This window comes from Microtus pennsylvanicus, chromosome 17, assembly GCF_037038515.1.
Source record: "Microtus pennsylvanicus isolate mMicPen1 chromosome 17, mMicPen1.hap1, whole genome shotgun sequence".
NCBI lineage: Eukaryota > Metazoa > Chordata > Mammalia > Rodentia > Cricetidae > Microtus > Microtus pennsylvanicus.
This window is the reverse complement of record NC_134595.1, coordinates 15065938-15137513: the sequence shown is the minus strand read 5'-3', so window position 1 is coordinate 15137513 and position 71576 is coordinate 15065938. Positions and strand designations below refer to the sequence as shown.

Below are 71576 nucleotides of genomic sequence, written 5' to 3'. Positions count from 1 at the left end.
AAGACCATTTGTTAAAGATGTTTTCTTTATTCATTGTATAATTTTAGCTTCTTTGTGAAAAATTAGGTGTTCATGGGTGTGTGGATTAATATTTGGGTCTTCATTTGCATTCCATTGGTCAACTTGTCTGTTTTTATTTCAATACTAAGCTGTTTTCACTACTGTAGCTCTATAATACAGCTTAATGTCAGGGATGGTGTTGTCTCCGGATGTTCCTTTATTGCAGGTTGTTTTGGGTATCCTGGGTTTTTGTTTTTCCATATGAAGTTGATTATTGTTTTTTCAAGGTCTGTGAAGAATTGTGCTGGGATTTTGATGAGGATTGCATTGAATCTATAGATTGCTTTAGGTAGGATTGCCATTTTTATTATGTTGATCCTACCTATCCAAGAGCATGGGAGATCTTTCTATTTTCTGGTATCTCCTTCAGTTTCTTTCTTCAAAGACTTAAAGTTTTTATTGAACAGGTCTTTCACTTCTTTGGTTAGTGTTACCCCAAGACATTTTGTGTTATTTGTGGCTATTGTGAATGGTGATGTTTCTCTGATTTCTTTCTTGGCTTCTTTATCATTCGTATATAGGAGGGCTACTGATTTTTTTGAGTTAATCTTGTATCCTGCCACATTACTAAAGGCATTTATCACTTGTAGTAGTTCCCTGATAGAGTTTTTGGGGTAACTTATGTATACTATCATTGTCATCTGCAAATAATGAAAGTTTGACTTCTTCCTTTCCAATTTGTTTCCTCTTGATCTCCATTTGTTGTTTTCTTGCTCTAGCCAGAACTTCAAGAACTCATAGGAGCTTTAATTGTAATAGCCAGAACCTGGAAACAACCTAGATGCCCCTCAACCAAAGTATGGATAAAGAAACTGTGGTACATTTACACAATGGAGTGCCATTCAGAGGTAAAAAACAATGACATCTTGAAATTTGCATGAAAAAAGAATGGAACTAGAAAAAAAAAACCTGAGTGAGGTAACTCAGACCCAGAAAGATGAACATGGTATATACTCACTTATAAGTGGATACTAACTATAAAGCAAAGAATATTGAACCTATAGTTCATGATTCTAGAGAAGGTAAGTAACAAAGTGAACCCTAAGAAAAACATATATAGATCCACCTGGAAAGGGAAAACAGACAAGTCCGCCTGACAAAATTGGGAACATGAGGGTGGGGAGAGTAGGGAGGGTGGAAGGGGAAGATGAGAGGAGAAGAGGAGGGAGGAGGAGAACTTGAGGGAACAGGATAGTCAGGATGGAGGAAGGACAGAGATGAGAGCAAGGAAAAAGATATTGAGGGAGCCATTATGGGGATAGCAAGAAACCTGGCACTAGAGAAATTCCCAGGAATCCACAAGGACAACCCCAACTGAAACCCTAAGCAATAGAAGAGAGGGTGCCTGAACTGGCCTTGCCCTGTAGTCAGACTGATGAATATCCTAAATATCACCATAAAACCTTCATCCAGCAACTGATGGAAACAGAGGCAAAGACCTGCAGCATAGCACTGGACTGAGCTTCCAAAGTCTGGTTGAAGAGGGGGAGAAGTGAGAATATGAACAGAGAGGTCAAGACTATGATGGGGACATCCACTGAAACAGCTTACCTGAGCTAATGGGAGCTCACCAACTCTAGCTAGACAGGAAAGAAACCGCATAGGTCCAAACTAGACCTTCTGAGTGTGGTTGACAGTTGTATGGCTGGGGCAGACTGTGGGACCACTGGCAGTGGCACCAGGATTTTTCCCTACTGCTTGTATTGGCTGTTTTGGAACCTATTCTTTTTGGATGGATATCTTGCTCAGTCTAGATATAGCAGGGAGGGCCTTGAACCTGCCCCAAAGCAATGTGCCTCACCCTCTGTCTTCTTGATCCACAGATGTGTTAGTTTTGAGCAATGATGAGTGAAACACTGCTCTTTGAGCCTCCCTCTTCGTAGGGAACCTGAATGCCTTTGTCCTCTACTCCTCGTTCTTTCTGGGGCCGGCACTCGTCTCCCCATAAAAGCTGCCGTGTTAGCCATCCCTTGGTGCTGTGATGAAATGCTTGAGTAGTGACAGAAAGGAGGGAGTTTTTAGTTTAGCTCCTAGTTGCAGAGAGTGTGTGTTTGAGGAGGCAAGGAAGCCGGAAGGATAGTGGAAAGGAAAGAGGGAGAGACGGAGACACAGGGGTGGGAGCTGGGTCTTGTTTTTCAATTGATCATACTGATCTGCTTTTTTGATTAGAGATTTGAAGCCGTTGTTCATGAATAGCTATGATTGATGGGCTTGTGCTATTTCCCAATGATTTTCTAATGCTTGTTACTTTCCTTATCCTCTCTTGATCCACTAGTCTTGTGGTGTAGCGTACAGTTTTCAGTGTCCTCGTTCACGTCTTCATCTCTTTCTTCAGTGTAGATTTCCTCCAGATATCTTGTCGTCCTCCTTCATGACCACAAATTCCTTTAATTTTAGTATTTTCTTTTCCAGTTCAATTCTTTTAATTTTTAAGGATTTATTTGAGTATGTATTTTATGCATGTAGATGTTTTGTCTGCATGTGTGGCCATCAGAAGAGCACATTGGATCCCATGAGACTACAGTCAAATGGGACTACAGTCATACGGTTGTGAGCTGCCATTCAGATGCTGGGAATCAAACTCAAAACCTCTGAAAGAGCAGCCAGTGTTCTTAACTGCTGAGCTATCTCTCCAGACCCCTTCTTATTCAATTTTCAAGGATAACTTTTCTGGATATCAGAATCCGGGGTTGTATTCCTTATGTTGAAGAGTTTGGAGTGTCTTATTACACACCTCCTGGCTTCTAAAGTTTCTGTTGAGAAATTTGTTCTTCTTCTAATAGGCTTCTCTCTTCATGTGACTTGGTGTTTGTCTGATGCAGTTTTCACTATCTTTTATATTGTCCTTTATACTTAGGGTTTTAGATACTATGACCAGAGGAGGTTCTTCCTGGGCCCTTTGAATTAAGCTTTCTTCTTACATCTCATGTCTGTTTGGACATGTCTTTACCTAGATTAAGGAAAATGACATTGTATTAAATGTCTTTTCTGAGACTTTGGCTTGTGGCTCTCCTTATTTTATGCACATGATTCAGTAATGTGGTCCTTTAAGATGCTCTATTGTCATGCACACTCTGTTCCTACATTCTTGGTATTGTATCTTTATTTATAATTGCTTGGATTCATCTTCTTTGTATTCACACCCTCGTAGTCTGTCCTCCATTGTGTCTGTGAGATACACACTGCAATAATAATTCAACTTATTGAGATATTGGTCTTACTTTTTCTGTACTCTCATATCTTTGAATCTTTTGTCTCTTGACTCAGTGACTGAGGCTCTGGCTTTCAGTCAGCTGACTGTCTTTTCTTTCAGACATTTAGAAGGTTAGTTGTGACGTCTTTACTTTTTTAGATCACTATTCCTGCCATTCTATTGAGGTCTTTTTAGACCTAATTAATTTCCTTTACTCCAATCACATCCATTACTATGGAATAGTTTTGTTTCCATTGATGTACTTGGTTTTTCTGTGTGTATATTGTCACATTGGGTTTGCCATCTGGAATTGATCATTGGTTGCACCTTCAAATAAATTACCCATATTCTCTGATTAAAGTTTTTGAAATATTCAAGTTGGGCTTTGTTGTAGTCTGAGGTATTGTCCCTTCCCTATGGACTGCTGGTGCAGGTCAATTGATACACTTGAAGCTCATATAGTCAGGGTATTGAACAAATCCTAGCAACATTATGAGAATGGAATATTAACCTTAGAAGCAACCAGAACTTATAGATGACCCTGCTATCAAAATATAATAGAAGCAAAAGTAATTGCCCTCCCTACAATAACTTTTGAGGAATAACAAAATGATGGTAATATGATGTATGCAAGAATATTAGTTACAAGGTAGAGAACTGGAAAGAAACACACTGAACAAGGTTGTAAATTGGTGTCAGTGAAACGGGCTTTCGCATAGCAAAAAAAAAAAAGGGAAGGGGACTCGGGAAATGTTGGGGGTAGACAGAGATCAACAACTATTAAAACTGTAGAAAATTGTAAACACGTGCAACCACTTTGGAAAGCAGTGTGGCGGTTTCTCAGGAAATTTGGGATCAACCTACCCCTGGACCCAGCAATACCACTATTGGGAATATACTCAAGAGATGCCCTATCATACAACAAAAGTATATGCTCTACTATGTTCATAGCAGCATTGTTTGTAATAGCCAGAACCTGGAAACAACCTAGATGCCCTTCAATGGAAGAATGGATGAAGAAAGTATGGAATATATACACATTAGAGTACTACTCAGCAGTAAAAAACAAGGACTTCTTAAATTTTGCATCAAATGGATGGAAATAGAAAACACTATCCTGAGTGAGGTAAGCCAGACCCAAAAAGAGGAACATGGGATGTACTCACTCATATTTGGTTTCTAGCCATAAACAAAGGACATTGAGCCTATAATTAGAGATCCTAGAGAAGCTAAATAAAAAGGAGAACCCAAAGAAAAACACATAGGCATCCTCCTGAATATTAACCTTCATCAGACGTTGAAAGGAGACAAAGACAGAGACCCACATTGGAACACCGGACAGAAATCTCAAGGTCCAAATCAGGAGCAGAAGGAGAGAGAGCACGAGCAAGGAACTCAGGACCACGAGCGGTGCACCCACACACTGGGACAATGGGGATGTTCTATTGGGAACTCACCAAGGCCAGCTGGCCTGGGTCTGAAAAAGCCTGGAATAAAACCAGACTTGCTGAACATAGCAGACAATGAGGAATACTGAGAACTCAAGAACAATCGCAGTGGGTTTTTGATCCTACTGCATGTACTGGTTTTGTGGGAGCCTAGGCAGTTTGGATGCTTACCTTCCTAGACCTGGATGGAGGTGGGCGGTCCTTGGACTTCCCACAGGGCAGGGAACCCTGATTGCTCTTTGAGCTGTCAAGGGAGGGGGAGGAAAATGGGAGGTGGTGGCGGGGAAGAGACAGAAATCTTTAATAAATAAATAAATAAATTTAAAAATGTAGAAAATCATGTGAGATTCACATAGACGAGAGGGTGGGATTAGAAAAGGGGAAAGAAGGTACAGGTGAGAAGTACATTGGTTAGAGGTAAGAATATACAACCATGTCAGTGCTAACACAGGACCATCATAAAGCCTAACTGAGCAATATAAAAACTAAATCAAAACTATTGAATATTTACACAAGAGTGAAGATTTAAAAATAGAGCAGCATGAAATAAAAATAAAATAAGCCAAGTGTGGTCGCATACACCTTTAATCATGACATTTTGGAGACAGGAAGAGGGATCTATGAATTTGAGGTCAGCCCCATCTACATAGCAAGTTCCAGGCCAAGGCTACATAGTATAACCCTATTTCAAAAAACAAAACAGACAAAGAAAGCAAAACAAAAAATGCCAACCCCCCGCAAAAGCATCCTTTAAGATGTAAGATAAAAAATAATGTAGCACGAGTCAAATCTCTTCCTTGCTTACAGCATCAGAAATTGTCTCCCCTGTTCCTGAGTTGTCCTAGGAATTTTTCTCTGCTAGTGGGTGAGACATTTGTCTGTGTCACAGGGTCAGTCCTTCCTTAGGTAATTCCTTAGGCATGTCACCTCAGAGTACTTGCCAGTGGACCAGCTACTGTTGTGAAACCTAGTGGGTTTCAGTCCCAGGCTCTGATGCAGCCCTCTGTGCCTGCCTGCGCTTGTCTTTACACTGGCTATTTTCATCTCATCGGGCCCAGGCTGCCAGAAACCAGGTCTTAGCGTGAGTTTACTTGCTCCATCGAGCTCCTGTGGGGGCATGCACATGGTTCTGTGGGTCTCTGGGTCTCCTCTCCACATGTGGAGAAGGTTCTTTGGAATTTGGGATGTCGTTACAAAGACTTTTCTATGGGCAGAGTAGTTTTCTGAAGACTCTCTCTGATCTGTTTGCACCTTGTCCCGGCGTATTCGTGTGGTAGGTCAGAAACACGGGCTGGTCTCCCAGCATCTGCTTCATGCAACTTTAAAGCTAGGGCTTGCTATCTTTGCTTCTAAAGGTTTCATTTTTTTATGTTTTGTTTATAGACCTAGAGCAGGGAGAGAAGAAGTCTCCCTCCCATCACCAAGTTTGCTGTGTTTTCTAGGGTGGAGAGAGACTGGGGCATTTATGAGTATTAAGTCACTCTTTCTGTGTTTTATCTTGTGTCCTTCAGGCTGCTGCGCACTGTCAGGCTCCTTGTCTTTCCACTTCTCATTTAGGAAGCCGTAGGTCCTGCGTCTTCTCTAGATTGGCAGGGTACTTGCCACACTGGAGTTAGGGGTACTTGCTATTTGTCTTGAATATATGTTTTCCAATATCAGTCTCAGGTTTGCCATTGTCATGACAGGAAGCTGAGCAACATCTCTGAGCTGTCACACCTTGTGGTCCCCTCAACTCTTCCCTGTGAAGCTGGAGAGACCTGGCATTAGTCGCCAAGACCTTGCCTCTGTGGGCAGGTCCCAGCATGACTCACCAACTCCAGTTCAGTGCGGCCACCGCTCTAGGAGCTTTTCTCTGTCCAGATTTGGTGGAACTTCTGGGTTTTCAGACTCTAAGCTGGGGAGGTCCCTTGACAGCTAATCTCTTCACGACATTTGCCTGCCTCTGAACTATAATGGAAGGCTGTCTTAGGACCCCTCTGCAGGGACCACCTAACATCTCAATTTTCCAGTTGCCCATTTGGCTTTGAAACAACTTAGAGAAGTTTTCAGCAAAGGTTATTTTGCGGTGCCAGGCTCTTTGCAAGAATAATCGAGTTTGGATGAACTCCCAAGATGCCAGTTTGGCTTCCTGGTATATTGGGTGGCAGAGGAAAGGCGTGAAATAGCATTTCTGTGTCTCCGAGGCTTTAGATAGAAAAAGCAGTCTCTGAGTCTGATAATGTGAAGAGCGGCAGGAGGCTGAATTAACTGATACCCAAGCTTCCCTTCACATGAAGATTTAGGGGTCTAGATACTTAGGTACTATACTTATATCATCAGGTGAAGGTCTAGGAAAATCTTAGGGGCTGCCTTCCAGGCTCCCTGCTATAGACTACATTGTGTCTCCCTCACCTATATGTCGAAACCCTCACCTACCATGTGATGGCCTTCGGATGTGGAATCTTTGGGAGGAAGCTTAGAAAAGCTCATGAGGGTGGGGGCTTAATTATGTGACTAGTGCCCTTATAAAGGGAGACATCATCTTGTTAGCCTCACTCCCAGTGGAGGAGAGTGAGAAGGCAATTGCTGGTGAGCCAGAAAGAGAGCACCATTCTGGCTTCCTGACTTTGAACTTCCAGCTTCCAGAAATGCAAGAGCATGCATGACTGTTGTTTAAGCTTGGCAATCCATGTTATTGTGTTATTGTAGCATGAGACAACTAAGATAATTTAAGGGAGACTTAGCTTGCTTATCTGCAGAAGGATGTAATGGACTGTGTCAGGAGTCTCCTAGCTCTAGGTGGAAGGCAGGTGTGGCCAATCCTCCTATTAGTTACTTTTGTGCCTCTGTTGCAGAGACAATTCAGGGGAAGAAACATTGATTTTTGCCTTATTATTTCAAAGGGTTTGGTCTACGATCATTGTCCTGGACAGGACATCATGGAAACTGGAGTATGCAGAGAAAGAGGCTGTCTCATCGTGATGAATAGAAGAGAGGAGCACAGGAAGGGCAGGAACAAGATATCCCATGGACTCTCCAATGGCTACTTATTTCCGCAGTGCTGACGTTTCTAGAATTTTCTGGAATAGTGCCACCAGATGGGTACCTAAGCTTTAATTTGAAAGTTGAGTGAAATTTCTCTTATAAGCCATAATTTGCATTGAAACTGTCATTAAGTTTCTACTTTGGCACAACAGCTTCTTTCCCCCTCTTTCCTCCACCAGTGATGGCCAAACCCTTGACACTGTGACGTGACTATCTACAAATGTGCTGGGTTGCATTCATAGCTGTTTTGAGATGCATGCAGCTTTTAGGCTACAAATTGGACATGCTGGTGTAGACTCTTACTAAATTCCTTGTAGAAAAGATCGGAAGAGTTAAACTATTCTCATGAAGCTATTTCTGTGTGTCCACAAGAAGGTACTCAAAAAAAAAAAAAAACCAACCCAGCAACTATTTATCACAGCAGTTTCCCAACCTCCTATAGCTAAAGGCATGTGCTATTTTCCTGCTCAAGAACCATCTGGATAGAACCTGAAATTTGGGGTCTCTAAGCTGCATGTGAAAGGTTTTCCCTGTTTTCGAGTGAACAAGCTAACCTGTTAGTTTCATGGATACTGAAAGAAAACACAAGACTGGTCAGAGGTAAAGGGCATATTCTCACAGCAATACCAGTACCCAGGAGAGCCAGCGATCTCTTGCGCTTTTTCCTGGTGTAATAGCTGATTGTGATAATCAGGTTCAGCTAGAAGAACAGTAACGCAGTCCTCTAGATGTGCTATGATGGCATTTCCAGAGGCAGTTATCTGATTGAGAGAATGATCTGCGCTTAAAGTTGGTAGTACCATCTAGTTACTGGGCTGCCAACCCAGATGGAACCAAAGGGAAGAAAAAAAGAACTGGTTAGCACAGGCAAGCTGCCCTCTGCGCCATGAGCTAAGCAGCTCTGCCCACCCCCATTGCTGCATGGTACACTACCTCCATGGGTCCATAAACGACAGAGCCAGATGACCATGGATGCAAACCTTTAGGCGTAAGTCAGATAAATATCTCCTTCCTTCCAAGTTGTTCTCTGAGATATTTGTCACAGTGATGAAAAGTTGACTGATCCAAGTCACTGACTAGAGACCTTCTCTTTATAGTGGGCAGAAAGCACACCTTCCCTTTGTCACCAAAGGAGGGCCTGCAGCACAGTTAATAAAAACTCAGAGGGAGGAATTGGCATTCAACCCAAAGATCCAAAAAGCAAAACAGTCAGCCACTGGCTCTTACCTTGATCTCGGTCTGAAGATCCTGCCTCCAAGAATCTCAGAATGAGACTGTGTCCGAGAGCTGTCCCCTCCCATTTTATAATCTCCACTAGTTCTGGGATTAAAGGCATGGACCACCCAGTTTCTCCAGCAACTAGTGTGATTACTGGAATCAAAGTGTGTTGTTACCACTGCTTGGTTTGTAAGACTGACTGGTGGGGCTATTTTATTCTCTTATCTTCAGACAAGCTTTATTTACTAAAATACAAACGAAATACCACTACAAGGGCCTTTCTCTTTTCCAAGACTGTTCACTATATAGATATCCTTGAAAAATCCATCTATAACAGAAGCTGGCTGTGTGTCTCCTCCAAGATAAACAGAAAGGTGAAAGACCAATGCACCATTTTCCAAGTCTTTGTGACCTCTGACCTCTAGCCTTCTCATCGTATGCTATCATGACAAACTTCCTGTAGTCCCCCATACGACTTGCTGCTTTGTACACGATACTCTCGCATCTGATGCTGTCCTTTCTTCTTTCTGAACCACTTCATATCTACTTCTTAAAGTTGCTTAAATGTCCCTGACCCTTAAGGGGCTTCTCTGTTAGACTAAGAATTCCTTAAAGCTCACCGTCTTGAGAAGAGAGTATGGTACATTTTCCCGCAATGCAGATTTCTCCAGCTGCTGGCATCATTTACAGCTGACAGGTGTCCAACTGAACCTTGGTGAACTTAGGTGTAGAGGTGGCTGATTCTTTCCTGTTTGAGCATCTCCCCTGGGTGCACAGGACTCTGGGTTAGATACACCGGCAGATTGGCAAGCAAGTAGTGAACACATGCCAAGTCCAGGGTGTAGGCAGTACTTCAGAACCATGGCTCAGTGTGTGTGTGTGTGTGTGTGTGTGTGTGTGTGTGTGTGTGTGCTGTGGTGAGGGTCCTTTTTAGATACTGAGGTTGCCTGATGGGCACAATTTCCTGAAATAGATAGCATTAAGTTGACAATTGTTTTGCAAGTAACCATTACCGTTGCAGAAAGTATCCCGTGGACTCTACCAAATGAGCTGAAGTCTGTGTCGGCCTGGGTTCTGCTAATCAGAGGACGGCATCTTACCTCAAATGGAGGTAGAGAATTATTTATTCTCATAAACACTTCTGGGTTTTCTGGGTTTCTCATGTGTAGAAAAACAGACATTTAACTCAGTGCGGTGGTATGTTCCCATAATCCTACCACTGAGGAGGCTGAGGCAGAAAGATTGGGAGTATAGGGTTAGTTAGAACTACATGGCGAGTTCAAAGCCAGCCTGTTATGCTGTACACAGTGTGACAATCTCAGAAAACAAAATCAGGAAGATAGAAAGTCTGGTTCAATGTTCATCAGGCACTTACAGTGTATGAAGGATTAAGGATGCAGCTTCATGAGATACATTTCATGGGGTCAGAATACTAAATTACAGCAAGTCTTATAACATGTGATAATCAGATGAGACCTGTCACACACACACACACACACACACACACACACACACACACACACATCTTTACCATACATCATAAATACATTATTGAGTATACAGTGGCTTGAATAAGCAGGTACTATCTCCACTTCCATGGATCAGGAATTTGAAAGTGGTTTTCCTGAGTGGCTTAGGATTCTCACATGGAAATCCAGTGTCAGTCCAGGTATTTATTATCTAAAAGCTTGTCCGTGATGAAACATCTCCTCCTAGGATGGTCCATGCATATCCACGAAAGCAGGAGCCTTGTTTCCTTGTTATTTGTGCCTCTGTCTGTGTACATGTGTGTGCGTGCAAATATGCATGCATGTGTATGCAGTGCTGGAGATGGAAGTTAGGGCCTTGTGTATTCTATGAGAGTGTTGCACCACTGAACTACCCCCAGCTCCCCAGAGGCTTTTGGAGTGTCTTCACAACCTGACAGCTGGCTTCTTCCAGAGTCAGAATCTGAGAGTGGGAGGGAGAAGCCACAATATCATTGTGACCTACCCTCCAAGGACAGTACTGTTGCTGAAATATTTTATTGGTGACATAGGCCAGTGTTACTCATCATAGAAGGTGAGGTGATAAAGACAAGTGGCGGGAACTGTAGAGGACCATTTTGGAAACTGATTACTGTAGGGATAAGGAAACATTCTCTAGATCACTCTGTTTCTTTCCTTTCTCCTGACCAAATCAGAACACTCTGTTAGGTACTACTTTGTCCTCTCCATGTCAGGCCCAGGCAGTGGGGAGACTAGAGTCTTGAGTGGGGAGGTTGCTGCTTCTGAGTGTAGAACATCCTGTCCCAAGGGCCATTCTGGAAGGTGGTGAAGGGATCAGTGTGTGCCTCCCAAGCCTGCTTCTCTGTAGCTTTTTCACTTTGCCTCTCTTGTTCTTCATTGATGTTGTGCTTCATCTTCCTTGAAAGAGTAAAAAACATTCTGTTTGGCTGACTTATAATGGGCACGGCTAAAGCATAAATGCATTTTTCCAGAGCCTGAGGCTGTTAGTCCCCAAATGAAGTTTATTTCGTGAAGAAATTAGTTCCAGTTGGATTCTTGAGATGGAATTTCGGGTTCATGCGAAGCAAACTGAGAAGAGCAGCAAGCTCAAAGGTCGAGGAGATACTAACGGGAATTATTTGCTAAGGATCTGCTGCTCTGGTTTTCATCCGAGCATCCCTCCCACTCCTCTCAGCCTCTGCGTCACCTAATAAGTACACCCTTTCTCCCTGGGCCTGGTTATTGGTTCAGCAGGAGCACAAGATCCAGCATGGGTCAGTTGGAACCATGATGACTCAACTCAGGAACTTTTGTTGAACTGGTGGACTTGCTACCAACCTGCTAACTATGTATCAAGCATGTCCAAGAGATGGAGGAAGAGCCCAGAACCCCCTACTGCATTGCTATATGTTGTAGTATGTGCAGCGGGGCTGCGTCCCCGGCACCTGGCCGCCCGCACGGCTAGCTTTACCCGAAATAATTACATGGAAACTATTCTTTTAAACACTACCTGACCCATTAGTTTCAGTTTCTTATTGGCTAGCTCTTACATATACATCTAACCCATTTCTATTAATCTGTGTAGCCTCATGAGCTGTCTTACCAGGAATGATCTTAACCTGCATCTGCCTGGAGTGGGAGAATCATGGCAACTCACTGACTCAGCTTCTCTCTCCCAGCCTTCTGTTCTGTTTACTCCTCCCACCTATGTTTTAACCTCAGGTGATACCATCTCTTCTACATTGCAATCCAGTGATTTGGGTACAGAAGACATGGAATGTTTTTTTTTTTCCTTTATGTTGTGATGTGGGATTCCCCTCCGTATGCCATGAATACCATTGGCTAATAAAGAAACTTCTTTGAGCCTATAGCAGAGCAGGGCAGAACAGAGCTAGGCAGGGAAAACGAAACTGAATGTTGGGAGAAAGAAGGCGGAGTCTAGAGAGAAGCCATGGGGTCACTGCTGGAGACAGATGTGCTGAAACTTTGCTGGTAGGCTACGATCTTGTGGTGAAGCACAGATTAGTGGAGATGGGTTAAATGAAGATGTAAGAGTTACCAATAAGAAACTAGAGCTAATGGGCCAAGCAGTGATTTGAATAATATAGTTTCCGTGTGATTATTTCGGGAGTCTGGGTGGCCGGGAAAAAAACAAGCAGCCTTCTGACAACAGTGTTGTACTTGCTGAAGCTTTTTGGACATGCTCATTTTCCACTCACTAGACCCTGGCTCTCCTGCAGCTGGGAATGAAACCAGGTTCATTCCTTCAACCTGGTGCTCATGAAACTCAGTGTCAGTAATACAGTCACTGGCACATCGAACCTGAACCTCTCTACAAGATAGTTCAGCTGTAGAGATTAGTATGAGCTGCGAGCCAAGAGGCCTTTGTTCTCTGCTGCCCACCTAATGTGGAAAGAAATGAACTGTCCAGTAAGAGCACTAGACAGGGCGTCTGGACCTTTGCTGTTGTCTTCAGGCCAGTTTTCCCAACTGTTAGCTTTGCTTGGAAAGTTGCACCATTTCCAGCAACCCCCTACCCACTGCACACATCACAGCTTCAGAATTACATACTCTATTGCTGGGCAATTAAGCAATAATGTAATTAGGGATGTTATGGCAAAGATGACGATCTGTGGGGTCCCTTGAAGATGATTTGCTTAAAATATTGAGCTCAGTGCTGAGAAAAACAAAACATACATGTTTCTGTTTCTTAATGTTGGAAGGCATCGTCCCAGAACAGTTGTGAGTCATCCCTTCTCTGCAGCCTGCTCTTTTCTGCCATGAGCCGCATCCAAGAGCCCCTCTCTCTCTTGTGGTACCTTGCTCATCGCCGTGCAGTGGGCTGTTTCCACAGGCAGACCAAGCCCTCTCCCACTTTTCCACACTCTGATGTCTTCCATGCTTCACGGAGGCTGTGTGGTAATAATCACCGTCTTCCCTCTTTTGGGGCCAGGACAACAGGCTTTGGGTCAAGGTAGTGTGTACTTGGGGTCCTATTCGTGGAGCACAGCATTTTATTGGATGCAGCCTCAGGATGGGCTTTCCTGACACTTCTTTGAAACGACTGGGAAGATCAGAGCGGCATGTCTACCTGACTCCGCAAAGCTGGCCCGGTGAGCCACACGGGTGAACACTTTGTCAATTGCAGTGTCCTGCTTTCTGAGATGATGGCTTTTAACCTGGGCGCTTACTGTGTCTTTCCTGATGAGATGGCCGCAGTGACGGAGCCACATCGTTAGTGTTCTGATGGAAATGGCTGTTATGGTGTTTTGTATTAGGCCAAGCATGTGAAATTGCTCGTACTCAACTGCTTTTTGACTTCATAAAGACAGCAAGGTTGCAGTTATTTTATCATTTTTGATAGGGCAAATGGCTGCATCAGTAGGTTCAACTGAGTCACTTTACTAATTCATGAGAAGTTAAGATCAGGGATCCCTGGGTGGAGTGGAAAGAGCCAATTTACACCAAGGGAGTTGGTGTGTGTAGAGCCTGGCTTGACTACTCTTTCTTCCAGTGACCTCATTGTCTTGTTTTGCCTAGATGAGGCTTGGTCCTTTGCATGGAGTGACATCATGACTACTGTGCTTGGTCTCACATAATAGGAGGTGACTTAATTAAGCAATACAGTACCCTGTGAAGGCTGCATGAGTGGCCTTATGGACAGTGATCCAGGCTTTGGCTTGAACTCTCTGGGAGGAAGTATTCCTTCCTAAACCCTCAGTTTTAAGCCCTTTGGGATGCAGATTATTGGGGACAAAATATAGGAGCCAACTAAGATGATCTGGTTGTTGCATATGCTGTGGTGACATGCGTGTCTGTCACATACACACACGGAGTAACTGAATGAAGAGTTGAAAAGTCAAAATCAATCTATTAGTGGTACTGTCTCAACAAGGTTATGCAACCAGTTTGACTGTTTCATAAAAATAACTTGACTTAAAAACCAATCAACCAACCAACAAAAACAATAATAGCAAAAACATCCCCCAAACATTGGGATTCAGTTTTCTCTTCTCAGGGTAGTTTAGATATCATGTTTTGAAACTTTGAGAATAATATCAAAGGCAAGTAAGGCAGCATTCTCCAGGCTAGCACTTACTTTTTTTTTTCGAGACAGGGTTTCTCTGTGGCTTTGGAACCTGTCCTGGAACTAGCTCAGTAGACCAGGCTGGTCTCGAACTCACAGAGATCCGCCTGCCTCTGCCTCCCGAGTGCTGGGATTAAAGGCGTGCGCCACCATCACCCGGTGCACTTATACTATTTATTTCTTTTATAGTTTATGGGTTTTTTATATTGCTGTTGTTGCTGTGTGTGTATGAGAGAGGGGGGAGGGAGAGAGAGAGAGAAGGAGGGAGAGAGAAGGAGGGAGAGAGGAGGGAGGGAAAGGAGGAGGAGGAGGAGAAGAAGCAGCAGCTGCTACTAGAGTTCTGTCTTGGCTGTTTTTCCTCAGGGGCTGTCCATCTTGTTTTTAAATTTTAACTGTGTTTTAAATTGTTGTGTGTGTGCAGCGCCGGCACGTGAGTATGTGGGCATGTTGGCTTGTGTATGCCCATGCGGAGGCCGAAGCAGGCTGCCAGGTATCTCCTTTTGTCACTCTCTACCATATTTCCTGAGACAGGCTCTCTTACTGAACTGGAAACTTCTCATTTTGGCTAAGCTGGCCAGCCAGTGAGCTCTCAGCATGCCCCTGTCTCTGCCAATGCTGGGGTTACAAGCATGTGTATTAGTGCCCAGCACGTCTCCACGCCTCTCTCTTTACCTAGCCCTGACTTTACAATTATGTGCCATCATATCTAGATTTTTTTTTAAAAATATAGATTCTGGGAGATTGCAGGTCCTCGTGGTTGCAAATCAAACATGTTATTCATTGAGCATTCACCACAGCCCTGTTTCTAACTAAAACCAAAAAGATTTTCTTTATGTGTATGCAAGTTTTGCTCAAACGTATGTCTGGACACCACAGATGTGCCTGTGGTGCACACAGAGGTCAGAAAAAGACATCAGATCCCCAGAAACTAGAGTTACAGATTTGCGTGGGCCGCCTTGTGGGCACTGAGAACTGAACTTAGGTCCTCTAAAAGAGCAAGTGCTCTTAACTGATGAGACAGGCCCATTCCATTTCTAACTTCTAAATGCTGTAAAGTGAGTTTACTTAGCATCATACCTAACCTCTACTAATGGCATTTTCCCAAAAGGGCCTGATACTCATATTAGTTAGAAACATGGGGCTACTGGGTGCATGTTATTCTGTGAGCATGTTGCATGCTTGCCTTGCCCAAAATTGTATACATGCTACCACTTGCTATTGTGCAACTGTGACCAAAATGTTTAATAAAGACAACTTAATACAGGAAAGATGTATTTTGTCTCTTGAATATGTGAGCAAGGAAGGTCAAGATCATGATGGATAAATCTACAAAGGCAGCTGAACCAAGCTTGTAGAAACTCATGAACTGTAGACCAATAGCTGTGGGGCCTCCATGGAACCAAATTAGGCCCTTTGTATGTGGGAAACAGTGGTGAAGCTTGGACTATCTGAGGGGCTCCTGGCAGTGGGACCAGGATCTATCCCTGGTGCAAGAGCTAGCTTGTTGGAATCCATTTCCTATGGTGGGATGCCATGCTCAGCCTTAACGCAGGGGAGAGGGGCTTGGTCCTGTTCCAACTTAATATGCCAGACTTTATTGACTCCCTATGGGAGCCCTTACCCATTGGAAGGAGTGAATGGGGATGGCCTGGACGGGAGGAGAAGGGGGCAGGAGGAGGGGTTTAAGGAATAATTGTGGTTGGAATGTAAAATAAAGTAAAATAATAAAAAAGAAAGAAATAGGGCAGTCTGGAGCTGATGGACAGTTGAGACAGTGCCATAGCACAGGGTATAACAGAACAGGTGAGGAGCAGAGGTTCAGGGCAGTGTGCAAGGATATAAGGCATAGGTATGACTGTGGACCAGAACCCATCACAAGATGCAGGCTGGACAGGGAAGAGGCTAGAAGTCTAGGGTGGAAAGCTGATGACCATATGGGAAACAGCCCACTCTGATGAAGCCAACTGAAGTGGTTGATCCAGAAGTGCTGTGTCAAGATGTAGAAAGGCATCTTTTAATTAACCAGTGATGTTACCATCATGCTCTACGGCAGATGATGGGGCGAGTCTCAGGGCTGGGATCTGATTTGATCACTGCTTGCTGAAAGCAATTACTTGGCTGCAAGTTTAATGGTTTGGTTTGTAGGCTGTGTTAAATGTCCCTGAGTTTAAAAAAAAACCCATCAAAATGCCATTGACAACTCACTCCTTATCACATCTCAACCAGAACAAGGTCTTCCTGTTAATCTTTGCTGTTAAACAAATAGGTTCGCTTGTTGGGCAAAGGGAGGGATGGGTGGCTTACTCAGAAAACCTAAAAAGAGGTTAAGCATGTTCTTATTAGACAATCTTGTAATACCCTGCAACTGAGCATCTGCATGACTGTGTTAAATATGTCCTGGGAGTCAGTTAGAGATTCAGGTTCTCGAACTTGACCCTGGGAAGCACATCTCAGTATAATCCTGAGCGGTGTGTGTATGGAGATGCTTGAGAAGCAAGGATGGGTGCCCAGGCCAAGTGGATACCACTGGATTCCTTTATGAGTATCACTGGGAGGAGCTGGCACCTTTGTTATGGTAAAGTGAGTTAGGGAGGGAGGAACAGAGGAGGGGAAAGAAGGGAAGGAGAGAGAAAGGAAGAAGTGCTGGAGGGAAAGAGGGAGAGAGGTACTAAAGCATGCTTTCCTTAGGCAGCTGGGTGTATGAGATCAATACCAGGCCTGCTGGACCCCATGGGAAGCAATGAACAGAGAGAGAGAGAGGATTTATGGGGGGGTTAGAATGATAGGAATGGGCCATCAAGATGACCCCATGGGTTAAGGTGCCTATCAGCAAACCTGATGACCAGTCCCTGGGACTCACTTGGTAGACAGAGAGAGCCCACACCCACAAGTTGTTCTCGGATCTGCACAGACTCGTAGTATGTAGTTCCCAAAAAATGAGATAAAAATTGTTCTGAATTTTTTAAAAGTCTTTTTAAAAAAGAGTCGTTTTAGTTTTTAGTCATGTGTGTATAGCTATGTGGACATATGCCCATGAGTGCAGCTGCCTAAGGAAGTCAAAGGTGTCAGACCCTTGGAGCTGGAGTTACAGCTGGTTGTGAGCTGCCTAAGCTGGGTACTGGGAACTGAACTTGGGTCCTTTGGGAGATCAGTAAATATTCATAACTTTAGAGTTATCTCTCCAACTCTCCCTAAAGATACCTTTGAAAGTATCGAAATGATGTTTTAGTCCATCTGAAGAGTTACAGCAAGTGATAGACTTGGAGAACATCCACTAAGTCTGTCCGCCTTATAAAAACCATTTGCTCACCTTCTAGAGGCTGGAAGGCACAAGGAAAGGGCAGGGGAAGGTTTCGTGTCTGGTAAACCTCTTACTGGTTCAGTTGTAGCACCATCATATGGAGCAAGAATACAAAGCTCTCTGGCATCACTTCTACAGGACTAAAATTCTTAAGAGAGCCCTCATGATATATTCACCCCACAGGCACCCTATCTAAAACCATCATTTGAAATCCTAAGATTTCGCATCTGAATTTTGGAAGAATGCCAAACACCCAGATCCCAGCAGGTAACCAGAATCTCACCCTTGGCTGCCATGAAGGTGCCACTGTCCTGATGAAGACCAAGATAACTGTCATTTGTTAAGATGGGATCCACTGTCCCTGTACAGAGCCTGACTCTCTGCTAAGCTAGGGATAATATCTACTAACAGGAGTCAGAATCCGGAGCTCATAGGGGTGGCACCAAGGGAGCCGAGTGAGTCAGATTGAAGAAGCAAGCAATGGTCAGGGCCATAGAGAACAGTCTGGTAAACGGGTTATTCTTTACCAGCAAGGCATTCTCTTCATTCTTGCAAACTCCAGCAGTGCCTGGTAACTCAGACTTTTATGGTTACTTGTCCCTAAAATGGGAAAAGGGGTATAGTCACACTGGCTTCCTAATTGTGGATCCATCTCCGACTTAGCTGAAGAAAACAAAATCATGGTAAATACTCAAGGAAACACCAATCTTGTGTTATATTGAAGGAAGAATGGAGGCTAGGACACTAAATCCTGCAAACATCTATGTCCTAGAACAAGGATTTTATTTGGGGGGTGATTCTAAAAGAGCAGAGAGCATGATCGGGAAGAAGAAAGCTAATGGCAGATGTGTTGTCTAGGCTGCTGTTGTGGGATGCTGAGGTTGGGGCTTAGATGCACACTGAAACCAGGAACACAGGGAAGCTCGGAGGTACTATCCATGCTTCTCCTGTGGCCCTCTCTTTGTCTGATGGGGCATATGGCTTACAGGAAACCCTGAAGAGGAAAGCTGAGAGACAGCAAGTGTATCTGAGTAATCTTTTTCTTTTGTACAGAAGCTTTGCTCAGTGCTCTAGAAGCTTCTATTCTCACAAGACTCCAGTCAAACATGCTGTACACCTACAAGCAACTCTGTTGCAGCTGTAGCGTATCTCAAGGGTGAGTCCCTACCTTCCAGGTACTGGAGTCTGTAGACTTCCAGGGCTTTAGTGCATGCCCCGAAGGGGTGTCCTTATCTCAAGGTCATTTGCAGATGACCTTCTATCAGAATTCCTCCCTTTGTATCTTTTTTTGTTATTTTTGTTTTTTGAAGTTTTTGAGACCTGATCTTGGTATGTATTTGTAGTCCATGCTATCCTAGAACTCATAGCAATCCTCCTGCCTTAGGCTTCTGAGTGCTGTAACTGGAGGCATTCGCAACCACATCTAGCCTGCTCTTTTATGCAAGAAAATAATTGAGGTGTCTGGACAGCTTTGACACAAGCTAGGGCAGAGGCTCCTGTCTTTCTCTGTCCAGAGTTTCATTCTCTGATTTCTATTTTGTAGCAAGTGTCACTGCAGCCTTCAGGCACCATTCATCTGCTCAATAGCGAATAAACAATGGCTGAAAGTACTTCCCATTTGATAGATCATTTCCTTGCCATCGACTAATAAAATTTAGGGAGGAAATGGCAAATATCTCATTTGTTTGACTGATTCTAGTTTTCCACACAGTCAACGAAGGCATCCTTGAGACTTGGATTGCTCCGGTTCTTTGCAGAATCTCTGTGCAGCAGCCTGCCCTTGTTCTCTTGTCTCCTATGGGTCTTGGTGCACAGAGCAACCTGGCTTTGATAGGCAGAAGACCTGGTGTTTGGTTTGGAGCTTTTCTTGTTATTTCTGATCTGTGGCACACCCTCCATACCCACATAGATATGTCTCTGTCCAGCATGACAGGTGCCCTGTGGCTCAGGTGGCACCGTCTCTTCCAGGATGCTGGAACTGCTCAGTGCACAACTCTCTGTGGCTGACTCAACCGAGCATATGCTGCACGTCACACCCTTGTCCAGCAGTTTATTCATGTTCTTGATCTGCTTCCTAGACTCCTACACAGGCTGCCTTTGGCTCAGGCAACCCAAGATTTTTCTGGGCTTTGTCTCCACATTTCAAGACACCTCAGAAAGCAATCCATAAGGCTGCCACTTCTGGTGACAGCCACTTGTGAAAAAGCATTGGGTTTTGCCCAAGTGACAGCAGCTTTGGTTGTAGGGAAAGCTGGCTGCCTGTGTGTCTAACAGAACCCTCAAAATGGGGAGAGGATGGTGGCTGGTGATGGCACATCATCTCAAATGCCACTTTAGCTAAGTCCCTAGGTGAGCACTGTTGTCCTTACTCTCCAGGGACCCCATCACAATGAATTAGTTCTTCAGAATTCAATTCTGAACTCGTTACTATGTTCACTGCACTTCAGCTTGGATTCTAGTTAACTGCACTTCTTCCTCTTCACAGGTCCCCAGCTTCTTTCTTTCACAGCAGAGAGGGGAGATGTCTCACAGTCACCATGTTTCCTGTTCAGGAAGTCATAATGTTGTCATGGATGAATGCAGGTAGCTTTGCCCCAGCCCTCCGCAGCCTTGGGTGTTTATGGCTTCCATATTGCCACCCCTCTAGTTCCCTGGCCGCAGTCTGGAAGGATGGTGTTGTCGGTGATCACCCATCACAGATCATACCTCAGCCTCCCCACTTAAGAGATCTGCTTGGTGCCACACTGAGCCACCCAGGAAGTGGAACTGAAAGTGTTCCTAAACAGTGTCTTCCATAGAGTAAGCATGCTTCTGACAGCAGGTGGAGAGGGGAAGCTTTACAAATTAGATCCTATATTTGGGGGATATGAAATGTCCTTTTAAAATTAATTTTATTGTTTTCATATTATTACAGAAATAGTAAATGCTTTTTTTTGGATAGGTACACCTCAACCAGGCATAAAATCCACATGACCCCATTTGCCTGAAAATCATAACTTTTTACTTTCCTTTGCAGTTCTGGGGCTAGAAGCCAGGGACTTGAATATACTAGGAAGGTGTTCTCCCATTGACCAATAATCCTAGTGCAGGACAAAAAATTTTAAGACCTTGGTTATAGACTTGCAAATCTCTCTCTCTCTCTCTCTCTCTCTCTCTCTCTCTCTCTCTCTCTCTCTTTCTCTCTCTCTCTCTCTCCTCTCTGCTTGTGTGTGTGTGTGTGTGTGTGTGTGTGTGTGTGTGTGTCAGAAGAACTGTGTAGTGAATCCTTTTGGAGGGGAATAAAACCCAGATTTATTTGTGCTATTGGTTCAAGTAAGATCATTATTGTTTGCAGGAGTGGGGTGGAGATGAGGGTGTCACACAATCTGAAATTTTCTGTAACTCTGTCTCTTTTTCCTTCCATTCACCCATCTACCCATCTGTTCACTCCCATCCATCCCTATCCACCTACCCTCACTCATTAATCCACCTACTCATCCCACCTATCTACCGATCTCTCTACCCACCCACCCCCATCCATTGATTAATGTGTGCCTCCATCCATGTCCTCCAGTCATCAATCAACTGTTCTATCAACCTACTCATATGCCTATCAAGCCATGCATTCATCCATCAGTTATCATTTATTAGCTGGTCATGTATTTCCTAATTGAGTATTGAGGGACTGACATGAAAATCCCATGAGAAAAGGCAGGCTGACTGATTGAGAGCCTCCTCGGGGAGTCTCTCACGTGCAGCGCGCATATTTACGGCATTCACCAAGGACTGGATTACACAGTAAAAGATTAACATCCCCGCTGCACAAATTAAAAATCCTCTATTATTTGCAGCATGGAGCAAGCCAGCGGAAGATCAGGCATCTTCTCTTTGAACAACATAATTGAATACCTCTCAGCCCGAGCCCCTTGCTGTATTGATTTGAATTAATTATTTGTGCATTTGTACTCTCCTGGCTTCCTCCGTTCTGGAGTGCCCCACAGTGCAATGCTGCACAGCCACCACCCCGAATCTGGAAGTGTTAACACTTCTAACCACAATCCATCAATCCAATGGAATCAGATTTTGCTGATAGAGAGACTTGCTTGTAAAACTGTCATTCTATTTGATGGGAATTAGCATTCTGAAACATGAGTGCCTTAGCTAAAGGCACCATTCATTAGACTAGGGTTTGGAGAAGCTGCAGGAGGTGGCTGTGGGAGGTCCTAAGGGCTGAGGAAGCCAGGCTCTGCTAACCACTGCCTAGTCTTTTGCTATTTAGAGAACAGAAATCTGTTGCACTGCACTTGGGAAGTCCACCAGCTCAGTAGATACACTAGCAGATTGTGTTGAAGACACGCTTTCTGCAGTCTTTTCTCCAAAGCCAAACAGAAAAAAAAATATATTTTGTAGTTTACCCAAAGAATTATGCAGGGAAAAAAAATAAGTCAATATGTTTAAGGAAAAAGGAAATCTAGGTCATCTGCCATCCAGTTTAATTTTGTTGGTATCTTCTTAAAGGGAAAACAGGACACATGTTATTCTGAAAGCATTAATTACCTGGTTCGGCCTGGGAGTTAACTTAAACCTTTGACTCTGTTGGAGGACTCTGATTGGCTTCCCTGTCTCCTGACCCTGGAAAACTACTAGAACGGCCACAGCCAGCAGGGACTGTGGGGATGAAAGATGGATTGGAGACTGGAAAATGCAAGCTCTCATGCCCACAGGTGCTGGGACCATGTGCCTGCATGAGGCAACCGGGTGCCACCCTGAGTGGCAAGATCTCAGGGAGGCTTGGAGACGGATCTGGGGCGGCTGTTGCTTGGCACTTCCCAGTTGTCACCAAGTAGGAGTGTAGATCCCACGTGCTTGTGTATTATAAGCTAGAGAGCTGGGTTTTTAATGCGAGTGCCTGGTGTGGTAAGATAGTAATAAAGCTCACTATTGCAGGCCAGACCAAAGGTTCTGTGTGTTAGGTGCGGCATGAGACTACCCAGGTTTCAGGTACAGGTGGGAGATGGAACTGGAGGTGAGTTTGGCTTGGGCTTGTAGAATCGATACTGTGTGTGACACAAGGCCCCCCTAGAAGGTTCTTTTCCTCTTCCTTTCCTTTAAGTTCACCTGTACAGACAAGATCTATCACTCGCTGTCATGTTTATGATCTCCTGCTATTGTTGCTCTGCCTGTGATCTCATTCATTCACTTGGTAATTTTTGATAATGCAGTAAGAACCCACCTCTCAGACTAAGAATTAAGGTCTTGATTCTCACCTGTGTCTATCCTACTTTCTTGAAAAACATTTTTATTCTATTTCATATATTTATTTATTATTCAGTGTGTGTGTGCGTGTGCGTGTGTGTGTGTGTCTGTCTGTCTGGCACACATTCAGAGATCAGAGAACAACCTTTAGAAGTTATTTTTCTTCTACCACAGAACTCAGGTCATCTAGCATTATCTATTACGTTTGTTTCATCTGTGTATGATACATATCAATCTTACCCTTTCAATACAGTCAGTCTTATCCTTTCTTCCATCCATCACATATCAGGCATCTGTTGTCTCTGGCTCAACTTTGACTTTTATCTACGTACATACATGCATACAGTGTTTGGGACTTCCTTTTTTCCCCAGTTAACAGATGCTGAGGCTCTTTGTTTGGCTCTTGGTTGTATGTGACTCATTCACTCTGACCCATGTGATATTCCATCATGAGAATATTCTACAACATCTCTCCACTGCCCTGCTCACAGGTACTTACTTCCAGTTTATATGAAAAAAAAACTTCTATAAGAGTCTGGTATACATATTCAACCAATGTCTCTGTCACTACTGTTGGTGTTTCTATCCTTTGCCTCATGTTGTGTCTGCAGTCACAAAATGGGGCAGGTGTCTAATAAAGGTCTTGACAGTAATGGAAATGGCATTCTCTCTTTTTTTATCTTATTATGCTTTACTTTGTCATGTTTGGTTGTTATCTTCTAGAAGCATGTTCTTTTCTCTTTTTTCTTTAAATTCTTTTCATTTTACATAGCTGTCCCAGTTCCCCTTCCCTTCCCTTCCCTTCTCCTGCTCCCCACCTTCTTCCATCACACCCACATCCATTCCTCAGAGGGATAAGGCCTCCCTTGGGGAGTCAACAATGTCTGGTATACCAAGTTGAGGCAGGACCAAGACCCTCCACCCTGCATCAAGGCTGAACAAGGTGTCCCACCATAGGGGATGGGTTTCAAAAAGCCAATTCATGTACCTAGGATAAATCCATGTCCCACTGCCAGGTCCCCCCCAAAATCAAGACAAATATTGTCACCCACATTCAGAGGGCTTAGTTCGGTCCCATGCAGGATCTCCAGCTGTCAGTCCAGGGTCCTTGAACTCCCACTAGCTCAGATCAACTGTCTCTGACCCCCTTGCAAATATGACCCCTCCTCCCTCACTTCAACTAAGCTCCAGGAGCTCAGCCCCGTGCTTGGCTGTAGATCACCACATCTATTTCCATCAGTTAGTGGATGTAGGTTCTATGATGACAATTAGGGTAGTCACTTATCTGATTATAGGGGAAGGCCAATCCAGGCACCCTCTCCTCTATTGCTAGGAGTCTTAGCTGGGGTCATCCTTGTAGATTCCTGGGAATTTCCCCAGTACTTGGCTTTTCCCTAAGCCCATAATGGCTCCCTTTATCAAGATACATCTTTCATTGCTCCCCCTCTCTGTTCCTCCCCCAACTCAGCCATCTCAATCCCTCATGTTCCCACCCCCATTCCTTCCCCTTCCCAGTTTTCCCAGGAGATCTCAGCTATTTCCCTTCCATGGGGCCCTCCACTTGTGTTCCTCTAGGGCCCTCCTTTTTATCTAGCTTCTCTGGGGTTGTGGAGTTTAGCATGGTTATCCTTTGCTTTGCATTTAACACCCACTACTTAACAAGTGAGTACATACCTTGTTTGTCGTTCTGGATCTGGGTTAGCTCACTCAGGATGTTTTTTGTTGTCGTTGTAGTTGTTTTTTGTTTTTTTTTTCTAGTTCCATCCGAAATGGCAGTCTCTTATTCTTAGTGGATTGTCTTGGTTCTTGACTGATGACAGCAGGGATCCCTAGGGTGGGGGGCAGCATTGTGACTGCACAAAGTCTGGGCACCCAGGCTGGCTGGAGTTTTCCTGTGTAAAGTGTGCATGAGCACAGTGCAGATACATGCATGAACTATGTGGATGTGCTGAACTCCTTGCCATGTTTTGCCCAGGAAAAACAGAGGCTGTACTCTCAGTGATGCTGGTCTAATGTAAATCATTGTTGTCAGCAAATGTAATGTGGGAAGGGCTCCTAGCAAAGTCATAGGGGTTGCACCTTATCCAGAAGCATCAGAAGCCCCTTAGCACTGAGTACAGTAGCCCCCACGTGGCCCTGCTTATTGCACTGAAACTAAGGGCCACCTTGTACAGGTCAGGCAGACCCCGTGTCCTCTAGGTCAGAGCTGCATCTAGGAGCATGGATTTAGGATGAGAACAGAATTTTGAATGGTACTGTGTCGGATCATATCACATTCTGTCAACCTCCAAGAATTTCTGTCCTTCTCACCAAGGACAAGCTTTTTAAAATTGATTACTGCCAAAGAACATGAATAATATGGCCCTTGTGAGGTACTACCAACCAGCCTGCAATCTTTATCAAGATTGCAGAATTCAGGGCTTTCCCCAGGCTTGGGGCATGGAGACATCTACGTTCTTCTCCTATTTGCCTCCCCTCCCTGGCTCAACCTGTGGATCTCACTCTTCCTCCAGCCCTAATTATAAAGTAATTGTCATTCCAACCTCTAGAGTTCCATTGGTAACCCTGGAATGTACTCAGATTGGGTGCTGCTCATAAGCTGGGACCAAAGCACCCCACTACTCAGTGTGTGCTTGCCACATAGAAATAAATCATCTTGTCCTTGGACCTTATGCATGCCTGTCTTTGTCTGAAACAAATATGGAAAGGACAGGGAGTTTGGGTAGTGAGTTTTGTATTTTTCCAGTTTGGGTGGATGCTTTTCTTTTCAGGTTTATGTGCTTAATGTCCATATCAGTGAAGGGTGTATTTCTGTCTTCCCAGAGAGCTGCAGGAGGAACACAGCTCATAGGTCTGCGTGATGAATCTGCAGGTGCACACTTCCCTCTTTGTGCCCATGGTGATCCAGCAGCACCCAACACACAGTGTCCAGGTCCAGGGAGCTTCACTCTTGCTTCCTGCTTGGTCAGAGCTTCTCTGTGAGCTCTTCTGTCCTGTTATCAGAGTGCACTTCTTCCACACTCTTGTCATTGACTTCTTAGAGCATCTGACAATTGTTCCTGTTGCTCACTGTTGCCTTGACCAGGTGTCCAGGTTGTCCTCCACGCTAGAAGATAAAGTATTTATCCCTCTATTCCAGATGCCATTGTTTATTGTTGTTGTTCTTTATTGGTGTTGTTTTGTGTGTGTGTGTGTGTGTGTGTGTGTGTGTGTGTGTGTGTGTGTTTGGCTTTTTGAGACAGGGTCTCACCATGTGATTCTGGCTGGCTCTGTGTAGACCAAGCTGGCCTCAAGCTCACAGAGATCCTCCTTCCTCAGCCTCTTGATTAATGGGATTAAAGGCATGCATCACCACACCCATCTCTAAGGTGCTTTGAGAGCCCAGGAGAGCAGTGTATCCATAGACCACCTACCTCTTTCTCATGCCCATTACACCAGGGTGGGAACCTCAGCAGCCATCTGGTTTACTTCACCTGTGCAGCAGGATCTGATGGGGACAGATTTTCTTCAACCCAACCTCTGCACTGGTCACCTGGCACATCACCCTGTCTCTAACACATGTTTCCATTCAACCTGACATCTTGGAAGTGCCTTTTTCTCTTCCCAAGCAGAGGGCTAAGATGCACAGTGATAATAGTCAAGCATAGTGTTGAGTTCACCATAAAAACAGACAATCTTTCTGGACAGAATCACTATCCACCATCAGCTCAATTGATGCAGATCAACAAAAATGGAAGGTGGAAGAGCCTGCAGCATCCACCAGAAACAGTGATCCTGAGGATTTCTTCACATAGCATCCAATGCACTAGCTTCATGCTAGGGTCTCTGCACATGTGGGACTTTCCAAACATGAGATTGATCTTTTCTCTTACGTAGGCAATAGATCATCTGAATGCTGAAATAGGCAGAATAGGCAGGGTTGTAGTACAGTAACAAGCAGACCCCCCCCCCCCCGCCAAGTGACTGGGTTGAAATAAGTAATGCTCACTCCTCATCAAACCATTTCTGCCATTACTACCCAACAGTAAGGTTACAGAGGTGTTGCTCGTCAGTGGGTGGGGTGTGTCTCTTGCTATTTAGAATGTTCCTGTTGTCATATTGGAAGAGAGTGCTTCAGAGAGCCTTGCATTAGCAAACAAGTGTCTTGGATGAACCCCTTCTTCCTGTGGGTGCTGTGTCCCCCCCCCCCGCCATTGGATGCTAGAAACTGTTGGCAACACGTGCTGAGTCAGGAGAAAGGAAACATTTGGTGAGTAATGCTGACAACTGCACATATTTGATCCAGGTTAAGCCAGGCTCAGGGCCTCACACCTATATTCCCAACATTTAGGAGGCTGAAGAGGATACAAGTTCAAGGCTACCCTATGCTGCAAAGGAATTTCAGGCTAGCCTAGGTTATAGTGTGAGATCTTCTCATTTAAAGAAAACCATGACATTCAAATACACAAACCAATCTAAAACTAAAACAAAACAAACCCCCAAATAAACAACAGTTGTAAAAGTCTGGCTATATTTAAATACCCACAGGTCTGGGTATTTAACGGAGTCCTATCATGAAGTTAATAGTAGGTAGCTCCCATGGCATATTAGTGTCTCTGAGACATGCAACCTGTCCCCAAACTCACAGATTCAGAGGCCAAAAGCCATCCCCACTAAGCGAGTACAGACAACTAGCCACCTCTCTTTTTGAGGCTCACTGAAGCTAGGACCAGCGCAGGCTGGCATATGAGCTCACAGCAGGTAAGTGCACCTCAGCTCTACTGAAGGCTGGAAAGGAAGGCTGGCTCTTGGCTTGCACAGTAGCCCGCCCTCTTCATTCTTGTTTCTGGGAAGTCCCCCGTCCCTTGGCAGGCTAGGCAGGTACTCTTGTCTGCTTGCTGTGGCCCAGCCAGGTGTCCTGGGCTACCGTCTGCCCTGGGAGACATTCAGCTGGTGTCTGTGAAGAGGAGGTCACAGTGTCTGGCTGCAGCAGGCACTGAAACTGGACAGTCATACATGGCTGTAGAAAGTCTATTTAAAAGGGATTCTTTTTTATTATTCAACTGTTATTCAGCAATATACAGTGCAGTTTATAAACAACTATACCCTTGTTTCCAATCTTTATTTAAAAATAAATATTATTGACAGTGAGTTTTAATTATGGTGTTTTTTTTTAATCAAAATGTCTCCAAAGAAATAATTTAATAAAGAAAAGCCCCCAAAGAAAAAGTAAATTCAAAAAAAATTTCTAAACACAATAATCTCCTAAAAATATTTTACTTTGTCAGAAAGGCTTTGACCCGACTTTTTTTTTTTTTTTTTTTTACATATTATCCTCAAAGTACCTGTTCAACAGTTCGTGCAAAATGAAGACTCGGAGGGCACGTGAAGGAAAGAAACAGAAACTGGACGTTGCCGTGGAGAGCTCAGCGCCCCATGCAGACAGCACGGCCTTCGCTCCATCCTATCTGGAAACTTGATGCGTTACTTTAAGTCTTCTAAATTTGTGTTACTTCCCCAAAAAATAAGATTTATTTATTTCTGCATGGACTTCTTCATGCTTCCCTTGGTCCTTGTGTCCATGTGGCAAGGTCCTCCCCCGCGTGGCTGCCGAAATTTTATGGCTGTCAGTGTCCCAGCAATGGGTGCAGGAACCTATGCAGCGCTAACAAGAGCAGGGACAGCAGAGGGTCTGTGCTGTAGGCAGGGCCGGTACCTGCAGGGGAAGAGAAAACAGACAGTCAACTGGACTCCTGAGAACCTGGGACCCTGAGGCAGACCAGAGTCGAGGGAGGCTTTCCGAGGCTTCTGAAACCACAGGAGCCAGCTGGAGGCTGCCATGGCTGCTTCTGTTTAAAGATGGAGCCAGATGTGGTCAGACACAGGTGCGCTTGTCCTGAGGTGGACGTGCTAGACACTGCTTTGTTTCACTAAAGACAACCTGCTTCTTCCAAGTGTCCTCGAAATGAAGGCTCACCTCCCCCACCTCCTCCACCTCTTCACACAGTGCCAGCTTCCAGGCAACCTCTCCAAGTTCCTGTCTAAATGGCAGACCTCAGCATCCTCACAGGTCCTGTCAACGGTGGTTTCTGGGTGTTTGCCTTCCTTCCATAACCATGCTGTCAAGCTGCTCCTGGAGATGGGGATCTCAGTAATCACAGGCTGGTGTGGGTGGATACCTAAGATCCCACACATCTGGCCCCACACTGTCTGTATCATACCCACCTTTTCCTCCAGTGTCTGGGCGCCTGGTCTGCCTCTGGGCCCTAACACCTAACTACCAAGTCTTCATCCTGCCTCCTCCTGGCCACTGCTTGTCTCCTCCCCTATTCTCAAAGTGTCCAGATGTTACAAAGACCTCCCTGTGTAGCCAGGAAAAGCTCACCAGAGTCCTGGGCTCCTGAGCTGCAAAATGCCCTACTTCTCCTGGGATTCCTTATTCTTCTGCCTTGGTACTGGGGGACACCACTGCTGAATAGGATGCCGGGGGACACCACTACTGAATGTGATACTGGGGGACACCACTGCTGAGTGGAATGCTGGGGGACATCACTGCTGAATAGGATGCTGGGGGACACCACTGCTGAATAGGCTTAATAGGATGCTGGGGGACATCACTGCTGAGTGTGATACTGGGGGACACCACTGCTGAGTGGGGTGCTGGGGGACACCACTGCTGAGTGGGGTGCTGGGGGACTTCACTGCTGAATGGGATACTGGGGGACACCACTGCTGAATGGGATACTGGGGGACACCACTGGTGAATGGGGTGCTGGGGGACACCACTGCTGAGTGGGATACTGGGGGACACCACTTCTGAATGGGATACTGGGGGACACCACTTCTGAATGGGGTGCTGGGGGACACCACTGCTGAGTGGGGTGCTGGGGGACACCACTGGTGACTGCTCTCCTATACATTTCGCCTGAACCTCCAGCAGGCTGGGCTGCAACCCTATACCCAGGAGGACTGTGGGAGACTCTTCATTGGTCAACACCAGATTTGCAGAAAGAGTGGAGACTTTGCAAAACTGTCTGCCCTAGCTGCTGCTAGGGCAACTGGATCCTTCGTCTCTATTAGGTCAGATGAGGGTTTTTCCAACAAGGTTGGGACTGACTGTAGTACTATCAACCTCTTCTCATTTTGCATACCAATCCCAGTCCCCACTCCATCCCCTTCTCCTGTTCCCTCTACCTCCCACCCACCGCATCCCCCCATCCACTACTCAGAGAGCATAGGGCTTCCCAAGGGGAGTCAACAACATCTAGCAAGTCACTTTAAGGTGAGACCAAGGCCCTGCCCACTATATCTAGGCTGAACAAGGTATCCTTCCAAAGAAAATGAGTTCCAAAAGGCCAGTTCAAGCACTATAGTTAAATCCCGGTTCCACTGCCAGTGGTATCAAGACTGCCCCAGTCACACAACTGTCCCCACATTCCAAGGGTCCAGTTTGGTCCTATGCATGTTCCCCTGCCGTCAGTCCTGAGTCAGGGAGTTCCCACTAGCTCAGGTAAGCTGTTTCAGTGGGTGTCCCCATCGTGGTCTTGACCCCTTTGCTCATATCATCGCTCCCTCCTCTCTTCGAATGGACTCTGGGAACTCTGCCCAGTTCTAGCTATGGATCTCTGCATCTGCTTCCATTAGTTTCTGGATGAAGGTTCTATGATGTCTGGCTTTCCCCTGTAATCAGATTAACTACTATCAATCTTCATGGGTAGAAGTACTGTCAATCTTTTTCTTTCCTTGTAATTTTTGATATTAGTCTTTATTTAGAATTTAATGTATGAGAATTGCATTTAAATAATTTCCACCCTTCTCTTCTCCCCCTCCAACTCCTCTAGTGTAGGCCACTCACTTACTCTTCCCAAATTTCTGACTTCTTTCATTATTACTCTGTGTGTGTGTGTGTGTGTGTGTGTGTGTGTGTGTGTGAGAGAGAGAGAGAGAGAGAGAGAGAGAGAGAGAGAGAGAGAGAGAGAGAGAGAGAACATTTCATGTTGTTGCTCTGTGTATGTGTTTCGGGCTGATCACTTGGGATTGGATAGCCGTCAGTAGACTCATCCTTGGTAAGATTATTCCCTCCTCTTTAGTTCTTTATCTAGGGGTTAGACCTTGTGAGTCTTTCCCTATCTCTGTTAGCATGTCAGCTGGTGTTGCCATTGTGCAGATCCTGTTTAGGCAGCCATGTTGTTGAGGTTTCATGAGTATAGTTCCTTATCATATATAGAAGACACACTCTCAAGCAGACATGTTGTTGAGGTTTCAGGAGTGTAGTTCCTTATCATATATAGAAGACGCACTCTCAAGCAGACATGATGTTGAGGTTTCAGGAGTGTAGTTCCTTATCATATATAGAAGACGCACTCTCAAGCAGCCATGATGTTGAGGTTTCAGGAGTGTAGTTCCTTATCATATATAGAAGACGCACTCTCAAGCAGACAGTCTGGCCCTCTGATTCCTACAATCTTCCCTCTTTTCTGAGATGTTCCTCATGCCTTGTGTTGTAGTTTATTTTTTAAATTCATTCTTTTAATTAGCATTCAAAATAACAGATTTCGTCAAGACGTCTTCCATCCATGTCTTTATCAGACTTTGTTCATGTACAGCCTGGTTATCACATCTCATCCTAATCCCTACTCCTGCTGGTCTCCTCTCCTAATAGTGCTCCTTCTATTTTCATCACACATGGACACACACACACACACACACGAGAGAGAGAGAGAGAGAGAGAGAGAGAGAGAGAGAGACAGACAGACAGACAGACACACAGAGAGACACACAGAGAGACAGAGACAGACAGAGAGACACACAGAGAGAGGCAGGCGGGGGGTGGGAGAGGCAGGGAGGGAGGGAGAGAGGGAGGGAGGGAGAGAGAGAGGTGGGGGAGTTAGTTTTAAATCTAGAAAGACATAATACTTATCTTTCTGAGTCTGGCTTACTTTGCTTTAACACAATGGCTGCCAATTCCATCCACTTTCCTCATCTGAATAAAATTCTAATGTGTCTATATAACCCCATTTTCTTTATATAGTCTGAGAACTTAAGCTAGTTCTGTATCTTGGTAATTGTGGCTAGTGCATCAGTAAACATGAATGCCTGAGTGTGGTACACTGGCCTCCAGGTGCATACTTAGGCATGATGTAACTGGACCTAGCCATTATTCTTAGTCCAAAGCGTTTTCCCTACTCCATAATTCAGCTTGCTCTGCCTGCAACTGTGTATGTGATAGAACTCATGCTCCATGCCTACTCCTCTCCTTTATGAAAAAGAAGCTGAACAGATGATCCATTCAGAATCTCCATGACTGCATCTGCCCACGTGTGGACTGGTGCTGGCTCACACTGTGGAGTGAGAAGAAGGCAGACTCTCCTGTGTCCAGTCTTTCCAGAGATGCTATTTCTCTGCACAGTCCCGACCCCAGTTAAGAAGTCCATCCACGACCCTATCGGGACATACTAGTCTTCAGATCTTAATTTCCCAGTCTTTCCTCCTGCCCTCCCACAATCTGGCCACTCTGCTTCTGGCCATCACCAGCAGAGAGAATCGCAGTGCATTGATTGCTACAAAGGCCACAATCCTCTTTTGTGCCTCCTCATTTTCACAGATTGCTAGGAAGATGGATGCAGTGACAGGTGAGTTGATGGATGGCTAGAGGTCCAGGTAGAATTCGCAGGGGCTCTTGGGCACATGGAAAAAAACAGTCTGAAAATAGGGACAAGGGATGGTGGTGCTTCTTGAGCTCGTATAGCTTGGAGACTAGACATCCAATGCCCAGGCTTTGATGGTTACACTCTTGCAAACCCTAGCGCTAAGGCAGGCTCAGGCGACAGAAACAGGAATGAGAGGTATCTAAAAGCAGTTGTGCACAGAATTTCAGACCATCAAAATATGCAGCAGTCAGAGAAGTGGTCAATGGACATGTAAACCAGTCTGAGGATGGCTGGCCAGGTGGTACTGCAAGCACAGGAGAGGTAAAGCAAGATTTAACCTTGCCTTCAAGTACCCCTTTGACTTACACACTTGCTTAGTGTTAAAAGGTTTCAGACTGAGGACATAGTTCAGTGGTCCTTAGTAAAGTCCTATGTTCTATCCCTACTATGCAAAAAGCAGCTTGATTCTCTCTGCTGGGCCAGAGGTAGAAGCACCAGGGACAGAAGGACCACATGATGCTGTCTAAGGTAATGAGCATGGAAGGTAGAGATCAACACCTGTGGGGCCTTCAATGTTGGATGTCTGCTTGGTGGCCAGAGGGGTTCCTAAACCTAGTCCTGTTGCTAACAGCCCCCTTCACCTCTCCGGGTCTTGTAGCATATGCCATAAAATTAGTATATGTCTTGCCGGTGTTACAGAGGCAGGCCATGCAAAGCCTTCCTCCTCTCCACCATGCACGTTCCGTGATAGCGCCTCCCTCACATGACCTGTTGTAGACAGTGGACTATCACCAGAGTGAGGCAAAGTTTACAGAGGGCTGTGCACTTTCAGAATGAACTGTCTAAGTCTGAGTCAGCCTTCTGAAGAATGGGGGTCATGAGATATCCTAGATAAGGTTCCTCCAGACCAATCAATCCCCAAGTGAATTGGCACCAATCACTTAGCTGAGCCCAGCAGAGACCAAGCGAGAAACTTCCCAGGTGAGCCGAGAGAAATCACGGTGGTGGTCTGAATGGCACTATTAGGAGGTGGCTTTGTCGGAGTAGGTGCAGTTCTGTTGGAGGAAGTGTGTCACTGTGGAGGCAGGCTTTGAAGTCCCATATATGGTCAAGATACCACCCAGTACCTCAGTTCACTTCCTGTTGCCTTTGGATCAAGATGTAGACTTCTCCAGCACCATGTCTGCTTCCACGCTGCCACACCTCTAGTCACCATGCTCCCTGTCATGACGACAATGAACTAAACCTCTGAAAATGGAAGCCGCCACCTCAATTAAATGTTTCCTTTTATAAGAGCTGTCATGGTTATTGTGTCTCTTCCCTGCAATAGAAACCTAAGACAACGACCATAATGTCACACGAAAGTCACTGGGTTTTAAGGTCCTCTATCACACAGCAAAAAGACATTCCCTACAACATACAAACAAAAGCAGCCCAGATAGTCAATGCCGTGCAAGCAGAAGTTTCAGAAAAGACCAGTGTGAGCCAGGTGTGTTAGACACACTTGCAATTCCAGTACTCAGGAGGTTGAGACAGGAGAATCTATCTGGGCTACACAGTGAGACCTTCTTTCAAAAACAAAACAAAATACACAAACAAAAAAAGGATCTAGGAATGTATCTCAGAGAGACAGCGTTTATCCAAATGTACGTGGCATTGGATTTGACCCCCAAGTACCACACTGATAAACGTATACACAACATCTTAGGGCTGAATGGATGCTCAACATGCAGAGGCACTTGCTTGAAAGCCTGGCAACCGGTGTTCAATCCCCAGAGCCCCTATAAAAAGCAGCAGGAGAGCACCAACTCACGAGCAAAACTTTAAAAGGACCATCTTGCCTGAGCAGAGCCGAAGAGTTAATTTTGCGAATGCTTTCCAAAGAGGGAACTTTTCCAATGTGCATGAGCTGTCTCCTCATCTACTTCTTTTTTAAAACACCACTGGAACTTAATGACCAAGGAGTCACATTCTTTGAGGGAGAGCTCCTATTGTGATGTCTAGTACAGGGCCTCCTCTGCATCTGGGGTCCTACCTCCCCGTATCCCAGAGGCAGCAGCCAGGACTGCCCACTGCCGTCCAGACAAGTGCAACTTAGCTTGACCCTGTAGAGGGCACAGGTGGACAATGGCTGAGTGGGTGTGTTTGGTGTAGCTGGCTCACTCACCTACCTTGGGGCCTCTCTTCTGACATTCCTAGAATATGGGGCTGAAGAGACAGTCTGGTGTGCTGAACTGATCACATGCTAACAGCCTTTCCATCTATTTCCTCCCTTCCGGAGGCGAACCAAGAATAGCGCCAGAGTGCACACCAGTGTGTTAGTCATGATGAAGCTGGAGATTCAGGCAGCCCAAGAGGTGAGGGAAGCCCTGGAAAGAGGAATGGCTGATTCATCTTCACCTCAAACCAGCACTGCTGTGTTGCTGATCATTCTTAATGAAACTGAAGCCTGTGAGACTGCTAATAGGGTATCGTGGCACATAATCCTAGCCCTTAGACAGAAGGATTGCAAGTTTCAGGTCAGCCTGGCTGCATACCGAGACCATGTCTCAGGAAGGGGGCAGGAATGAAAGAGAGGAGGGGGATGAGAGGGAATAAAAAGAAGTAGAGAAACAGGACAGTTGGGAGGTGCAAATAAATAAAATATAATAACTAAGAACTAGAAAAGATACAATGGACAAGGATGTGTGCATGCCTACATGCACACTCATATACATACACACATGTATATACACATCTCAGTCCAAGTAGCTTTTGCCTGGAAAATTCATCATTTCCATTGATCCAGCAACAAAAGAATTATAATGCCCTGTCAGAAAAGTGCATGGAATTGTTAAACCCATTTAATGTTTTGATAGAGAAAAGAATGAGGCTGTGTCCGGGCTTCCTCTTGTGTAGAGTCCAAGCCTGTGAATGAAGCTCCCAAGGTGGTTTACAGTTGAGATCTACGTTCTCCCCATCAAGGGCTCACAGAATGAAAGCATTGGTCCCAGGTAGAAGTGTCCCTTGGGGAGGTCTTGGAAACTTTAGGTGGGCCTGGTTGGTGGGAGCAGGTCACGTGTGATGTGTCTTGTGCTCTCTCTTCCCTGTCCACCATGCGTTTGGATAGTCTCACACCATCTCATGCTCACACCATGACGCTGTGCCTCACTGTAGGCCCCAAGCAACAAAGTCATAGACAGAAGCCTCATGAAATGGAGCCAAAACACAAATTCCTCCTTTTACGTTATTTGAGTTGGCTATTGTGATACAAAATTGACTGACACAGAGATCCCTCTGAGGGTGGCATTGCTGCCCACACATGGGCCTGGGGTATCTGGTCTCTGTGGAGAGCTGAGGAACCTCTGACCCAACCCCTATATCCTGACCCTGAAGGCTGAGAGCTGCGGCAGGGCTGGGGAAGGCTGGCTCAGCAGCTTACACATCACACACACACACACACACACACACACACACACACACACACACACACACACATCACACACACACACACACACACACCACTCAGCCAGAGACTGTTTAGGGTTGCTCACAGACTTCAGTTTTTTTTTTCAGGCATGAGAAGTGTAACCACGGTTATGATATTTTGGGGTCAGTAAGCTGGTTCTGGCCCTGGTAACCTGAATGGGTTGGAGCTCATTTGCAGGTTGGCACTGCAGGCTTGGCCTACTGGTGCCTTCCTCTGCAGAACTGTGCAGAATGGGGACTCAGAGTGCAGGCAGGTTGTTGTTGTCTATCTCTCATGGACAAAGCCATTCCGCCCTTGAGCTTGGCTGTGATATCGGAGGATTCCTGAAGGGTGTGCCCGCAGCCGGCCCCCTTTCTACTGAGCGCACTATGGTCACTAAAAGCTGCTGTGTACTTTGTGAAGTTCTAACCCTGTCTTTTCAACAAAGACTTCGTGGCTAAATAAAGTTAAGGACCCAAGCCATGCACACAGGATAGTGGGCCTTTGAGTACCCATGCCCAGTTGTATTGCTTTCTTCTTCTGCAGCCTCTGTGAATGAGACAAAAAGGGCGAGCGTGAACTAGAACCTCTACTCAAGGCTGGATAGAGCCCTCCTCTTTTAAGACAGCATTTACCCCCTGTTTCCCCTCACATGCTCTGAGGACCCTGCCATTCCAGCTGCACCTCTGCTCTCTCAGGAAGCAGCAGACCCCCTCCCCCACCTCCAGAGAAGAACAAAAAGGACACAGGCAGCATCTTGGCCAAGGTCAATGTCACACATCATCCCTTCTCCACACATCATCCAGAAGCCTCAGCAGCGCCACAGCAGAGTCTGTCACTTCAGGAAACTGTCCTTCACCCTTCATCGCAATTTCACGCCTCCCCCACTTCCTGCCTCTCTCGTTATAAACCCCTTTTTCTGCAGAACCTATCGGCAAGTGAGACACAATGTGGCCACCTGAGGGTAGAGCCTGGGTTGCAGAAGGGTGGGGAAAAAAAAGTAAATTCTAATCTGAACCATTTAAAATTAGGAGACTCCATGCATAGATTGTGAAAGACCCAGGCATTAGCACCCTGCCTCTCCTTTGCGGCTGATGCTGTGTCCTTCTCAGCAGGAGTCTCCCGGTCCTTGCCCTCCTGATCCCCTACCCAGACCCAAGCGAGCTACCAGCCACCACCCTGGCCTCTGTGCAGTGGATTCCGGTACAGCCTTTCTCGGTCACATGCATCCCCACACCCTGCCATTTGCCGATGTCCAAGTGCACAGCGTCTGAGCCAGCTCTGGCCTCAGAATTGAGGAGGAGTCTGGCTTAGGTCCCACTAGGTCTGCGCTCAGCTGTGCAGTGGGCAGGGGCAGGTCCCTTCCCTGACATGGGGCTGGACCTCCTGGCAAGCTCAGTTCTCATTTTTCCCGTTGGACTCTACCCGGGTCCAACTTACTGCTGAGTGGGAAGATGGCAGCATGCAAGGCTGCCTCCCCTGTTGACATTTTAATTAAAGCCTCTTCATAGATATTTATCTAAAGGGAGCCAGCGAGGAATAATTGTGCACTAAGGGAGTTTGTTTGGGTGGAATTCATTTCTGCCATAAAATCAGCGTGTGCTGGTAAGTGGGGCAAAAACTAGAAGCAGCTAACTGATGCGTATCTCTTACAGAAAGGCTGGCATAGGACCTGCAGACATGGACCGCAGTTGAGACGGGGACCTGCGCCTTGCTGATGGCTTCCTACTCATGCATCCTGGCGAGGGCCATGAGGCTTCCTGCTTCAGCCAGTTCCCCTCACCCCCCACCATTCTCAGTGGGAGGAGCCTAACTGCTCCTGGAGAATCTGAGTCACTTTGTTTTTATTACTGTGACAAAATGCCTGAATGAATCCACTCACAGGAGGGATTCCCTTTGGCTCATGTTTTCAGACGTGTCAGGCCACGGTCCTGGCTCACTGTTCTGAGGCTGTGGGGAGTTAGAACATCACGGCAGAAGGGTGTGATGGGCAATGCTGCCTACCTCCTGGAGGCCAGGAAAGGAAAGTGGGGGAAGAGGAGGGCTAGGTGAGATTACCCTTCAAATCCACACCGTCAATGGCCGACTTCCTCCAGCCTTGCTCCTCCTCTTCCTAACAAACCATCCAGCTAAGAATTCAGCAATGGGTTAATCCAGCAATGGAGCTGTTGACCTCTCAACAGTGCCACTACCTGGAAATTAACTTATGAGCCCTTTTATGTCACAGCCAAGTCTATCATAGGTGAATGAAGCACACCCAGTTCAGTCATGGGGATGAGACAGTCTTCTACCGTGGCTTAATGCTGGCCTCCGTATTTTGAAACATTTTCCTTCCTCCATTGCCACCAATGCCCAAACTGTTTCTTGCATGTACTTGGAGATAAAGGTGCAGAGCCTTGGACAGATCCCCATTGCAGAGGAAAGAGCCACCACCTCGATGCTTCCGTGAGAACCTTTCTTAATTGTTTCAATAGTACCACATTTCCAGCCTTGTATGATGGTCGACTCTCCTTGCCAGCACCCGGGGTAGGCGGTAGAACCACTAACCAATGGCTCTGTTTCCCTTGGCCTGATTCATCCCTTATTGTCTTAACTGCACATTGACTCCTCCAGGCAGACTGCCTCAATCAATCACCAAGGCGCTTAAAACCAGGCACTAGTATCTCTGCTACCTACATGGCCTGGGGCTTGTTGGGTAGCCCAGATTAGTCTGGTAATCCTTCTGCCTCAGGCTACTGAGTGCTGGAATAACAGATGTGCATAGCACCACACTCTCCTTAAAAACAAACAAAACAAAAACCACAATTCATTTAGAATGCAGAAACTGATATCCAATGAGAAGTAACTCGCCTGAGGCCCAAGGTTTACAGATAAATTACAGGCCATGAGTTAGTTTTGAGCTTCAGATTAACAGTGGCCAACCTACCCCAAATAGCTCATGGGCAATACTTACATCAAGGTACCACTAACCATCTATCTGAATCCCAAGTTTAATTTTTATTTGATACAGATAAAGGTCAGACTGAGGTCAACTGTGCTGACTTGAATCCAGGCAGCCTGGCTTCTGTCCACACAGTGGGCTACAGTCATCACTTATGCCTCTCCTAGGACCAAAGAACATGAAGTCATTTTCCCCCCACAGGTTAGGTTGCTTCCAAAGTGGGAGTAGAGAGGATTTTCCTCCTGAATTTAATAGTCACAATAAGCCGGGCAGTGGTGGAGCACGCCTTTAATCCCAGCACTCGGGAGGCAGAGGCAGGCGGATCTCTAGGAGTTCGAGGCCAGCCTGGTCTACAAGAGCTAGTTCCAGGACGGGCACCAAAGCTACAGAGAAACCCTGTCTCGAAAAACCAAAAAAAAACCAAACCAAAACAAATAGTCACAATAACTTATTTTCATTGTTTCTGTTTGTTTGTGCCAATTGTACAGAATAGGTTTCATTGGACATTTGCTGCATTTCTGGGGTTGGAACCCAGGAGCTTGTACAAGTAGATGCTCTACCATTGAGCACATTCCCAGCCCCTTGCTGGGGATCCTGGGAAGGTGCTCTACCACTGAACCACACTCCAGCCTCTCTCTCACTGGTGGAGTCTATCACTGAGCCATGTTCTCCATGTTCACAGTGGCATTTCCACATGTGCATTAACACACTTTCTTGGGTGGCCAACTTAGTTGATGGGGCCTTGACAGTCTATTTAGTTCCAAATGGGATCTTTCCCCAAAGGCTCCTTTCATGGAATCTCTTAATTATAGCGGTGAGTGACAAGGCCCTTTCTCCACGGTAGGCAGTGGGCCACCAGAGGCCTTAACTACAGTGAGCATGAGGGTTCTCAGCAGCTGAGTGTGCTGGGGCTGCGGCTCTGTGTCGGGCCGGTCCTCATCTAGGAGATCCCACACTCGGCTTGCTTTGGTTTAATTATCTTTGGGGCCATGGAGTGTTAGTAGGCATCTGAAATAGTCTCTGTACCTAGAAACGTACTCTGTCTTTTGTGAGTATTTTCTCCTGTGACCTTAGGAAGTGGAACTCGTTTTTCCCTTTCATGGATACGTCCTAGAGTCAGTAACATGCACAGCCGTGGGGTGCTGGTCGAGGGTTACGGCCAGCATCTTCCTGGTATCTGAATTTTTCAGGCTTCCTAGCTGCTGGAACCTCTCCGGAACCCTCTCCAGGATGGGGTTTCCACTTGCCTCCTCCTTCCTTTGAGTGGATCAAGTTCCAGATGAAGTAGACTCCCATCTGGAGACTAGTTGTATACACTCATTTCCCCATGCCTTCAGGAAGGCCATTTCCATTGTCAGGTCTCTGGAGTTTATCAACCTTCCCCTGCTGAGCCCAGAGGTCCACGTAGATGACTCCAAGATAGCGCGGCCTCTGTTGGATATTGCCCGTTTTGCCCCCTTGGTAGCGCTGCCTCTGCTGGATATTGCCCCTGTTTTGTCCCCTTGATAGCGCTGCCTCTGTTGGATATTGCCCCTGTTTTGTCCCCTTGCACAGCTTCTCATCCTACCAACTCTCATCTGGGCACAGCCTCCTTTAGTTTCATCCTCCGGTGCCCTTCACCCACCTGTCTTCCTGCTCCCAGGAGTTCTCTTCAAGCCTCAGGTTAGAAACCTCCCTTATCCCAAGGACTCTAGAGCACAGTCAGTTTCCTCTGGGTTGTGTGTGGGCAGCTGCGGGTGTGTTTGCTGTCTGACACCCTTGTCTTATGCCAGAGGGTGAGCTAACGAGAGGGGAAACTGTGACTCATCTGTGCCTCCCTGTTTCTGTGTGCTGCCTGTGCTGTGAGAGTCACTGTTGGCGGGTTGAATGGTTGGACATAAGCCCCAGCTGCCCACTGTGTAGCAGTGGTCAGACGTTCCATACATGGCCTCTACCTGGGGCTAAGAACCTGTCCTAGATTCCTAGGGAGCCGGGCTTAGTAACCTGACCTTCCAACCCACTATGACTCAGATGCATCTCTCATGCATATTTCCTCAGACTCGTTTCAACTTTTTCTTTCATTTCTCCCTGAATGTGCTCTATCACGCAACATGCATTTTTCCAAGCTGTTCCAAATCCCTTTCATAGAAGGCAGAGCATTGATTTATGCGCAAAATATTTGTGGATTTTGTATATTTCCAAATATAAATGTATATATGTACATTATATATATATATATAGTACATATATTTTCCATGTAATTTGGACCATATCAACTATGTTTGGATATGTTTAAATTGTAGAATTAGTTTTCTCAAACTAATAACTACATGAAACCAAAATACAACCACCAGAAGTCTAGCAAGAGACCAATGTATCTCAGTGGTAGAACACCCATCTAGAATCCACCAGTAAGGGGTTAAGGTGTAATTCAGTGGTACAATGCTTGCCCAGAAAGTGCAAGGCTACAATAAATAAGCCCCAGCACTACAGCAAATAAACATGCAAGCATAAATGCAAATATTAGAAATAGGAACAAATGAGGCTAGCAGTACTTAGCAGTTTACAAGGAACACGATTTGGGAACATTTGCTCTAGGTTACCCCCAGTCTACTTCCGAACTTGAGGATTGTGCAGTGCTCATGTAACCATTACACTGACTGGGAAGTGGAGGTAGAGTGGTGGATAAGGGAATCCAGCCCTCCCTGAAGTCTCCCACTCAGCCCATTTTCATTCAAGTAGACTGGGTTCATTTCTCCTGTTCTGTATTCATGATCCTTGAGCCAGAGTTTCCAAGATTTCCCTGGATCAGGCACATAATGGTTGCCCTCTAGTCTGCTAAATAGGGCCCCAGCCTCCCTGTACTTCTCCTCAGAGGCAGGCCTGACAAGCACCTATGTGTATAGTATGTGGTGTTGATCCCAGGGCAGAGAACAGGGTTAGCCCTGTGACCAGAACTATCGGCTTTTCCAGGTCTATCTTTCCATTTATAAACCTCTGCCCCCTCTTCTGTTGCTGTGGGATCATGCTTTTTGCACACTGTAAAGATTTATCACTCTTATTGGTTTAATAAAATAATGACTGGCCAGTAGCCAGGCAAGAAGTATATATGGGACAATCAGACTAAGAGAAGTCTGGAAAGAGGAAAGGCAAACAGTCAGTCATCAGCCAGATGCAGAGGAAGCAAGATGAGAGAGAATGCCTCACTGAGAAAAGGTACCAAGACATGTGGCTAAACATAGACAAGAACTGTAGGTAAATTTAAGTTGTAAGAGCTAGTTAATAATAAGCCTGAACTAACAGGCTTATTATATTGTATTATAATTAATATAAACCTCTGTGTGTTTCTTTGAAACTGAATGGCTGTGGGACCAGACAGGCCAGAAACTTCTGTATACATTCTGTTTTTGGGGATGCCTGCACATTGTTTCTCACTGAGAACTTTCCTGTAGAAATATAATTTAGCCCAATAGTTAGTTAATGCATTTTAATTGCCCAAGGATGGTGCTTGGAAAATTCTATAACACATGCTCATGAAATAAGATTAGTGTCAAGGAACTTCCCAGGATGTGTCATGCATAAAAATATGACTCTATAATAGAACACATCGTGAAATACAGCCTTGCATATTTTATTGTTATATTAATCTCTAAAGCAAGTACAGTTAGTTACACATTTACGTACCTGGAGACTGTGTATCTTTTAATATCTGAGGAGACAAACCTACAATATCTTTCGATGATCATCAACAAATCTGGGGCCAGGCAATCACCATAGGGTACAGCATACCTGTCTCAGAAGCTAATCTAGGGACTAGCTGTGCCCCAGCTTTGCCTAACATATTGTCCTGTCCTGTGGTTCAGAGGTAGACACAGAACATGGACTAGCATGGAATTCTGATTATACCACTGTCTAGGACCTTTCTTTCTATGGCATCTTTCCTGATGCAGATTCTAGAAATTCCTCACCTAGGCATGTTGGCAGCTACAACCCACCTATCCTGCAAGGTTCACCTGGTATGCAACTCACCCATCTTCCCACCCATGTTTTATCTATAGATCCAATTGTCCTTCTCTCCCCTTTCATCCAGTTACACTCCTATTGCCACATCCCTCTTCTCACCTACCGAGCAGCTACTTTTTCCATCCATTTTCAACCCACTCATCTGTCCATGTTTAACCACCCACGTCCCCTTTACCTTTCTCTAAGACCGTTACCAATTGTTACAGCTTAGATTTGAACTTCTTTTGCCCCAAAGGCTCACACGTTGAAGGTTTGGCCTCAACTGGCAGATCTATTCATTGAGACATAATGCTATCATGAGGGCTCATTCATGGATTTGATTCATAATTTGATGGAATTATTGGGATGGGATGGACATCTTTGCAGGTGGGGTCTGGTTGGAGATGGGCCACCGAAGGTCTTTTAGGGGGACTGTATACTGTGCAAGCCTTGTTCTTTGTTTCCTTGGTGACATGAAGTGAGCAGCTCTGCTCCAATATATGCTCCTGAAACACTGCTCTACCCCCACTTTAGATCTACAAATATCTTTTGAAAACATGAGACCCAAACCAAGTTTTCATTACTTAAATTGTTTTGTGTTGGATATTTTGTTAAAGCGAGGAAAATTACAAATTCTCCTTCTACTGACTTACAAATCTCTCTTCCACGTCTTACTACCTACTAATTTTTCTTTCTAGTCCTGATACATTTACCCATTCATCCATTCACTCACCTCATCATCCCTTCTCCCCTACTGCATCCTCTTATCCATCATTCCATCCACTCATACTTCCTCATGAGCATCCTATCTCAAGTCCACCCATTTACAAACCCTTCCCTAAGCTCACCTACAGGCTACTTGCTTTTCCACCCACCCACCCCACTTCCCATGTGTGCATCCATATACCTGTTCATCTAACTAGCCCCCCCCCCACTGGTGTCTCTTGGCACTGTTCTCCCCCAGCTACACTGCCTATCTCTGACTCCACACTGTGGCTGGAGCCGTCATCTCCAAAGGATCCTGCCTTGTTCCATCCTGTTTGCTCTGATCCCACAGCCTTCAGAGGAAAAGCAAAAGCTCTTGATGTCTTACATGTTTGTTTTATTTAACCAGTAAACTCTGAGTCCTTGTTTTCTTTACAGAGTCAGACTAACCCTTTGTCAGGCCCTTGAATTTCCCGACTATATGCTATACCACAGGGCATTTGCACATGTTATCCCCCCTTCCTAGAGGTCACTACCCTCTTTCTTTACATGGTCAACTTAAAAACAGTTTTTCTTGATGGGAGGTAATCTCAGAGATTCATCCCATGGATTTTGTGTCTCCTTTGTCTCTCCCATTATGTTTTTGACTTATTTGCCATAATTGTCAGGGCATATCCTGGGATGGGATTCAGTTAGCCCATACAACACTCTGAGTATGCCCCCTACACAACCAATCTACAAGACTAAGCTGTAAAATAGCTCTCTCTTCACCAGCAATGGCTACATGCTAGGTTGGGCCTTCAGTCCTCCACCCACACGACCTCACTGTAACCCGCAGTGGTATGCAGATCTCCTATCCCCATTTCAAGTTCTCCTTCTTCACCCAACTGACCCCAAGCAAGTACTGAGACAGTTGCCAGAGGCTTGGTGCTGCTGGAAGTAGAGAACGGGAGTAACATACCTCTAAGGTCTCCATTTGTAACTGATGTAATAAATGACACAAATCCAGAGTGCTGACAAGTTTGGTAATTTTTAAATATGTAAGCTCCAAAATAGAAAGCAGAGAAAAGCAGAGTTGTTTTGATTGGAGAATAAGGTGCTGCAATATTCTGTGTTGTGCCTTCCTGTTCCTTCTCAATTCTCATATAAGGTACCAGAGACATCTATCTATACAAGGATTCCTTAATTTCCTAGAATCGATTTCTCCCACTCTTTCCCTCTTTCCCTTTCCTTCATCTCATTGTGTAGCATTCTATATCTTTGAATACCAAATCCTTCTGCCTCAGTGTCCCCAGTGATGGGATTATATGCACGTACACCACTATGCCTTGTAAGGGTTCCTCAATTTAAATATTACCAATCACAGACAGACATGGTGGCTCACATCAGCACCAAGGAGGATGAAGCCTGCCCTATACTCACAATGGCTTAAACAGTATCACAGCCCCCCCCCCAAACAAGAAACAGAATCCTACTGCTCTGCACGCCTCTCATCTTACATGTGTGAAGGCAGAGGTCAAAGGGGAAAGTGACTGAGTAGGCTACACAATAGTGGTAACAAGGTCCCAGCAATCTCCCTATCTAATTTACTAGATTAGGCCAGTGCTGTGCCCACAGAGAGGCCTCACTCTCTTGGAGCTCTGAGTTCCATGATGTCAATGCATCAAGATGTTGGGCAAAGGGAAAAAGTACTTGCCCTTCCTATTTATGTCCTGGCTGCACTTTCCGCACTCACTCTAGTCTCTCAATGGTTTGGTCTTCTTGGATAAGCCTAGAGTGAGTTTAGGTGGCTAAAGAAGCACCCAGGCTGAAAGGAGGGGGACCACGAAGACTCTGGAGTAGAACGAGATGGAGTGAGGATGAGGAATTAGGGGTCTGATGCTATCCTCCCCACTTTCTCTTTCCCCTTTTCTCTTCCTTTGAGCTCTAGCATCCCTCTAATGAGTTACTCGGATGCAGGGGACCACAAGAGGCTGACCTCTAACTCCAGTGCTCTGCCTCCCCTTTCTACTTTCTACTTTCCAGGGCTTGGTCAGGTACCCCCTTCAAACAATCGCTGACTTTCCCAAGAAAGTCAAGTATTAGCTTCAAACACAACAGACACTGCCGTGTGTTTGAAAGGATGATGCCTACGGAGAAGAGGAGCTGAACTTCCTTCTTGCTCACAAAGCCCTTCCAGGCACTATTCTCAGTTACTGCTCCTTGGGTGTCTTCTGCTGAGGTGAGCAGGGCAGGAGCCACCATCCCCACTCTGCAGATGACAGACTAGGTAGCTTACAGTAGTCAGTTCACTGCACTGCCATGGCCCCCTTTGGGACAGAGACCCCTTATCTCTGCATCTATGAGGGCCTCTAACTTTAACTGTCCCTCTTTAGATCAAGCCCTCCTCCAACATTCCTAGCTGCCAAAGGTAGCTTCCTCTGGGTCTTCCTCTAACATGGCACCCATAACAGGGGATTTTAGCTTTGGCGGCATGGGTTAGTTTTCCTGTAAGACTCTCAGGCCTCAGAGCCTATATTTAAACTGTGTTCACAGGGTACACAGCTGTCTCTGCATATGAAAGATGTCTGGTGGACACTGGAAGATGAATGAATGAGTGAACTGGCTCCAGGCCTAATGAATACAGGGCCATGGACACACAGAAGCATTGCCCTCCGTGGCTCTGGGTAGAGGGGATACTTAAGTTAGGCTTGCACTCCAGAAGAGAGACAGGAAGTGTTATGCTATTGAGCCAAGAGACTGCATCGCGGGACTTTGAGAACTTCAAATTTCAGGTGAGGCCCTTGGTTACCAGGTCTTGGACACCATTCTCCCAACTACCACCTTTACAGTTATCTGAATGTTACACCATAACTTTCCCCTCAGGTGGGGTGTCTCTCCCTTGACTCTGCGCAGTGCACGTCTGGAGGCATTGGGCAGATCAGGAACCACACCTTCAGCCCTGCTATTGCATTAGTTCCCCTCCCTGGGCTTACTGAAGTGCTTTCTTCTGGGATAAGGGGTCATTTGTACAAAATCAATTATAGTAAGTTTCTATAAAGAACTGACATTACAGTCAGGTTGCGGTGGCACACACTGTTATGCCCAGCACTCAGGAGGCAGAGGTAGGTGGATCTCTGTGAGTACAAGGCCAGCCTGGTCCACAGAGTGAGTGCCAGGATGGCCAGGGCTGTTTTACGCAGTGAAACTTTGTCTGGGGTGGGGAGGAGGAGTTGACATTACAGCTATGGGTGATAGACAGGAGTCAGCTGAAGGAGGTGCTCTCTATCGAGCGCTGTCCAGCACCAGGAAGTAGACTGTGCTGTGTGTGTCTGCGGTGGTTTTCTGTGCCACTCAGAGGCAGGTTGGTGTGGGCCTAAAGAATGGGACAGGGGTCAGGGGCCTGCCCTGTGGTTCCTCGTGTAGACCATTCACTCTCCCAGTACCTCCTGGCAGTAGCATCTTTTTCTCTGTTTTCTCATGTGTCCCTGGGAGCCATGTGGCTCCTTATTGGCAATCTCTGGGCACAGATGCCACATTGAGAAAGATGGGCAGATTCCTGTACTAAAAACAAGATACAGGAATACAAAGCAGGCCTGTGCCTGCGAAGGTGCCTGCCCATCACCACCAACTGCAAGGCATGGTGCTTCCCAACACAAAAGTGGTTTTGTGCTTCTCTCCTAGGGGATGTCAAGCCTCTCCCATCCCAATAATCCAGGTCTTCCTCAAGGCTCTGTGGCTACCTGACACCATAAAGGGCCTTCTTCCTTTTGTTTCCATCTGCCATGGAGAGACAGCCATCTCCTGCTGCACAACCCAGCTGTTCCTCCAAGCCTGGCATCCTTGCTCCTTCGTCCTGCCTCTTACCATCACAACGGTACCCCACAAATGGCAGCCTGGATACCAAAGCACAACCAGGCACAAACCGCTACAGCTTGGGTAAGGCTTTCCCAAGGAACGACTTTGGCACAGCCAGCCCTACAATGAACCTGCTAGAATTAGGGATTCAGTTTTCTAGAGGAGCATGGGAAACTGTGGCAAAGCTGTTCTTGCTCACTAGAGAGCTCAATTCGTGGAAAATAGCCCTAGACGGGCGGAGATGATTGCATGGTGCCCACCCTTCACAAACGGCAGAGAGAATGCACACAACTCCCTGAGCCATTTGCAAATGCTCCATACTTTCTGTACGGAAGCCCCAACAACTTCCCCCACCTTCCTTTCACCACCATTAGGTTCACTGGTGGATAGGAGGGAAGATGGCACTCCTGGGATAAGTCGCACATTGACGTCCCTAGCTTGTTGGATGATCTAGACACTTAATGCCATTCCCACATAAACTTTAGATGGCATCCCCTCGTGTTTCCTAGATACTGGGCTCTATGCTCTGTAAACATCCCGTGATGACTGATCTTCACTGTTGACTTTAATGCATTCGGAAGTTCCTGGGAGATTGGTGAGTCTAACTTGCGGGTGTGTCAGGGAGGGCGCTCCAAAAGTGAGTAATTCGGGGAAGAAGACCCACCATGACTGTGGGTGACACTATGCATGGGTGCTACGGGACAATGGTTTGTACCCTGTCAATTGTATTTTAATAAAACGCTGATTGGCCAGTAGCCAGGCAGGAGATATAAACGGGACAATCAGGCGATGAGAAGAGGAGAATTCTGGGAAGAGGGAAAGCCCATTCCTCTGCAGTCGTGATCCATCTACAGAAGAAGCAAGATGTGACTGCCTCGCAGAATAAGGCACCAGGCCATGTGGCTAACATAGACAAGAATAATAAGCTAATATAAGTTATAAGAGCTAATAAGATGTCTGAGTTACTAGGTCTATCAGTTTATAACTAATGTAGACCTCTGTGTGATTTCTTTGGGACTTAATGAGTGCAGAAACCAGGCAGGACAGAAACCTTAGACAACACATGGGCTAAAGGACTCAATGGGACAAACAGAGAAGGGTAGCTGAGTACAAGAATGTCCTTTTTTTTCTGTTTCTCCACCCACCATGAAGAACTATATTAGTAACTTTTCTAGTGCTGTAATGAAACACCATAATCAAGGTACTTTATAGAAGAGTTTATGTGGGCTTATGGTTCTAGAGGATGAGAGTCCATGATGGTGGGGTGGAGGCAGCAAAGCAGCAGGAACTAGATGCTGAGAGCAGAAGCCTAGAGTCCACATCTCAATCCATAAGTAGGAAACAGACAGCGGACTGAGAATAGAGCATGGCTTTGAAACCTCAAAGTCCACTCCCAGTAACACACTTCCTCCAGCATGGCCACACCTCCTTAAAACTACCCCAAACAGCGCTACCGACTGGAGACCAAGTATTTAAATATTTGTGTCTCTGGGAGTTATTCTCATTCAAACCACCACATGAACCAACGCCTCTGAAATTGAGCCAAAAATAAATCCTCCCTTGTTCTGTCAGGTGTTTCATTCATCTGATTTTGAAAATTAGCAGACGGCCTCCTGTGATGCAGCCAGCTGTCCTCCAGCCTGGGACCTGGTTCCACACAGAGGAGAGTACTCACTTATGGCTAACGACGAAGCCAAGATTCCAAGGCACAGAGGTGGACAGTATCGGGAGAAAATACGGTGCTTAGGAAAGGAAGGTTGTACACTGTGATTCTGGGTGGTTGGAGCTCCAGGGCCCAGACATAGAATTTGTTGGCATTCAAACCCAGGTTTGCCTGCAGTTGAGCTAGCTGAACCACGGGAATGATTAAAATGTCAGGGGGACCAAGGAAGTGGTCATGCGTGATGGCGGCTGCTTCTCCCTCCCAAGCTGTCCTAGCATTTACTGGGTTTGTGCTTTAAGTCTACAGGGATGGGCAGCACGGGAGGCATGCCAGAGAACTGACTGACCCAGGTCCTTCCCCTGCCCTTACTCACTAACAGCACGGGGTGGACAGTTTGGTGTTGGTAAGACGTGTCCTGCTAACAATCAGCCTTCGAAGACTCCTGAGTGGTCGGAACATTGAGGCAGTCCTCTAACAAATGACCACTTCTGAGATGGATAGAGAAGGACCCTCGAGTTTGGAGTGGGAAAGAGCTTCTGACATGTCCACTTTGGCTTCTGTTGTGGCTTCCTTCATGCAAATAGTCCTCAACTTGGTTGTCAACTGGTAACACTGTCCTGAAGTTAAGGAATGGAACCATTAGGACGGAAGGCATGGCTGGAGGAGGTGGGTCAAAGGAAGCAAGCCTTGGAGGCTTACAGCCTTTCTTCCAAGCTGAGCTCTCTCCTTCCTGTGTGAGAAGCCACTGGATCACAAAACACAGTGTTCAGCTGCCACAGATTCCCTGCCCATGATTGGCTGTACCCTCTGAAACCCTGGACATAAATACAAATGATGCGTCTATCAGGTAGCTTGTTGATGTGGGAGTGTCATATATCAATCTATTGATTTCATTGGTTAAGCAATAAAGAAACTGCTTGGCTGGCCCTCATAGGTTAAAACATAGGTGGGAGGAGTAAACAGAACAGAATTCTGGGAGGAAGAGGAAGTGATCTCAGACTTGACAGCTCTGTGCTCTGGAGCAGAGACGCAATGCTCCCCTCTCCTGGGCAGACGCCATCGATGAAGCTCCGACCCAGGATGGACATAGGCTAGAATCTTGCCCATGAGCGCACCTTGGGGTGCTACACACCTGATTGGAAATGGGCTAGTCCAGGTGCGAGAGTTAGCCCAGAAGAGGCTAGATAGAAATGGGTCAAGCAGTTTTTAAAAGAATACAGTGTCCGTGTAATTATTTCGGGGTATAAGCTAGCCAGGCGGCTAGGGTGCTGGGGACGCAGCCCCGTCGCTCCTATTACTACAGCTTGTCACAGTGCTGAGAAAAGTCACTGACACAGCTTCTTGTTTTGAACAGACACCTGGCACCAAGGCAAGTCTGCTAAGGGAATAGCATCAGCAGCCCCTTTTAGCTAGAGTAAAGTACCGTTTATGTTTCATCCTAGATGGTGGTAAAGAGAGAACAGGAAATCCAATCGTTTCAGACTACTCCCATCTGAGCATGTTTTGGGGGTAGCCTGTGTCTCAAGGGTTATTGCATGAAGGACATAGGCAAGCTCCAGTCTTCTATTTCAACAAGTTACTGAGGATTGGCCCATTGTCAACTGCTTCCCTCAGTCTGTTCCATCAGTCAGTGTTCCACATCAGCCTAACCCTAGCCTTGGAGGAACCCAAGGCAGTAATCCTCTTTGGTATTTACATCTTCCTTTAAACTACCAAATCCACCAGACTCATTTCCCAGGAAGCACCACTCTGAGGAAGATCCTCCCTAAGGAATGGGTAGGGATAGGGAGGAAGCACAAGACTGGCTCACTCTCAACTTCCTTGCAGCTTTTGTGTAAGACTTTTTGCATTTCTAGATGAGTTTGCAAGAGATACCTGGGAAGCATCATCAAGCACAGGGGAATAAAACAGATAATACGCTTTCCCCCTGTGCTGCAAAAATATCTTAAGACCTTGCTAGCATCTCCATAAAGCTCTGAGGTTTAGACCACAGGCAAGCCCTCACCACTGTCCACATGGAGCAGGACTAATCAATATCATATTACAGAAGCACTTGACCCCGTTTATCCCTGAGGATGCTTGGGGAATCCTTAACATTCAGAGCTTTAAAAATGTGCTCCTGGTGTATTTAATGAGAAGCTCCTTAGTGGTTTGGCTCCTGGTGACATTTAGAAAGTCTGGCACTTGGCTCTTCTCTTGGGGGCTGCCATTACTGTGGATGAAAGAATCTGGGTTTCAGGAACAAACTGGAGAAGGGACTGTGTTCTTGGGAATAAAGGGAAGAACTGCTGTGGACGGTAGAGGTCAGTGGCAGGCATATGTGCTCCGTAAAAGCAGATGTAACTATTATGATCATTACACTGCAGGAGCAGCTAGTATTTATTGGGGATCTCTAAGCAAGAAGAAGGACTAGGCTGTGAGCTGCTGGGCCACTCATGGGTAGATATAAGAGCAAACCCATTCCATTTCATGCAGCCTTCGTAGCACATCATAGAGAGGGAGCTATAGGAGAATCTAGAACCTCTCTGGGCATCAGCTATGCTAAGAGGCCATCATCCCTAACTGACTCTTTCCAGCCTGGAAACAGTCTGCCTGTAGGAAGCCTCTCGTGATTACATCAATAGCCCATAGCTGCCATTTCTGGTCCTCACTCATGGGAGTCATGAGGCTGGTCTGGACAGAATCCCAGTGGTTGGCTGGGAGGGAGAGCCTCCTATCACTGATAAGACACGATTTTGCCACTATTCAGGAAGACGCAGCTGTCTCTTACCAGCTGTGAGCCTCCAATATTCCTTTCACAAAGTCCTTTCATTTTTTTTTCTCCCTCGGGATGCTCACCGAGTCCTTCCTCTTCTGAGGACATCCTTTACTAGACATTTTTCCTCCTTCCTAAAATGAGGTCCTTAATGTCACATCAGAACTTGAGGGAAGAACAGATGTACAGTGGTCTACAAGTCCTTCTGGGCCCAGGGTTCCTAGCCTTGCTGTTGTGACGGGATTCTGCAGCATTTTGACTCTCCAGCACCACCCTGGTGCCACTGTGCCGGCTTTGTCATCTACCCAGGGCGCAGGTTAAGGCAGAGTGAGCGTTTTTACTTCAGTCACAGTCCCATTTGGTCATGGTTTATGGTTGCCGTGGCAACACCCAAGGATGTACCCTCCCATGGCTCCCAGCAGAAACAGCCTCTCCACCACAGAACACCACAGTCACACCCATGGCCTTAACTGTCTTCTCACCATTAATTGAAATATTGGGAAAAAAAGAGATAGATATTGGAAGCATCTAGTTCTCTGCATCCAGACACAGCCATCCCGGGGGTTGTGGTGCTTCTCCGTGGTACTGGAGCCCTGAGGCTAGTTAGAGGCTCGCTCACCGCAGTCAGATCCCAAGTTCCCCACAGAAGGAAACATCTTGCCAACATGGAAGTCTTTCTGCTGTCAGCTATATTGTTTCTTGAGGCTGGGCTGGATTCCTTGGTGCCCTTCCTCCATTAGAAGTGTTTGGAAGACACTCTGTCTCCCCCAATGGCAACCGGCAGCTAAGAATTCATGACAGTGGATCAGCATTCACATGAGTAGCCAGGCTGGCTCACACTGTGAGGAACAGACACAGCCCTCTCTGCCTGATCTGCTTTGCTAACTCAATCATGACTACTTTTAAGTATATGTACTAAAACGTCTCTTGACGAATGAGACATGAAATGAGTGAGATTTTCAAACAAACTTTTAGTGTAAATACATACACGGCCATGCTGGGCATGGGTGAGTAGAGAAGAGGTTTCCTTTCCTGGCTGATGAGTAGGAAAGGGGCAATGTGGCAATGCTTTGAGCAAGCTGTCCTGTATCTTCTTCCTGGCAGTGCTGAAATAGCTCACTTCACAGATACAGGCATGGAAGGTCTTTTAGGACCAACTGTGTATGACACCATGTGGAGAGGGGGGCAGGGCCACTCTCTTGAAGTTGTTGATCTGAAAGGGTTAGGATGTACTACACCAAGGCTGGGGTGACACTTCCAGTCCCCTGGATCCTCCATTTGACCTTCTTCACTGAGCTCTAAGATCTGGGGCTTACCTCTCTAGACAGCTTCCTCCAGATGCCCTTGTCCTTGGCTTTCAAAAGGGTTTGGCTAATAGGAGGCCAGAAACATGCAAGAGGGGAATGAGGTCCTTGTTGGGTCATGGAAAGCCAACTGAGTCCCTCCATTGAGACCTTGAGACTACAGAATTGATCATGGAACATTGTCCCCCAGCTGCTCTGACTGCTGCCAATCTCATCCCAGCTCCTCCTCCCCTAGTCACCCCCAATCTGTGTTCCATGGACACTAACAGCTCCTGTTGCTGCCAGTTCTGGGGACTTACAACCTTCCTATGCTGGCTGGCCTAACCCTGCTTCTGTCTTCCTAACTACCCTGTGCCAATGCCCCTCAGTGACTCTGCATGACTGTGCCATCTGCTCTGCCAGCATCCTGACTGAGAAGCACTATAAACATGTCTGCCTGTTAACCAAGAGCAATGGGCCTCTCTGGCTTAGATCTGCGCACTGGAAAGGAGCTGGGGAGACAGGCTCAGAACATGCTGTGGTCTCCTGCTGTTGGAAGTTCCGAGATATCCTTGAACCTGCTGCCTCCCTGGGGACCCAGAGCTGGCCATGAGCCTAGGAAAGTCTTGCAGAAAGGTTAATACCCACCATGCAAACACGCTAAATGTTTCAACTTCACCCACTGGGAGTGGTTCCCTCCTTGGAATCAAAGCTGTTAGGTGTGTTTGCATATTAGAGGTCACATGTACCACTTCTCCAGACTCATAGTGGGTACCTACAACTAAGTGACTCCCCTAAGAGAGGGCACAGGGATGGGGGAAGTACACAGATTTACTGACTTCATCTGACCATGTTGCATCTTCAATAGGGAGCTGGAGAGAAACCAGGGCTTGGTCTGAGATATGCTACTTCTTGGCCTGTGTAGAAGCTGGCAAAGGTTACTGGGTGATAGAAATAACAAGAGCCAGACAGCGCAATGGTACTGCACTGTCTGGCCTACAGGGAGCCCAGCTGCCTGTGCTTTCTGAATGGTACTGAAAACGGCTGTCCCCACAAGAAAGACAAACAGAAATCCCAACCTGGTTGCTACATCCAACTCCACTGGATGAACTCATCCAACACAGACTGGCTGTGCTTGGTTCTCAAGGCCAGTGTAGTAGCTCTCAAGGGCCAGGTATGAACAAAAGAAAAGGGGTTTCCAACAGGAATGAGCTCACAACCTTGGTCTCATTACAATTTTATGGGTGTGGCCAAGATCACTCTCATGACTCTCTAGTACATGGTACTTCCTGGGTCAAAGTCTCCAATCAACCCTGTTGGTGACACTCATCTCTTAAGGTCCCTCTACAGCTTGCTCTCCAGCTGTTAGCTTGCTCATTTTCTCCTATCCATCCAGAGCAGTTAAGGCCACAGTAATGATGGTAAACATGTACGCACAGAAGTTCCCAGCGTCAGACCTAACACTGTCCATTTTACAGAGATGCTAAACCACTTACCAAAAGACACAACACACAAAGCTTAGATGGCACAAACCTAACTCTTATCTGGACTTTCATGTTATCTCTTTTGTCACTGCTCTGGGGAACATTCCAGAGGTTTTCTCCAGTCTACCACATATATTTATTTCCTACTTTCCGAGGGGAAAGGGCAGAGGGTCTTTTAATCAGCAGCAATTAAGCCAATCATAGCATGAGTCAATGAACACTTTCTTAAGACACCCAGTGAATGCTACATAGAGACTTTCAGTTCTTTCAAAAATTGTGCCCTCTTACACTGCAGAGAGATGAAGCTGGAAAGTAGTTGTCAAGACAACCAGTATATTTCCCCCAAAGACGTGCATCTATGTGGTCAGTGAATGGGGGGCGGGGAGATGTGATGTCTACCACCTCTAGGCCTGGTCTTAGAAACCCAACTTGCCATTCCTGAATGATTTTTCTCAGAAAAAAAAATGGAGCACTACAGAATGGTTTGAGAGACACCTTCTTCAGTTTCTCACAAATACTACACACATAGAGTCATTCTAAATATACAGGAAATAAGTGAATTCACTATGCACCATGCATATCTTATAGCCTTAGGGTTCCATTCTCTCCTAGAACTGGGTCGAAGGGACATTTCTATCTCTATTCCCCACATGCTTACATGCTGCTATATGGTGCTTCCCAGAGAGATTTTGGAGCTACTTGCTGGAGCTAATACAGTCTGCCAGCCAGGGTTTCTGAATGACTGAACAGAATATGCTGTTCCCACCCCAGAATAAGATGGGATGCAACAAAGACCATGAATTTGGATTGTGTTTGAGCTACTGACATTTTGGTATTTTTGTCATAGCACTTTAAATTTATACAGATGGTACAGCATCCCAAGTTAAACAGGAGAGCTGAGAGTTCTTTGAAGACGACCCATCTTTCCCAGGGCCTGGAAGGGTTCTTATAGGTCCCTGGAGCTAAAAGTGACAAAATTACTCACAAATAATGGGGACACGGTTATGTCTCCCAGAGGAGAGACACGGTAGATTCACACAGGGAAGATGAGACACAGAACAGAATAAGATACTGTTGGAGTGTGTGTGTGTGTGTGTGTGTGTGTGTGTGTGTGTGGTGTATGTTTGTGTCACAAAACAGAATCCCTTGGGGGAGATACAGACAGTCATAGCAAGGCTCTCAGGAGGGACACACACACACACACACACACACACACACACAGCAGTTTCCCAAGGAAGGGGGAGACACAGAACAGTCTCCCACAGGAAAAATAACTAAGGGAAAACAAGGCTGAACTGATGCTCAGAACGGACCAGCCGCTTCCAAATGTTCAAGGGCTTAAGGATCAGCAAGAGGGTAGGATAAAAAGTGATGTGAGGCTTGTCGCCTCAGATTCAGTGACGACAGTCCAGGAGCTTGTACTCTCAGAATAGCCAACCTGGGGCACGACAGTGTGTCCCAAGCCATCAGAGCTCTACGACTCCCCTAGACTTTCATGTTGTAATACCAGTAGAGATTCCTTTCATGGGAAACATGCACTGCAAAGACTGAGAAGAGGGGTTCAGACCAGGGGTGAATTATTTAAAATCAGACACTAGGAGTGAGCACTGGAGCACCGGCTGAGTTTGGTTGGAGAGGGAGGCATCTTGGGAGAAGAGGTACTTGGCACAGTAGTTTTAGCTTTTCTGGGCATGCTAAACCCTCACTACCGCTATCCAAGATCCCCCAGGGGCCCAAAACCAGGGCAGCAGTTCCTTTTTCTGATTTCTAGTTTGACAACGCCTAACTTCAGCTCCTTACCTCCCCAGACTTTAGCTCCCTAGGAAAGTGGGTATCAGCCTCTGTATGCTTTTATAACGGGTACAATGCTCCATCTTCAACTCTCTTCCCTCTGGAACCAAGGAGAACTGGAAGTCTTGGGTACATACAGAATTTACAGCCGGGTATAAGGCCACACCTAGAAACCACTGAGCAAAGGCTACACAGCCGAACTTCCTGGACCTTAAAGGACAGTTCAATGCCACCAATTAACAAAGACAAAATGCCTGCTTCTACTATTTTCTTTCTCGATCAAAATGAGCCAGTACCCCACCTGGGAAATACCTTTCAAAACCTGAGGGTCTGAGTATACAGCTCCCAACGCTGCCCAAGACAGAATGCCTTTACAATCCAGCCTCAGAGCCAGACAGGGCAGCCTACACAGTCATGAATATACTTGGTAGGATGTTCCAACGGGCTAAGAATCAGGACTGGGAAAATGCCCAGAGAACACAAGAAAGGCGCCCGCTGTGCCCCCTCCGCCCCCGCCCCGCACATACAACTGCCGCTGCGATAAGACTATCCGACAATGTCCTAGCCGGTCCCCTCCCTTCTTCCCGCTCTCCCGAGTGTACACGACCCCTCTGGGGCCCGCTCTTACCGGAACCGTGCCTCTGGCGCAGAACGAAAGCCTGGTCTGATGGTGATGAAGCTGATGAAGCAGCAGCAGCTGCTGCAGCAGTGGTGGTGACTGTGTGGGTCGCAGAGGCAGCGGCAGCAGCCGCGGCTGCCTCCGGAACTTCTGGTCTAGAGGGAGGGCTCCCAGGAGGTGGGTTTTTGTCGCTGTACCCGGGTTCAGAGGTGGTGCGGACAGCGGTGCCTGCATTGCTGGAGCTGACAGCGCTGGGGGCTCCGTGTCGCCGCGGGCCACTGCTCTGGATGTGGGACACTGCCTCAGCAGCCTGCATGTTGGGCGGTGCGAACCGAGACAGCACGCGCAGCAAAGCCTGGGCCTTGTGTTCCTGAGTGTCGTCGTCGCTGTAGTCCGACACACGGCACTCATAAACTCCTTCGTCCTGCAGTCGTACAGCAGACAACCGAAGGCGGTGCGAGATGTCATTGCCCTGGACACGCACGGTCTGTAAGACAGCCTGGTTAGAGGCCTGACCAGTGAGCTCCACATTTGCTTTGGTGACTGGGGATCTTGGTTCCCCTATCACTGTGCCAATAGGATCCCAATTGCCACAGCATCCCAATATTTCCTAATACCTCAATACATCTCAACTGGTGGCAACGGGCTCTCAGTTCTGCCTAGACACTGTGTTGCGTGCGCACTGTGTTGGTCTCCAATTCCTAGCAGTCTCACCTCACATTTACTCTTTCTTATGGTTTCCCACATTTCCCCTTCAGAACGTATAACTCTCCATAATTTGCAAGAAATTTCAGACTGGGGCTCTCTGTGGCGAACCATCCACATCCTTCCTGCACCTTAAAGCCCAGCCTAACTGCTCTGGGACATCCTACATATACCCGAAATCACGCTCACTTTTACTTAGAATCCAGAGAGCCTGGGGTGTGTCCATCTTGCCTGTAGCATGCACAACTACACATCCCCTGCCCTGTAATTTACAGTTGGCCCTTGCCTTGCTTAAGACTGACCACTTGTTAAGAGCCCTGAAAAAGTCCTCCTGGCTTGGTGGATATCTTAAGATTCATCAAACACAGGCACAACCCCTCACCTCTCAACTGGGTCTGCAAAGAGGCTTGTTTTCAGGCCCTGCTACTTCCAATCTCCAGCGCCACAGACCCTACACATCCTCGCTGCATAAGAAACAGCCCCCAGAAGCCCACAACTATGCTGTCCTTAGAAGAGGAGATAGATGGAGGAGCAGAGGGTGCTTCTAGAGGGCCTGGTGCATGTGCAGGGTGAGGCAGAAGGGGATGGGAAGTGGGAGCCACAAGCAGTCTGAGCAAGGAGCCACACTCGAGGTCTTGGAAGAAATGACAGCCAAGAAGTCAAGAGCAGGTGCATGCCAGGAGCCTATGCAAAGGGTGAGTTTACTGTTGCGGGGTTTGGGGACTCGGATTTGGACCCTTGATTTACACAAAAGACAACCTAATTCCTCTACTAGCGACAGATGGCGCACAGATACGCCAAGTAGCCTATAGTGCTTCCCTGTGGTAGCAAAGCACACATTGCTTGGCCGCAAAGGTTTTCTAAAGGGGAGGGAGCTGCGGAGTGCAAAGCGGCCAGAAGGGGTCTCCCGCGGCCCATACTGGGCTCCACACTTACGCTGATTTTAGTTGCATCCTTATTTGTTACCTAAAATGCAGAGAAGGGGGGGGGGAGAAGAGGAGGGGGAGAGAGAGGAGGGAGAGGGAGGGGGAGAGAGGGAGGGAGAGAGAGAGATTGATTAAGCAGGTGGCATTTGTGCATGGGGAAACTTTGATCTGTCTTTGACAATGAGACTTTCTGCAGGTGGGCTGGGAGTTTAACTGCATGGGGTGTGGCATGGTGGAGGGCACCAGATACGTTAGGATTCCCGCAGTGTACCAGAGAGGAGCAGGTTTGTGGCTAACACCTTGTTTGGCTAAGCAGTGGCTGCCCTGACACATGCCTGTCTGCTGTCCAGAGTGGGTACTGGATGGCCAGGAGCGTGCAAAGGAAGGAGTCTTTTCTCCTACTCATTTCCTCTAAACCCTCCACTTAATTTGAACATGTGACAAACTGGATGGAGGGTCCAGCATCACCGAGGCCTTGGCAGCCTGGTATGTGTGAATACGTGCCAGAGGAAAATGAGAACAGGAACTCTGAGTGTGATCCCGGGACACTGTGGGTGTGAGTGAGTACCGGAGTGCGAGTGTGAGTTATGGGGCAGACTGCAAGATTTTCCAGCCACTGAGGGTGGGTCAGCTCCTCAGATACCCGTTCTCAGATACCGTGTTCTCTCTACCATGTAAATGCAATCTGGAGAGCTGAACCCCTTGGCCTCAAGCCCTAACGCCTTGGGTGGCGGAGGAAAGACCAATAGAACCAAGTGATCTTTCTTCAGCCAGCACCCATCAGAGTACAGTCCCGGAGCTAGCGAGCCTGAGCCGCCAAACTGGATCAGGTGTGGGTTTTCAAGGGCTGGGCGTGAAGGGAGTTCCCTGAGGTTACGGAGAAGGAAGCAATGTTAAGAACAGACGGCCTCTGGGGACAGCCGCCGACTTTGACGATGCTGTGGAGATGCAGAGGATGGGTGGTGGCTGCGCGACAGGGCGGCGCCCTGTAAGGGTAACCCTCCTTTCTCCTGGAGGGGGCAGGGTAAGCACGGGTGCCTCTTGGGCAACGGGTTACCTTGCTCCGGGCTCCTGGCACGCTGAGTGCCAGCTCGTGTAACAGCTCCCGGGGAGGCTCCTTAAGGTACCACCACTGAATCTCCAGCGAGTATGAGGTGGCTCCGCTGGCCCGGAACGCGCAGGGCATTTCGATATCGTCTCCCTCCCGCACGGTTACATCTTTGGGGACTTCGGTGAATGTTGCTGGGGGCGGGAGAGAGAGGCGTGACCAGCTGAAAGGCGGGGGCTTGGGACAACCCGAGGCTGAGGCGGTTGATCTCCTGCTCTCCGGCCTTGGGGCTGCCCCCACTCCTGTCCCCAGCTACTATGCGGCCCAGCGCGCGAAGCGCCAGCAAAGTTCAGGGAGCAGCTGCTAGGCGGAATCAGAGACCCGCCACTTGCTGCAGGCTGCTTCGCTCCGGGTCGCGCAAGGTGCAGGGCAGATAGGGCCGCAGCACTGGAGCCCGGGCTGCGGCGCACCAACTTTCGCTCGCTGCAGGCCTCCTCTGCTTAGTGGGGGGCCCACCGAAAGACTCCCTAAGCGGACGCCACAGCCGCGGCGACCCTCATCTGCTCTCGTGCCCCTACCCACTCCCAGCCTGGGTTGCACACCGGGGATCGCTGGAGACCGTGAAGCTTGCCGCTTCCTTTTCTCCTCCACTGTGGCCAAGCCGGCAGGCAGACTTTCGTGGCCCCAGCAAAGATTCCCCTGAACCCATCGCGGTCGCGAAGTTCCCGCGCTCACCGTCGGCGACGAAGAGCAGCAGGCCGTGAAGCAGCAGAGGCGGCAGGTATCCGAGGGCGCCGAGCCGGTTCCGCTGTTCCATCTCCCGCAGGGTTGCGGCGGCGGCGGGGGCCCGGCGCGAAGAGGCGGCGGCAGCAGCAGCTTGGGCTCGGCTTCGGCTCGAGCTCCGGCTAGGACTCCTCGGAGCCTGCCATGGCCCCGCACGGCGCCCCCTCCCCTGGCCGCCGCCTGCCGCCAATCAATCCGGCTTTCTAGCCGGCTGGCAAGGCGCGGGTCTGGCGGGGGGCGCTGCGCGGGGGAACGCAGGAGACGAAGTCGTGCCAGGAGGGTCCTTTAGTCGGTACCTCCTTCGGTCCGGTGGTTCACGGAAAATGGGGGTCCGCAGTTCAGTCTCTGCCAGGCGGGCCGGGCAGTGGCCGGGCTGCGCCAGGACCCATCCTTGGAGAACGGGATGAGTGCCTGAAAGCCACCAGCTTCTGCCTCCCGGTTTCCTGGCTGGCCTCCCGACTGCCACCTCCTCCGGCTCCCGCCGAGCTCCCCCGTCGCCGCCCCCGCCGGTTTCTCAGCGGCTCTCCGCAAGGCGAGTGTGCGCTCAACCGCGGCGCGCAGACCTGGCGTCCGACCCAGTGCAGCGCGGAGAGAGCCGGTCCGGTGTGACCGACCCGCAGCCGGAGAGAGGCGGGGAGAGGGGGAGGGGAGAAAAGGGAGGGGGCGGTCAGTAGCTGGGCGGCGAGCAGCCTCCTTGGCGGCATCACCCCCGCCCTCCCCTCCGAGTCCGCCCCGCCCCCACTCATTGGCCCCCATCCCTACGCGGGGTCACTAGGAGCGACCACCGTCTTTCTGGCTGCGGCGCAGGCCCACCCGCCTCTGTTTTGCTTAGGGGGGTCTTCCCACCCAAACTCCTGGCTTCTTCCCAGTGTGTCCATCCTTGGAGAGAGCTGCTCCACCCTGCTTTCCGTTTGCGCCCCCCCAGCCTCTCCGCAGCCCCCAGGGCCTCAACTCCTTACCCAGGTTTGGGCCATAAGCCACACCACTCTTTGGCCCAGACCCGGGCCATGGTGGGTGGATGGGCGCCAGAGGACTGCGAGAAGGGAGGAGCACTGTGTCCGGCCAGAAGCAAGGCCAGGTGACAGTGAAGACCAGGAGTCCGCAGTGTGAGAGACAGAACTGAGCGCCCAGCGCCCAGAGCCCGGCTAGCAGGTGCCTGTGGCGCGGAGCGCACCAGAGAGCCAGCAAGCAGCGGCCGTGAGTGACGGCAGAGGCGGTGCGAGTGGGGTGGGATGGGGAGCGCTGGGCACGACTCAAGGCTCCGGAGGTTTCTGGGTGGGGGCGGTCTTTTTGCCCGGAGAGAGCCAGGCCCTGTGTCCTCGCAAGCTCTTCCCAGCCATTGCCCCATCTGTAGCTATTGCAAATCCCCCACTCCACGCAGGAGGCAGAGGTGGTATACACAGTTGGGTCCACAGCCCATCCCCCCACTTTTGCAGCCTGTGTGTCCCAGAACATTCCCTGGCCAACTCCGCAGCCGCCTAGAGAGTGCAGTCTCCCTTCCTAAGGGGTGTGTGGGTGGATGAGTGGTTCAGTCCAGGCACAATGGCTTAGCGGGGAGCCCTGGAGCTCTCCTTGGGCTTCTTCTCTTTCTTTTCCTCAGAATTTGGGATTCCCCAGCCAATGGTCTGGTCTGGTCTCCTTAGCTTTACCTGAAGTTATGCTAGCACATCCCAGTGAACTTCCCCTGCAGGCTGGCATAAGTCTCCTCCTGTCTCTGTCCGTGGTGAACCCAGAAGGGAAATAATTTCTCAATGGCCATCTTCGTCTAAGACAAAATGGTCAGGAACCCAGAGAAGAGGTTGCTAGCCCTTTCTAAAGTTTGTCCTCACTAATGAAGACCATGGGTACTGCATCCCTCTGCCCCTCCTCTTCCTCGTATGACCAAAGAGTCATTTCCACCCTCTGGTCACTCACTGATAATCTTGCAAACAGAAGAGCAACTAGACCTTTCCTCCAAGGTCCCCATTGCCTACTCCCTCTACAGCATCAGCCAGCGTCCCCCCTTACCCCCTCCCCCTTCATTCCTCCAGTCCTCAGAAACCAGGATAGGTCTGTGAATACAAGACCTTGCAGGCCCGCCCCTTGCTGTCCTCAGCTTTTGAAGGGAGGGGGCAGACTTGTATCATGCTACACAGATGCAGGACCTTAGCAGAGTTCTACAGGGGCAGTTGGGGAATTTATTCCAAGCAGGGATCTGATGGCATGAGCTAGCTCTCTATGCGTTGGCTTGTTTGGTGAGGTAGTAAGCTTCTTTCCTAGTACCAGGGCCAGTCCAGGATTGGGACCTGTTACCAGGCTTCCTGGAGAGAATTCCTGCAGCGAGGAGTGACCTTGGTCATTCTGAAGTTTTGTGGATTCTTTCCACCTATTCCCCCGGTGGAATTTTTTTTTTGCCTATGACACAAATTGGTGTTACTATAATAGTAGAATAATAGTAATAGCTGCTTGCCATTCTGCGCTTTTGTTGCACAACAGACACAGGCTGCATTTTCTACTCATCAGGTCTCAGGATGACAACTGAGAGGTCCTTCTCAAACATAAATCACATCATTCTTCACCTCCTCAGAAGTCTGCAGTGGCTCCTACTCCACCCAGCACAAATGCCAATGGCCTCCCAAGATTAAACGATTGCCTTCTCAACCTTTACCTTCCCCTCCCTCTGCCTTCTCCTCCTTTCTGTCCTTCCCCTGGCTCACTCTTCCCTGGACAAGGTCCTTTCTCCTGCAAAGCAACATACTCGGCCCACTCCCACGGCGTTTGCATCAACTGTCCCAGGTCCAGCTGGGATGCGAAGGAAATGAAAATGAAATTTATGCCCTGGCAATGCTGAAGCATGCGTGGGCAGCCCATATGTGGCGGTTCTGATGAACTTGTCCATACTGGGTTTCATGGTCTAAGTTGATAAGAACCATTGACCAGGTCTCTTCCTCAAGAGGGCACCAGATCTCATTACAGGTGGTTGTGAGCCACCATGTGGCTGCTGGGAATTTGAGCGCAGGACCTCTGGAAGAGCAGGCAGTGCTCTTAACCGCTGAGCCATCTCTCTAGCCTCTCCCAAATACTCATGCTCTGGTTTTTGTCCAGAAGTCACTTTCTTCGCTAGGCTCATCCACCTCTAACTCATGTTTGCCTCGGCAGTCCGGGGCTGCCTCCCCCAGCACTCCTTTGTCCTTTCATTCTTTTCTTTTAAAAAACCACTTTTCACCATAGGATTCAATGTCTTTACTTACTGTCTTTCCAGCTTAAAGTCTGTAAAGCTTTTGCCTGCTTTGGTCACTGGGGCATCTCTGGCTTTTAGCACAGGGGTCTAGCACAGAGTCTGAGTTAGACAACGTGGTTTCAGTCCATATTATAGACGAGGTGGTTGAGGCTCAGAGAACTTGTAGAACTTCCCCAAGGTCGCACAGCTAGAAGGTGGCCAAGTGAGGCTTTAGCACAGGTCGGTCTTACTTTAGGTTCTTTATTTAAACAACAACAAAACAAAAACTTACACAACTCTCTTCCAAGACAAGAAAACCTGGAGCTTCTGAGAAGGGCAGAGCGAGGTGTTTAGCTCTATGTTGATAGAGCCCATGTATATTGGAGGGGAGAGCAGGACCTTCCTCGTGGCCTTTAGCACCCAGCTGTGCTAGGGCAAAGTAATGAACTAGGAACACATTTGGAAGCATTGGGGAGGCTCTTGGCCACCTGTGCTAGGATTTCCTGGTGGTCGGCAGGGACTCTGGGACTCTTACTTTGTTCTGGCCTGGGTACTACCTCTGAAAAGGGAGTTAGATACCTCCTGGTGGACCAGAGGCCTAAAGAGAGAACCTGTGGTAGTGTGTGTGTGTGTGTGTGTGTGTGTGTATCTTCTTTAAGGGGTTGATTCTCTCTAGGGGAACAGCCACGCAGCCCTACCCACTGCAAACATCTCTCCAGCACCTGCAGAGATGCCTTGCTGGCAGGCATCCTGTTTGTGTGAAGGAAGCAGTTTCCTGTGATGGATGTGTGAGAATGTTTGGTTCCCCTCCATGATTGCTCATGGTGAAGAAATGCAGGGTTTCCGTCCGTCCCTCTCTCTGTAGTCACAGATCTGAAGTGCCTGGGACAGTGTGCAGGGACCTCACATAACGTGCCTGGTGGCCTTTGAACTGGCTGTGTCCGTGGCTTGTTCCTGCTAGACCTGGCCACAGTGCCTTGAGTCCCTTTCACGCATGCATAAATTATCTCTGTTGTAGCTAGACTGTGAGCTGGGCAAAAGCCCTCGCCAGTGCTGATCTGGCGATGTTGATCTCTGAAAACACCTTCAACACAGCCTTAGCTGTGCCTCCTGGAGTCACTTGCGAGGTTTATTTATTTTAATGTTCCATCTTGGAGTTGAGTTTTTGAAATTCTTGTCTTGGCTGACCTTTCTTGTCCTTTCCCCGCCACGTGCAGCAACATTGATTTTGGGTAATGTGTTTTGATTTTAAGATGCAGCCCATCCATAAACTTTTCTATCAATAACCCCAGCACTCTGGGTACCATACAGCTTAAAGCAAAATATCAGATTTATAGGGACTTTTATTTTTGGGAAATGTAGTCATTCATTTACCATCAGTGTCAGGGGATAAAGGCTTGGAGTCTGGCCCGGGGGGGACCCCACTGCAAGGACACACATCAGGTCAGGAACCACCAAGATTGCCCGTGAGGGAAGGGTGGGGAGGTTGCTTCTGAGCCAAGAGAAGGGCAAGTGAAAAAGCTTTCATTTTGAGTTCCTTTTGCCCTCTTCTGTCCAGTCTCATGACTAGTCTGGAGTGTCAGATTCCAGGAGGAGGACAACCCCCGCCTTGCGTGGGGTCAAGAGAGGCTCTTGGATGCTCATCAGACTTTAGGCTGTCACAGGGACTGCCTGGCCCTGTCCTTGTATCTACTGCAAAGCAGGCATAGCTTTCAGCCTGGGCTCAGCTGATTTGTAGAAGGGACACACAGCTGTCGGGCCCCAGGGTCTGGCCTGCCGTTGCCACTGCAGTAGCAGTGGTCTCTCTCTGGGTCTGCTGAGCTGGGGCTGTGTGTGAGTCTATCAGAAACATAGTTTAGTGGGCTTAGCAACTATCTAGAGAGAGGGGTATGAAGGGGGGAAAGCCCCAGGCAGGATCTCCTTCTTTACTTTGCAGCACTGGGAACACTTCAGAGAACAAGATATAGGGATGTCCTGCACAAGGCCCCTGCACTTAAGTGAAGAGTTGAGGGGGAAAATGGTCCAAATTTTAAATTGAGAATCTCACAACTAGGGTTGGCCTGGAACTTTCTATCCTTCTGCCTCATTTCCCTGTGTTCTGGGTTCCAAGGCTTTGCACCTTCCTCCCTGGCGAGGACTTTTGTGCCTAGAATAGAGAGGCTGAGAGTTGCGCATGGTATCGGGGCTGAGTCTTACAGGAAGCAGGTCAGCATGGGATGGAATGACCCCCCTATGTGGGGATGGTCATGAGGGGAACGTTAGAGACCCCTTGGGCAGGCTTCCTGACAGAACTGGGCCTGTGAGCAGAGATGAGTGAGATGGTCTCCCATGGGGCCAGGTTAGAATGCTGCCCTAAAGAGCAGGCTGGGCCAGCAGACAGCCCCTTGTGACTGAAACAGAAAGGAGAGCAGTGTAACATCATGGGTGAAGCTGAGAGACAGGGCAGCCTTTGGACTCACGACAAAGAGGTCGCAGGGACTCTGGTGACTTGTCTGTTGGGTGAGGTATGAGCAGGGATATTGGCAATCCGTTCATATTTGGAGGCAGAGGCAAGGTCATTGCTGTAGACAGCTCTCTTGGACTGATCTCTCAGGAGAGTCCTCAGCTTGCCACCTTCCTCTCCTCCCCACTCCTCTTACCTTTGAGAATGGGTCCTGGCAAGCAGAAGTACCTCCACAGCATACTCACGCGTGAAAGCCCCACTGTGCCCAAATCGGGATGGGGGGGAGGGCAACCATGAGAGCTGATGACTCAGCTGCTGAGGAAGAAGTGACAGTAACAGTCTACATTGTCAAGGCATATCTGCTGGCTTTTGGTGCTGCAGGGAAGTAGGGCGGGGCATTGCAGTCATTGCCTGGTGGGTCTTGAACCTGGGTGCTGGGAGAAGCAGAATCAGAACAAGAAGTGACCAGAGAGTTAAACACCCCCTAATGGATTTTAGTTCCCGCCTCTCTCTCTGTGTTGTTTAATCATTTGCCAAAATAAATCTTTAGACCTACAGAGAGTTTATTTTTTTATTTTTAATATTCTCAGTGCACTTGGGGTTTTATTTCCCACTAGATCTATTAGTTTAATTTAGTAGGGGACAGACTGTGTACTTAACCGAAAATTGCTTTGACATTATGGAGAATTAAGAGGCTTGGGCCAGATAGATGGAGCTGATCGATTTGTTTGAGATAAACTTTATTATTTCCCCTCACGTTTTCTTCACCTTAATGGTGAAGACAGTGATTGGAAAACACGGCACTGTCTGATTATAACTAGGCCAGAGAGTCGGGGCTCTCACTCCTGTGTCTTTTACAGACACCCGGAGATCACCTCCTTGGCAAGGTGTTGGAACATGGCGGTGGAGGTGCTTCGAGGGGCTATAGTCACCTGTAGCATGCCCAAGTGTCCAGCCCTGCCAGCTGTGGTCTCCATGTGAGTGACCAGCCTTCTGAAGAGTTAGTTTCATATCAGGGAACCAGTGTGAGTATAGGACTCAAGGCACAGAGCTGCGATTCCAGGGATGGGCAAATTCAGGCCTGTAAGCAGATCCTCAGGATGAGTGTCTGAGTCTCTCCTCTTGTTAGAAGATGCTGGGATCCTGCTTCAGCTGCTGTGGAATGGATGAACTGACATCTGGGCAGTAGCATTGTACATTGCTAGGATGGATGCATACTACAAGATTATGGTCTTGTTTCTCCATCACGTTGACCTCAGGAGAAGATCTGGTGTGTCAGTTCCATTAAAGGACAGCCTCTGATCTAGGACCTCAAGCTTGTAGCATCCTCCTACAGCTGTCTGGACCTCCACTACATGTCTCTGACCAGAGCATCTCCATAGGGTGCTGGGCCAATAGGAGACACTCTGGTGGTCTTACACAGCTCTTTGCAATTCTCCCTTGAAGAGCCCATGTCTACACTTCTGTCTGCGTACATCTAATTCTCCTGCCCCAGTGGTAGCTCTGATTAGTGCAATAAAGCAGAAGGTCCTTCTGTCCCATCAACACTGTCTCCCACTTCATCTCTCAAGGGTCTGGTGATTGCTGGGGCTCTGCCTTGAGTACTCAGAGGCCTCATCTGGGCTGAGCATGGAGGTATGGTGATTCATGCTGTTGGCATGGATTTGTCCACATCTGGGGTGGATTCTGTTTTGACTAATGCACAGAGTTTCTGTCTTTTCACACTTACAAGCATAGGGACAGCTTCACTTGTCTGCATGGGTTGTGCCTGGAGCTGGCAGACCTGAGGAAGCTTACCGCCTACCTATCTAGTAGAGACAGCTGTTATTGACAGACCTGTGGCTGGTCTGAACCTTTGCATGGTGGGAACTATACCCAGTCCATCCTTACACCTGCCCAGACACATCGCTCAGCATGTGGTGTGTACTCAATGGGTGACAGGTGGCAGGAAGCCAAAACCATTGTGTGACCCCCTTTTGAGTTCCCAGGCTGCTCAAAGGAGCTTGGGCTTTCGTGGTCTCATTCTGGGAGCTGGCCCGTCTCTACTGTGAGACTAGAGCATTGGGGGGGGGATAGTCTCAAGCTCTGACTGACATCGTCTCTAGCTTCAGGGCTTTGCTGGATACAGCTGTGCCCGTTTTACCTCTATACTTGAGTAGTCACAGACAAAGGCACAGAAGGAGCACAGGATGGACAGAAGTGTTGCGGAAGGGTACTTGCCCTGGTGTGAGTGGCCAGACTCTGGCCATCTTGACTGCTATACTGGTGCTTATGCCGAAGTCTTGGAGGAGCTCCCAGGCACTGCTGTGACCTTCACGCCTGAATCACCCCCTCAGATTTTGTCCTGCTGGTAGACTGGCAGCTGCCAATGCTGCGTGGTTTGTGAAATGTCAGTGGTTTAATATCAATTCTGGAGGTTTTATTGCCTACCTCCCCCCCCCATTTTCTGATGGGATTTGAGCCAATCAAGGCTGATCCAGATGATGGTAGATTTGTGTTCCCATCAGAAGTTGACAAAAGGTCACCCTGCGGGGGAGAGGAGCTGCCTTGACCCAGCACTCCTGTCTTTGCTCTTTCTGTAGGCTTTCCCTACAGCACGGTTAGATGAACACAGTGCTTGGCCACCAGGAGCCATTGCCAAGGCCAAGGTACATAGAGGGTTTAAGATAGGCAGCTGTCAACAGCAAAGGAGCCTGACTTCATCCGCAGAATGTCTTGAAGCTTCAGATCCGACTTGATTTTTCTCAACAGTGTTTTAAAATACAATTTCCCTCTTTCCGGGAAACAAAACAAAGGTCCCAAATAAGATTCACTTTGTGGTGAAAGCCTAGCCCCAGGCCATACTGACTTGTGCCTCAATTCTCTCTCTGGCTCAACATTGGGGTGGCAGGAACTACGTACAGATCTAGACCTCTAGACCAGATGGGTCAGTGGGCTCAGACTTTGCTTTTCCTTGCTACGGAGAGGCAAGCCCACATGATTGCGCCATCTTCTCCTGGTCTGCTCAGTGGCAGATGGTCATGTATGAGGTACACCTTTCAGAGTATACCTGGGCCAGGTATGATCAGAAAGAGGAAAGAATGGGGACTGAGGTAAGTTAGGAAGTCAAGGAACATTATGGGGACACGGGATGAAGAGGAGCCCCTCCCGCAAGAATCTGGATGTTCTCACTAACAGTGTAGCAAGAGTTCCAGCTCAGTTAACAACTAACTGCTTCAGGCCTTTCTCCCTTTCCCAATCTAAATTTACAGTTTAGTGGGACTCTCACCAAATACTCCGTGTTCGGAGAAGAAATATGTACTAAATGCTCTGTGCAACCTTAGTGGCTGCTGGTCTCAGTAGATTATAATTCCGCCCAAGGCATCTTCAGACACACCCTATAATTTCACTTAACCGAAACTTTCTTATCAACCTTTGAGGTATAACTTGAGAGCCACCAAAGTGGTATATATGGCAATTACTAAGACAATTACCTTCCACTCTCCCTCAAAGACATCATATCTACATTTAGGTATTGCAGTCTCTGGGTCTGCTTCCCTCTTGGCCTTCATTATGCAGATTTATGCTGGGTTGACCGTGGGGGGGATAGTGGATGGTAACCCTGGGCTCAGGACCCTTCCCTAGCCAGAGAAGAAGGCTCAAACTCCCCATTACTGTTGGGAGGCTGTGTCCCCTCCAGATGCTCGGAAGGCTGTCTGAGATATTCCAGAAGTTAGTGCATAGTGTGGATTCCAAGATCTGCGAAGACCTGATAGCGAAGAGGTGGGACTCATTGCAGAGATAATGGGAGTGCCAAGAAATCAGAGATGTTTGTCTGCAGATACCCCCTGAACTCTGACAGAAAGAGCCAGAAGAATATACCCTTCAGAATGAGGAATTGTCTTCCAACCACTATTTTGGCAGGGGGAGGTAGGGGAATTTCATTATTTACTTCTTGCTCTATAGTCCAGGCTGCACCCCATCTCATGAATCCTAAATGTTGGGGCTGTAAGCATGTGCTGCCATACCTGGCAACTCTGGCCCCCTTGCAAGCCCGGTGCACTGCCAACACGACCGTTTTCTATGTCTCACTAAGTTGCTTGACACCCATGAGGCAAGCAGGAGGAAATGCTGTCCCTCCCCTGGGCCCGCTGCCACAAGCTGTGATTAACCTTTGGGTTGTCCCCGGCTCTGTACTTTTCTCTTTCCTGCTCAGCCACCATCCTAACGCCGGTCTCCATCGTCTGCCGGTTGGTGCACAGGGATTCCACTGTCCCAGCACTGGTACTGAACTTCCTGTTTAAAAGGCACTCCAGGGGTCGGTTGGAGCGATGAGATCCGTGCTGAAGGGCAGGAGTCTTTGTAGCATTTCCCCCCTGGGATTTGGCTATGACTACGGACGGACATCTCTAATTTCTCTGCCTCTGCTGCCGCTAGTGTCATATAGTGCCTAGATACTTTGTCACTTGGGACCAGAGTACCTCACTGGCCTGATGCACGGAAGTCCTGTTGCGTTTTCTCCTTATTGTTCCTCAGAATAATCAGTCGTGGAGCATCTACAGTGTGCCTGACAGAGTTGGACCACAACAAGCATTTTTGAATTAATAAAAAGTGTGGACATACGGGTATTCGCTTGTTCACTTTTCTAATCACTGGGATAGAACAGCGGACAGAAGCACCTTGGGGGCGTTATTTGGGGCTCACAGTTTGACTGCAGCAAGGCCTGGCGGCTGAAGTCACACAGCCCACAGTGGCAGGAACGTTTGGTATGGTTTGTTCACATCTTGGCAGAGAAGACACAGAAGGGGCATCCTCTCGCAGGCCCTGCCCTCAGTGACCCAAGGGTTTCACATTCTCCCCAAACAGCCCTGCAGGCTGGGGAGCATGTGTTCAAGCACTTGAACCCACTGGAGCACACTTTTAAACTTTAATCCTTGCTTGTGAGAGAGTCACAGTCTTTCCTTCCTCACGGGTAGAGTACCTGAGCCCCAGATCCATGTCATCTCTGGAGGACATAGGAGTGGTACGGAGCGGAGCGAAGGCTGAGTCTGCCTGCTGAGCTGCAGAAGCTGCCCTCCAGACCTGCCTCAGTATACTTGTCTCTTCTTTCCTTTCTTCCAAAGGAAGCGCTTTCTCTTTCAGCATCTCGAGTTGGGTACTATGTAGACACAGCCACTGGGTTAGTCAGTGCCATCTCTGGTGAGCAACTGGGTAATTGTTTCCAAAAATATTGACTTGTAATGTGAGGAAGGCTCCTCTCCAGGCCACCCGTCAGCAGAAAATTGCCTCTGGTATTAACATTTC

General features: G+C 47.5%; 1 protein-coding gene across 3 annotated transcripts; it reads right to left on the bottom strand.

Annotated features, from left to right (window-relative positions):
- Positions 1–28078: 28078 nt before the first annotated feature.
- On the bottom strand, positions 28079–60737 carry Vstm2b (V-set and transmembrane domain containing 2B). 3 transcript variants are annotated; one of them, XM_075951748.1, is made up of 5 exons: positions 60604–60737; positions 59878–60062; positions 58831–58860; positions 57199–57676; positions 28079–28748 (listed from the first exon to the last, which is right to left on the bottom strand). In XM_075951748.1, the coding sequence occupies exons 1-5, from the start codon at positions 60683–60685 to the stop codon at positions 28660–28662; spliced, it is 864 nt and encodes a 287-aa protein (XP_075807863.1). In that variant the 5' UTR covers positions 60686–60737; the 3' UTR covers positions 28079–28659. The 3 variants fall into 3 exon arrangements, with proteins under 3 accessions (XP_075807863.1, XP_075807865.1, XP_075807864.1); XM_075951750.1 differs by having other exon boundaries at positions 57199–57613; XM_075951749.1 differs by lacking the exon at positions 58831–58860.
- Positions 60738–71576: the final 10839 nt, after the last annotated feature.

Bases quoted from the DNA above. Each gene is read 5' to 3' on its own strand.
- Vstm2b (XM_075951748.1), bottom strand. From the start codon at position 60,685: ATGGAACAGCGGAACCGGCTCGGCGCCCTCGGATACCTGCCGCCTCTG. The intron at 58,861-59,877 runs GTAACCCGTTGC...TCTGCATTTTAG, and splicing joins TGCCAGGAGCCCGGAGCAAG to GTAACAAATAAGGATGCAAC. The intron at 28,749-57,198 runs GTAAGAGCGGGC...CTTCCCCTGCAG, and splicing joins GCGCCAGAGGCACGGTTCCG to GTACCGGCCCTGCCTACAGC.